Here is a 72,089-nt window from a genome sequence, read left to right as displayed (position 1 = left end):
GCTTCCTGTTCCTCTGCTGTTCTCTGCTCTCCTACTTCATGATGCACTGAATACAGCAGATCTTCACATTCTACAGTGTGACACTCTGCACTGAATATAGTATTTTTTTTCTACTACCATTGGTGTTCTGATGTGATCTTTTTTTTTTTTTTTGCTGTAGAATTCTGATGTGACATTTTATGAAATAAAATACTACATCGCCCTTTTCCTGCAGTCATATTTAATAAAGCATGTCATGCTGTAAATAATTCTGATAAAACCGCAATAATAAAAATATCTTATTTCTTTAAGGGGTAGTTCATAACATGAAAATCATTTACTCCCCCTGGTGTTCTAATGCAGTATGCCCTGCTTTCTTTTTCGGACCACAAAAGGAGACATAAAAAAAAAAAGTCAGCTTCCACATTCATATAATGGCAGTGAAAAGCAGAATGACCAGCATCAAGCTTTTAAAAAAGATGCAGAGAATGATCCCGACACGTGTCGTATATTCCAACTCTTCTGGGGGTATATGATAGGGTTTGGTGAAAAACAAACCGAAATTAATGTATTATTTAATGAAAATCCTGACCTTGGCCGTTGGTCTTCTGTCCACGGCGCACATTCATGACATTCTGTTAGTGCCGCATTTCACTTTGACTGGAGAAATCAAGATTAATAAAAGCTCAACATGAAATACAATGGTTTCAATATACTGTGACTCACTAAGTCGTGGGCATGACAAACTAAGGGGGCTTTCACAGTGGGCACATTTGCTGCGGTCCGAGTCTGAGCGCAGCATTGGTGTGGTTTCACACTCAACTTGATGCGATCGAACCCTGGTGTACTTTTGTTCATCTTACATCATCACAAACATTCACAGCGCATCTTAAGACTATGGTTGTTTAGAAGGCACAGACTAAATGTTTATGCAGTTGAACTATGTGGTATACTTATTGCATTAGAATGGATTAAACAGTTCAGGGATATCAACATTCTAGTATGTAGAGACTCTGTATCAGCTCTTATGAGTATGAAGATTGGAAAAGCTAGTAGGCTAGTCATCAAGAAATAGCATATTATATGAAATCTTGTTTATAAATTCAAGGGTATGTAGACAAGGGAAAAATATTACATATATGTGGATACCAGCACATGTGGGCATACAGGGAAATGAGAAAGTTGATAGATTGGCAAAAAAGGCAAAAAAAAAAAAAGAGCATGTTGACATTGAAATTAAATGGTCAAAATAAGAATAAGGGAAGAGTCTAGTGTGAAAAAAGGTAATTGAAATATGGCAACATCAATGGGTTCATAAAAGTAAAGAAAGACATCTATACATGATTCAAAACAAAGTAGGCTTTATACAGGGTGTCCGCAGATCCTTAAAAAGGTCTTAAATTAGATTTTTAAAATTTAAGGTCTTAAAAAGTCTTTCTTATGAAAGGTCTTACATTTTCAATGGCAATTTGACTGACACATGTTTTCCAAATTAGAACCATCTAATTAGCGTACTTTTTTATTTATTATTCTTTCTTTGTGGATTTGCTTGTTCACGTGACATTTCGCGTCACATTCGCGGCAGCGTTACGTCTGTCTCCTGCACGCGAAACAGGAGGGAGAGAAGGAGAAGCAAGTTGGTAAATGTCAGTTAAATTCTAAGTTCATTCTTTGTGCGTAGTGGCGTGCGATGTGTATTGTCTATTATGATATTGTAATCGTTTTAACGATGTACGACTACTACGAGGCACTGCGAGCTGACATCGCTTTTGTCTCTCGTGCTCACTGCGTGATGTGTGCAGTTGTAGGTATGTTCCCAAATGAGTTTTTGTCTTATATTTATATCATATTATGTTGTTATCATAGGCCTACAATATCACATCAGCAACACTTCCGTTTTCCCGTGCACAATTGCAAATGTGATTATTTAATTTATATAACAGTTAAATTAACTAAAAATTAACATTGTGAGTTAAATTTTATAAACAATATTGTCAATATTGTTTGTTTTCCCTTTATTTCGCTGATGAGAATTTCAAAATGAAGCTATAGCAGAGTCTCAATGCAACAGACAGCGATGATTTTTTGAATGGAATCCGCGTTTCGAACAAATCAATTTAACGATTCAATGAACCATTACTTGCTTCTTTCCCGAATGAATCAGCCGTTTGAACAAATCAGTTGAATTAATGACTCCCTCAACTCACTTATTAAGACAGTGACTGTCCCCCACTTATTGGCAGTTTTAGTTTCACATTTAAAGTAGCCTACCCTTTAATTAGAAAGTTAAAATTAGAAAAATCAGTTCATATTTAACAATCTCATAGCTTAATTTATGCAGTTGTAAATGCAGTGTAAATATATTAATGCCATCTGATGCCACTTCTGTGTCACCTCTGCACTGCAAAGATGGACTTTGATTTAATTTGACTGGTAACAGTGGTATTGTGTAATTATTCTAATATAATTTAGGAATTTGACATAAAAGGTGATGCATACATCTACAAATGTCCATATATAGGTGAAAATGCCCCTGGAAATCCATTTAAGATGGCAAATATTACCCCTTAATAAAACATGTTAATTTCTGTCACTGCTGTGAACTGACCACTGCATAGAATATGAAAAATATGAATATCTTTGTCAGTCAGCTGTCAACAACAGGCCTAAACCAGCCATGGCACCAAGCACAGAAACACAATCAGTAAAATATTATATAATTATTATAAACAAAACTCTGAAAATATCAAGACATATTTAGTCAATATTGCACACCCCCTAATGCATGGTATTAATTTTGATTTCTTCGGGTCTTAAAAAGACTTAAATTTGACTTTAAAAAGTGTGCAGAAACCCTGTTTATAAGAGAGATGACAAATAGAAGGAAAGAACAAGTTGTAATAACAAGCCTTAGGATTGGGCATTGTAAGTTAAATGAAACTCTTTGTATGTTAGGAAACCATCCCACAGGTCAAGATTAGGAATGTCACATTTTTATGTTATGCAGGAAATTTACTAGCCTGACGTCGTCATACTCAGATTCTAGTCCGAATGTGAGTCTGATACTGCTCCACTGGGCTGTGATTATGGGGCGTGTTTCAACCGAACCAGGAAAGAAAATGCCTCTGCACTCAATTGGATATACCTACAACCAATCAGAGCAACGGAGTAAGTGACGTATGTTCTTCATTCATCTTTCCGATCGACAAATACCGTGATCGCGGTTCTCTGTTCCTCTTTTAAAATTATTGCGCTGTCGATATCTTCTATAACAGACGCGATGGTGGAATCTACACATGATGTTTCATAAACAAAGTTTGGGAGGAGCACGATCAAATAATCAATCCAATCAACTTGTCATCAAACAATTACCATGTCTACCCTATCAGCATGAGAGGAAGCATATATTTATTCACTCTGTCAACTCATCTAACATTCCTTGACAGTTTTCAGCATTCAGTTGTTTGGCAAATCACCAAACAAGGTAGGAAGATTGTATTATTTGGTTAGGGCTGTCTGAATGGAAGAGATTGGGAAAGGAGAGCGGGAGAGCTTCACTCCGAAGAGAAGTGAGGATTAATTATACTAAAGCATAAGAAGTCACTGATGCCGTCATTAGAGGCAGCAGACAGCGCAAGCGAAGCATGCTCTGTGGGGGCCCCGCTGGGCATTGTTGGTGTAGCACCACCCCAGCAGAGTACGTCCCATGGCACCGCAAACCTGCTCTATCTCTTCCATCTCAGATAGGGGATCCCCGAATTTAGTGAATCAGGCAGTTAGGGATTAAGCTATTAGTTAGAAAAACAAAAATAGACTAGAAATAGGGTTGTTTGCCAGGCATGCATAAGGAACGATCCCGAGAGAAAAATAAAAAAGTTGTGACACAAATTGGCATGGACCAGTATATTTATCTGTCATTTTGGAGTATACTTCACAGTTTCATCACGCAGAAGCCAAGCTGTGTTGTTCAAAGATCGCCGCCTCCATTTCTGCAATAACTTCAGGTGAGTTTGAACCGTGATTAAGATATGGCAGACAAATTGAGTAATTTGATCAGTAATCTGAACAGTCCTGAAACAAATAGTGAGACAGAAGAGAGCAAACACTGTAAGCAGCTGTGCTCTGAAGCCCTGACTTCAAAGAAATTTGCAGAATTTATTAAATATCGTATGACTTTTTAGCCTTGTATTGCTTATGATGATTACAAAAAGCAAGTAAATGTAATTATGGGTCGGGGATCACTTCCTTGGACAAAATCATTTCCTGCTTATCAGTGGCTCTGTTAACATTCCTGATTGGGACACACTTGCTTCAATGGTGCAGTAAGTTGTAGCCGTTTGCAAGCTCACAATGATCGAAATGTTGGCAAGGTGTGTGCTGCTGTAGTTGAGGCTGACACAGCCACCCGATGACAGAGTGGTTTACTGTAAATGGCCACTCAGAAGGTGAGAAAATGTGAAAGTGACAGGAATTTCTGGTGTTAATGTGTTAGTGAGAGAGACTGCTTGAGTGGAGAAAGGGATGGTATTTCTGTTATCGGCCTGCTAAAGCAAGCTTAAACAAAATAATGATAATGAACCAAAACAACCCAGCTGACTTTTCTAAAATCAAATGAATAATGAAAGGAGATGCTTTGAAACTGGTTAAGAGACTATGTAAAATTAGGTAAAACCGAAATAAACATGTGAAGTAAATATTTTTAGAGTTAATATCAAAAAGCGAACATTGAAAATGAGCAGTTAACGTGTGTCTAGTATAAGTGCGTGTGTTAGCTGGACTTTATGTCTTGTATGTGGTAGTTTGGGGTATTATTATTTCCTGATTTTGTGGATATTGTGTCATTAACCTCTGGAATGAGTGTTTTATCATTACAGATGGGTTAAGTGAAATTACAAAAGTTTAAAGAAGCTGATAATTCAAAGTCAATCTGATGAAAAGACAATACAGAACATGGGACGAGCTTTAATTGGATTGGTTTTCCAGCTCTGTCTGCTACTGGTAATTATGATTAATTTAGTCATTTATGATGTTGATCTGAATTACTCTCTGGATTAGTATTAAAGTAAATTGGAATTGTGAAGTTGAAGATTGCTGTCCATTATGGGGTAAAAACTCATCTAAATTTAACTGTGGGTCTAAATTTAAATAGACAACTAGGTGGGATCATAATGGTAAACGTAAAAATAAAAAAAAATAAAAAAATTGTAAAAAGGCTGACAGCGCTGAGAGACTCAGTAGAAGAGGGAAGTGAAAAACAAAAAGCTTGTTGTGTGGGATTTTAAGAAAACAATCATGTACTGGTTAGATGAGGCAGAGCAAAAAGAAAGGAAAAGAATGCAGAAGAAACTGGCATGTAGGGAAGTTTGGAAAGATGAGAAGAAATATAGTAGAAAAATGAATGTTATGAAAATAAAAATTTCTGATAGAATTTATGGAACTATTTATGAACGCCTGTTGAGTCAAATTAAGTTGAGATGGTATGAAAAGTGAGTTTCAGATAAAAAATTATAAGGCACTGATTAACAGGGATTAACGTGATATAAAGATACGGAATTAACAAAAGTTTTATTAAGCAGAATGGGGAACAATTCTATATTTTAATGGAAAATAATGATTGAAATGAGGATGTGAATTTGTTTTATTTTATTTCTATTTTTGAATTTAAAAAAAGCTATTTAGCCTGGCTTCCAGAGAATAAATATGTTTTGTTTTGTATCAGTTAGTGGATGATAAAACCAAATTAGCCAAGATGAATAACAGATGTGACATGTAAATGACTATGTCCGAAGGTTCTGGAGATCAATAATATGATGTGCAATGTGGGATATTTTGTTCATGTTAAGTCCTTGAAGGAAATAGATATTGTCTGTCTGTTTATAAAAAAATGTAACCTGACAGACTTTTACAGAAGAGGATTAGGGCCAATCAATAATAAAAACTCAGTGAGTGTTTTAGCGCAATTTTCTCACGTCATGGGATCACAACACTAAGAGATAGTAAATGAAAGAGAAAAAAAGTTGCTCGAGAATATAACTTTCTCTTGAAATTCAAATGAACTTTCTGTAATCAAATCAGCAATGGATAATAAAAAAGGCACAATCACTTGACTAGTTGAACATCATTTTTTTTATTAGCTCATTATTCTTTACATCTTGTGTTCACTCAATATCCTCGATTTTCTCTGTATCAGCTTCCTTTTCTGCTTTGTCCTCTTCAGATTCTTCCTTCTTTTCTGCTTGACTATTGGCTTGTGACTTTGTAAACTCTTCTTCTGCTTTCCAGATATTTGCCAAAACATCCTCTGAAAGCCACGAGTCATCGTAGAAATCAGATACGCCTGATGAGGAAGCCATTGGTGTGGATGTCGCCATCTTTTGTCGCTTTGCTGAACGTTCTTCCATTTATTTTGCAACAACCTCTTGTCGTTTTCTCATATATTCTTGCTCCTTCTCCAAATCTTGATCGATACCTTCATTGATTTCTTGCCGTAATTCAGTGGAATTAATTGTGCTCATGACTCTTGTGAATACCTTCCTTACGTATTTCTGTGGAACAATAGTTTTATAGGTGAAAAGGCAATATTTTTCTTATTTCCCTTCATATAAAGTTTTAATTAATTTTTGAAGCATAAAGGAAGTATTTTTGATCAATTCTTTTTTTCCTAATATTATTGTAAATTTTAGAAGCTATCGATTGCTATTTGTTTCAACTCGATAGCTATTATGGTTGCCGAGAAATTTGCAAAAAAAATGATTTTTTTCTGGAATTTCCAGGAAATCCAAAATCTTTTCCTGGATTTTTTTTTGTGCGTTCCCGAGATTAGACCTTCCTTAACATAATGCCGAAAACCCGAAGTCTCTAGGTGGTCTGGTTGAGGAGTAGATAGAAGTGCAAAATTGGTGCGCAGAACAGAAATCATGAGTTGTTAATCGCAATTTTGTTGCACAGTTCAAAAAACTCCAACACAGTTTATGGATCACTCAGAAAAACAGTAGGATGCTCAAAAATTCTTAGTCAGATTAACGCCATAAAAAAAAAAAAAAAAAGTGTTCTGATTCTGAATGAAACCTACGGCTCCAGCAACTCCCTCTTGTGCTCTCAGCCAGTCTCCAACACCGTTCTCTGTCCGATGACGCAATCAACCGAACTTCTGTTTTAACTGCGCAGTCTCACACAACAATGTTAATGTACACTAAACTAAACTCACGAAACTTAATCTGACCGTGCACCACTGTCATACATTATAGCTTCAGCGAAAAAAAATCGACATCTCGTACTGCGATCATGGACATGGTGTCTGCCTCGCTGCTCTCTCTTCTTCTTCCCAGACGTCTTTTCATCTCCCGCGAACACGCCGGAGAAAGAAAAACCCGTCAAAATAAAAGTCTCCATAGAGAAAAATACCTCCGTTACATACTGTAGAAAGGAGAACGATCATCACACAGTGATGTCTTGCATGTGTCTTACAGTGTATTTGTCTCAGACAGGTGCCGCTTCACTGCAGACAAGCTGAAATGGGCTAAATCACCGATTTCAGTCTTTCTTTCTATGGATCTCAGCATTTTTGGTTTTAAAGTATTAAAGTATTAAAATTGAATTGCCATAATTTAATTTAGTTCAGCTGAAATGTTTGAATATGCTATTGACAAAAAGCTGTTTACAAATATATATTCTTAAGAGAGTTAAAAATAATTTGACACTAATATGGAATTTTCTCTCTCTCTCGATTGATGACGACTTTTACTCCTATGCTGTGGAAAAGATGGAGGAGTAGACAGTCAGACATTGATAATGATACGAAATGTTTCTTGAGCATCAAAGAGATTTCTTTCAAAAACATTAAGACACTTAAATACTTATTTTGGCCACCAGTGTACATGAATCCAACACATTTTTGGAAATAAGTGAAATTATTTTGAAGGTGGGGTTATGTGTCATGTATTTTGAAAAGAACTGTGTTTTGTCCTGTGCTGGACATTTCCTTTTTGACTGCTTAAAAATATATTTATATTCTGCAGTTTTATGAATGTAATGGTTAATATTTCATTATAATAACTGCATAAGCTAAACAACCAATGACTCTTCATTTTGTCAAATGCTAACGTTTTGGTTTGGATTTTATGTATGTTTTTAACAATGTGTGCAGTGAAGGACAGCACATAATGTGTTAATTTAACACGTTTACACATCTTTGTGCTAAGCTTTTGTGACATATTTACTTTGTTAAAATCATTAACACAATGAATGAGTTCAAATTAACACAAACAAAAACGTTGCCCTTAAACTCACCCATTAATGTGTAACAATTTAACATATCATTTCCAGCATTGGCAGACTGTTTATTTTGTGATGTATATGAATTGTTTTAAATAAAATAAAAAAGGTAATTTTGGTACCAAAAATGGTATTTTGAAATAATTTTGTCTAATTGATTTGTATGTCAGTAGTACTTATGTAGGATAAAAATTAAATTAATTCTATATCAAAAGGAAATCTAATTTATATTTAGTACCAAAAAAAAAATTACAGAAGTGTACTGATTAGCTTGGTTTTTACAGTAATGCACTGTATTACACAATTACAGTACCATGTAGTTACTGTAAAACTGAAATACGGTAATGGTCCTGTAAATCTTAATTAACTTCAAATCTTGCAACCAGTAAGTTACTGTAAAAAAAACCTTGAAATGTCTAACAGTGTACATACTGGGTACGGGCGCAGGCGCTGGTGTGTCAGCAAAAAATTAAGAAAAGTGGCTGAATCAACTTTAATCTCTGCCTATGGTTTTGACTGCATGTGTATCATCATGCGTTGTACTTTGTGGTAAATGTTATGAGCAGCTCGTCATCTAAACAGGTTTTCAGAACTGTCTTAATTTGGTTGTTCATGTTTCTCTCATCTATAATGAAGTCTTAGGGGCTGTTTACACTTCATGCGTTTTCTCAGATCGGATAGCTATCTGATTTATCAAGACGATTCCATTTGCACCTGGTCATACAAATGTGTTTTTGCAAAACGGATTTAAATCCGATCTTCATTTCCCGCGCTTTATGCAGATTTAATGGAGTGCATGTCACCGAAAGCAACAGATATGAGCAGCATTTTATTGATCATCAGCTAAAATTTTAAAAACAAAGACCGCAATAAGAGAGGGCGGCAACAGCCCTGCAAGATCATTTCGTTTCTTTACTTTTAATGATGATGATTGTGTGTTAAAGCAACACCAAGGAACTTTTCCTCTTCGGTCGCCCTACAGGTTGGAAGTGGAATTGTCCTTTACCGCTGTAGTACAAAATTTAGCCGCCCGCAGCCGACTGTCGCACGCTCGCTCGCTGTTTATCCAGCACCGGCTTTGGAATGAACGATGTCCACAGACAAGGTAGAGTATGATGCATGACTTCATGAAAGTATGATGTATTGCGACATTAGAAACGAGGAAAAACTAAATTATGACTATTGTAACGCTTGACGTAAAGCAAGTCAAATTTGTAGTTTTCTTATGTCTCATTCGAACTACAGAAACGCGACCCGGTTTGGCAAACTTGCATAGTGTGGATATGGCAGATATAGGGACGCAAAGCAAATCCAGAAGTGCTTTTCACCCTGTTACGACTTGATGAACCACTGATACGATTTTGGAAACATTATTTTAAGGTAACATTTTTTACATAGTGTTGCTTTAAGCGTCTGCGACTTACTTTCACTTTGATTTGCGATAGTTTGCACGTTTGCTTAATGAATAGATGCTTAGCTGCTCATCTGCGGTGATGCGTGTTGCAGTGGCGTCGTCATATCTGGCTATAACATATAGGCCTAGCCATAAAACTCTCTCACACGTTTATTTTTTTAGCATTTTTGGGAGGAGTAGGCCCAGTCCTCCTCCCGAAGTGGTTTGAGCGATCGGATTCAAATCAGTTTTGAAATGCTTTTCGGAGGGCATTTACACCTGGTCTTTTCACGATCGGATAGCTATCAGATCTGAGAAAACGCATGAAGTGACCAGTAGAGTGCGGATCGGGCCGAATTTTTCTGTCCGAGCCCGGCCCGTGTCCGACAGAGCAGTAACCGAACCCGACCCGAGCCCGACAGGCATAAAGATATTTATGTCCGAGCCCGACCCGAGACCGACAGTTAAAATCCCATTTTTTTCTCATACTAATGACACATGTACGTGTTGTACCCCTGAAAAGGGGGAGAAGATTAATACACACACAAAACTCGCGCAGTTTCTCCACTGGAAGCTTTATGTAGAATGTAATCAAAATTAATCATTTGTATAAACAAAATTAAACATTTCTATTACAAATTAACTTCATTGACATCTTTCATATCAGTATTCAGCAGTTTGTACCATATACGTATATAATTACATGAGTACACTCTTATATAAAAGGCTATTTGAGACTCATGACACTATAAAGTACATGCAGAAATACAATAAAGCATTTAACGGTTACCTGAGACTCAACTCTTTTAAATCTTACTCTTTTTAGTCATCTATGCATATTAACTCTATGGCAAATCAGTTATAAGCATGTAAATGTACAATTCCAGCTAGATGTTTTAGCCTAACATTCTCAAGTCACTTTTACTCTACACATCTTTGAAATAAGTCGACAAATCAGCACTATATAAACAGGATTACACATGAAATACACAAATTGAACATACACGAGCTTCGCGCCATTATATAGGCCTAACACTCTTCCCAACGCGCACAAAATGGAGTCCTGAGCTCGCGCATTTCTAAACTACACATTTTAAACATTTCGGACACACAATCAATATAACAATCGCGTCTCTATACTCTCAAACATATTATTAATCCTATTAAAGTATTTTAAACTAATAAATCACACGTAATACCTGAAAAGGGGGAGAAGATTAATACACACACAAAACTCGCGCAGTTTCTCCACTGGAAGCTTTATGTAGAATGGAAAAAACCCGCGAGCTCTCCCCCTAGTGTTGACGCAGACCAGAACAATCGATCGTCCAACTTATCGTGCCCATAACCTGATCACAGATTAACTAAGTATAACTATAAAGTAACATATTTATATTTTATAGACTTTTCTACGTATTGTAAATAGTGAATATATTTATATATTATTATATATAATTATATATCACAGTGTACACAGACTTATGCATTTAAATGTACATGTTCATTTTCAATCTGTCACACACTCCCCTACAAAAATAAATGTCGTCTCGACATTCTCTTTAAAGAGTCTCTAAGTACCTTTTGTAAGTTGCATAAAATAAAATACATTTTCTTGTGCAAGAATTTTCTATTCAATCTTTTCACAGTCCATGGCTTGTTCCGAACTTAATAGTTCACTTTATGGAAAATCAAGAGTTTCTCAGAAAGAACAGTCCATGAGTGTATCACAGAGCAAAAAGTTTAAAGAGGCATGAAACAACAGTCCATATTCCTGTTTGATTTTAGGAATTCAACAGCCTCTTAAACTAACAGTCCATAAGGCAAACAGTTCATAGTTTTTCAAAATGTCAAAGTTCAAAACTGTTCAAGGCAATAATCCTCGGAAAAAAACAGTCCATCTTTTTTTTTTTTTTTTTTTTTAAAGTGCCAGACTGTAACAGTCTACAATGCAAAGAGTCTCCAAGATTTCAAGTACACAGTCTCGTATGAACTTTAACTGTTCATGGTCCTTATTTAGTGAATTGTATACACCAAAGGCAACTGGTAGCAGTATTGCTGAACAGGTGGCACCCATGTCGACAGACACTGTGCAGGCATGTAAAGTAAGTTCTGTTGTGGTGTTTGCAAGATTCCATTTAGTTGCTTGACATCATAAGACGGTGTACCAAGCTCATCATAGGTTAGTACTCTTGGTGGGTATCTTTCTCTTTTAGGCAGCTGGTAAGCTTGCTCACTTTGACTCTCTTGGTTTTCAGCAGGTGACATGGGAGTAGGAACTTGTTCATCAGCAGGTAAGTTAAACTCTTGTTCTGCACTGTAAGTCCCTGCAGGTGGCTCTTGTTCCTCTTGGTCATTTTCCACAGAAGACATGTACTCAGGAACCTGTGCCAGGACCTCATTTGGATGCTCATCGGACTCTGAGGTAAGTAGCGGTTCAAGGTTTTCAGGTCCATCAGCAAAGTCTGATTGAAATACTTGTGGAGACACATAATGCAGGTCCATTTCATCTTCACTCTCCTCATCAGACTCTGTATCATTACTTAGAGGCTTTGACAACTCACGTTTCTGTCTGGGTTTTGGATGTGGAGCAGTTTCGAGAGGTAAGTGGTCACAAGGCATTAATAAATTGCGATGGAGAACTCTGGATCGTCCCTTTCCCCTTTCTGGCTTAACTTCATAAATTGGAAGCTCACCACCCATCTGTCGCACAACTGTATGGATGCTATCTTCCCAGAAATTGCGAAGTTTTCCCGGGCCTCCTCGTGGTGTTAAGTTCTTTACCAGGACACGATCACCTGGCTGCAGTGTGGTGCTCCTCACTTTGTTGTCAAAGTTCTTTTTGCTCCTGTCTGCAGATTTTTTAGCACACTCTCTGGCAATTTTATACGCCTCTTCCATTCCATGTTTCCATTTTTCGACATACTCTCTCTGGTGACAGGAAGGCATTTCTGAATTTAACCCAAACAGCATGTCAACAGGCAATCTCGGAGACCTCCCATATAACAGGTAGAAAGGAGAGAACCCTGTGACTTCTGAGCGGGTACAATTGTAAGCATACAGCAGCTTATTCAAGGAATCTTTCCAGTTAGACTTTTGACTTTCTGTGAGTGTTCTGAGCATCTGTAATAGTGTCCTATTAAAACGTTCGGCTTGGCCATTGCCTTGAGGGTGATATGGGGTTGTCCTAGAGCCTGTGATGCCGCAGTACTTTTGGAGCTGTTCAAATAATTGATTCTCAAACTCCCCACCTTGATCATGGTGGATGCGAGAGGGGAAGCCAAATTTTAAGGCGAAATCATTAAAGATGCGATCTGCAGCAGTTTTACCTGATTTGGAGGTAGTGGCGTATGCTTGGGCGAATCGGGTGAAATGGTCTACTACCACAAGAATATACTCAAAACCTCCTTTACAGCGGTCTAAGTGTAGAAAATCAATTGAGATCAATTCAAAGGGCTGGGTCGTAACAATGTTTGTTAATGGGGCTCTTGTCTCATAACAGGGCTTCTTCTGCTTTAGGCATGTGCATGTTTTTGTGACATAATGCTCAATGTCTGCCTGCATGTATGGCCAAAAGAAACGTTCACGAATGAGTGAGAGAGTGCGCTCTGTACCTTGATGGCCCATTTCATCGTGAAGCTCTCGCAGGACTGTTTCTTTAAATTTCTCAGGCAGGACCAACTGTGTGCGGGTGGGAGTGGTTCGGCAGAGGACACCATCCTTATCAATGGTAAGTTTTCTCCATTCACGAAAAAGGCATTTTGTTTTTAGGCTGTATGTCTTGAGCTGTTTCACTTGTGGTTTTAATTCAGACAACTTGCATTGGTATACAGGGCTAATTTCTTTGTCATTGATTTGAGCTTCTCTTATCTCATTTACAGACAATGGGGTGATGGTAGGAACTGCTGAACAGACTTCTATGGAGGAACAGTTTGTCGAGACTGACCATGGAATGCTGGGTCCCTCTTGAACTTCTACCGCCTGAATTGTTGCACCTATCACGTCTGATGACAGCTCCTCCGAACACTCATTCATCACAGTTCCGATGTCCAGGGGCATTCTGGATAGTGTATCAGCGTCAATATTTTCTCGGCCAGGGCGATATCTGATTGTGAAGTGGAAATCTGCTAATTCAGCCACCCACCTGCAGCCTGTAGCATTCAATTTAGCAGTTGACAGGACATATGTAAGGGGATTGTTGTCACTATAAACGGTAAAGGTTGGGGCATAATACAAGTAATCACGGAATTTTTCAGTGACTGACCACTTCAGAGCAAGAAATTCCAGCTTGCCTGAGTGTAGGTGGTAATTTTTCTCAGCAGCAGATAAAGTACGAGATCCGTAGGCGATCACACGAAGTTTTCCATTTTGATTCTGGTACAATACTGCACCCAAGCCTTTGGCTGACGCGTCTGTATGCAGGACAAAAGACTGTGAAAAGTCAGGGAATGCTAATACAGGGGGCTGGAGCAGACAGTCAATTAGTTGCTCAAGAGTGTTCTGATGCTGATCAGTCCAGGTAATAGGCTTACTCGATGGAACACCAGTTTTCATGCATTTTGTTTTTGACTTTCTCTGATTGTCTCTCATGTGGCCATTATCTTCTGGAGTGCTTCTTAACAGGTCGTACAAAGGGCTAGCGATGCGAGAGAAATCTTTAATGTACTGCCTGTAGTAGCTAAGTAGACCAAGAATTCTCCTCAACTCACCGACATTTTTTGGTTGTTTGTCTTTCAGGGATCTGACAGCTTCTGTGTCTGCAGGATCAACTTTACTTCCCTCTGCAGAGACTATCCTTCCCAGGTAACGGACTTCAGGTTTGAAAAGCTCACACTTCTTTGGCTTGAGTTTGATGCCATGTTCCTTCAGCCGTTGCAGCACTTTCTTTACATCCTGGACGTGGTTCTCAAAGGTCTTACTGAACACCAAGGTGTCATCAAGGTATGGGATGCATATCTCGTCTCGCAGGCCTTCTAAACACTCTTCCATACACCGCTGGAAGGCCGCTGGAGCATTCATCAGCCCAAAAGGAATTCGTCCCCATTCATATAGACCCCAGGGTGTCACAAAAGCCGTTAGGTGCTTACTTTCTCTTGACATGAACCCCTGGTGGTAGGCCTTCCCTTGATCTAATGATGAAAACCAAGCATTACCCCCAAGGCTGTCCATAATGTCCTGCACTCTCGGAATCGGTTGTCTATCTGGGTGAGTCTTTCGGTTTAAGTCTCTATAATCAATGCATAAACGAAGGCTGCCATCTTTCTTCCTTACGCAGACGATTGGAGATGAATATGATGAGTTGGATTTTTCAATCCATCCTTGTGCTATGAGGTCATGCAAATATTCTTTCATTTCACGATACAAGGGTTTTGGCACCGACAAGTAACTGCGACTGACTGGCTCCTCATCCTTAAGTGAGATACTCAATTGCAAATCTCTGATGCACCCAATGTCATTGTCTGACTTAGAAAATGAATGGCATTCTTCTCTTAGCATTTGCTGTACTATCTGTTTCTGGTATTTACTCAGGTGACTGACATCGACGGGCGGGTCCCATTCATCAGTGCTGGTGTGGTCAAGACAGTGATCCGCAGCCTGGATGTGACATACTTCAACAGAGGTAGGGTTTGCTGACACCTCAAACATACTAGCAGGTAAGACATTCTTGACAAGCTGTACTGTACCAATCGGAGTCTGGCCCATAACAGTAACATCATGGTCAGTGTCATTGTACACCTCAATAGTGATATTTGTTGGAGCCCCCTTTTTTAGCTTCACTAGACTTTCTGTGAATTCAAGCCCCTCCGGCCACTGGCGATTCACATCAGGTTCAAAAATGAGTGTGCTGTCCTCTTTAACTGGCTGTATATACACTCGGCATGAGACCTGCACAGTACTACGTTTGGGGACGTTAACATGCTCTTTTGTGGTCTTTACTGTGTATTCACATGAGCTCTCTGCACTCAGAAGTTGAATGAATGCCTGGACTTTGCTCCTCTTTAGGCTGGGAAATGCAGTTTTCACAGTTCTCTCCAGTATTTTGTTATTAACGGTGTTTGGTTGTGCTTGTTCAATGGAGTTCACAATTTGTTCTATCACATTGAAACCTATGAGAGGGTGAGAGAGGTTTTGACCCCTTGCTACGAGCATAGGAATGACAAGTTCAGCTTCGTGAGATGCCTGTGATGATAATTTAAATGTCACTTCAACATACCCAATATATGGTATATTAATGCCGTTGGCAGCTACAAGGTTCAATGTATTTGGAGCCTCAAGAATGTCAGACACATCCCTCAATGGTACTTCTGGTAAATACTCCTGTTTCCACACTTCATCAATGACACATACCTGAGAGCCAGTGTCCCACAGTGCTTGAAATCGTTGGCCGTGCAGGTAACATTCAACAAGACATTGTCTCCCAACTAATGACGTCACCAGGGAATGCTGGTTAACCTGAGTGCTGCAAGGGTTGTGAATACTCATTGTCCAAGAGAAGTTTGACATTGATTTTGTTGCGTTGATGCAAGTTTGCTTATGTTCAGCCCAATGGTGAGTTTGGCAGGTCTTAGAACAATACAGTACTTTTTTACATTGTGAACACTGCTTCATCTGTCTATCTGTCTTTCCACAGGCTGCACATCTCCGGGACTGATCAGTAGATCTGGTTACTCCCTGTCCCGCGGAAGTAACCGGTCTCCGTTTAAAGGAGTCTCTCTTGAAGGCCTAATGCCACGAATTCTGCATCCGGCTTGGAAGTGCTCACCACTGCCACATCGAAAACAATGCATGCAACGTTCCTCTGTTCTTTGCTGCTGACAATTGAAGCATTTTCTTGCTTGTGAACGAGGAGCCGGTGCATAATATGGTCGAGGCATATACTGGGGTTGAAACTGAGTGTTCACTCTTGTTTGGTTGGCACCTGGTGATGTCCAATAGGGCTGCACTTGACACTGAACAACTTCTCTGTCAGAATTTCTCTGTGAAGGAATGGGAAATTGTGGTGAGGCAAAGGCTGGTTGCTGCAACGATTCCCTGATGTGAGCTATTTCAGCATTGAGTGTTTTTAGTGAAGCTACATCAGTTCTCAGCTCTTTAAGTTCGGTCAACACGTCAAAAGATGATTTCGGCACATTTTGAGTCACATTGGATTTCTTATTAGTCACTTCATCACTGGACTTAACTGCATGGACAACCGTAGTTGTGTGCTGCACATTGGTTTTCTTTTTCTTTTGTCTTTCTGCCTCATTAGCACAAGCACTGTTTAATTTCTCCAACAGAGCCTCATCAGTGGTTTTGGGGTCCAGAAGTAGGGGCTGCAAGTCTACTTTTATGCTGTCACTTTGGAGACCGGTGAGTACAGTATGTAAGAACATGCTTTGAACTAATGCTGGATCATATTTGAGGCCTGATTCGGCTTCTTGAGATGCAAACAGGATTTTCTGGCGCAGGTCAAGAACACGCATAAGGAAATTCTGTGGTGTTTCTTTGTTCCCTTGGCATTCAGAGGTGAGTAGCTTATAAAGTTCAGTTGCACTTTTTTCTTGGAAGTGAGAGCGCAGGATTCGTCTTAAGGTAGGTAGAGTCAGGTTTGATTTTCCTTCTAGATAGCTTCTTAACTGTAAGCCTGGGGAAATGGCACGAATGACTGCATCCACAATCTCACATTCTGGGTAGCCTCTGCTCAACCCGTTCTCAATTTGGTGTGCTAAACTTGAAAAAGTTAATTTTTCTTTTTGACCTGGGTCACCAATTTGTCCCGAAATTTTGAAATCTTTTCGCCAATGTGGGCTGGGGTGTTGGGTATTCACTAATTGTTGTGGGTATGCAGCAATTTGAAGCTGAGGCTGGAAAACACTAGGTTTTGTGTTCACTTCTTCCAGCTGTTGAATTTCACTCAATTTTAGTCTCATTGCGCTTTTTAACTCATCTAACTCCCTTTGCAATCGATCTTTTTCTGTGACTTCACTTGTTTCTGCAATCTCCTTTTCAGTGACTGTATTTACTTCTTTAATTTGATCTCTCAGGCTTAACAGTACCGACATGCCGCCATCTTCTAGTTCCGTCATGTCGTCTTCGAGATGTTGAAGGATATGAGAGATCAAGGACATGCGAGATTTAGATGAAATATTCTCTTGCTCTGCTATTTTCAGGAACTCACAAACACTAAGAAGCTTGTCTTTGGGTAGTGGGTTTAGCATGGCGATCACTTCAACTTGCATTTCCTCTAGCACTGTTGTTTCCATTTTGACAATAGAGTGGGCCTTTTCACTGAGTTGGGGCTTACTTGAGACTGACTGAACTTTGTGTTTCACCTGATGATCTCTGTGGCCTCAGGTTTCTGGTTCTTTGCCTCTGTCTTGCCTTTACTGCAGGAACTCAATCCACTCTTCACTGTTAAGCTGGGTTGTTTTAGGGGATGTACTGCATCAGGAAGTGTCGGCCAGGTATGTGACGACTGCCCTCCGAAGAGTAGATCCCAGCGGTGCCTCCAAAATGTTGTACCCCTGAAAAGGGGGAGAAGATTAATACACACACAAAACTCGCGCAGTTTCTCCACTGGAAGCTTTATGTAGAATGTAATCAAAATTAATCATTTGTATAAACAAAATTAAACATTTCTATTACAAATTAACTTCATTGACATCTTTCATATCAGTATTCAGCAGTTTGTACCATATACGTATATAATTACATGAGTACACTCTTATATAAAAGGCTATTTGAGACTCATGACACTATAAAGTACATGCAGAAATACAATAAAGCATTTAACGGTTACCTGAGACTCAACTCTTTTAAATCTTACTCTTTTTAGTCATCTATGCATATTAACTCTATGGCAAATCAGTTATAAGCATGTAAATGTACAATTCCAGCTAGATGTTTTAGCCTAACATTCTCAAGTCACTTTTACTCTACACATCTTTGAAATAAGTCGACAAATCAGCACTATATAAACAGGATTACACATGAAATACACAAATTGAACATACACGAGCTTCGCGCCATTATATAGGCCTAACACTCTTCCCAACGCGCACAAAATGGAGTCCTGAGCTCGCGCATTTCTAAACTACACATTTTAAACATTTCGGACACACAATCAATATAACAATCGCGTCTCTATACTCTCAAACATATTATTAATCCTATTAAAGTATTTTAAACTAATAAATCACACGTAATACCTGAAAAGGGGGAGAAGATTAATACACACACAAAACTCGCGCAGTTTCTCCACTGGAAGCTTTATGTAGAATGGAAAAAACCCGCGAGCTCTCCCCCTAGTGTTGACGCAGACCAGAACAATCGATCGTCCAACTTATCGTGCCCATAACCTGATCACAGATTAACTAAGTATAACTATAAAGTAACATATTTATATTTTATAGACTTTTCTACGTATTGTAAATAGTGAATATATTTATATATTATTATATATAATTATATATCACAGTGTACACAGACTTATGCATTTAAATGTACATGTTCATTTTCAATCTGTCACATACGTTTGTGTGGAAAGCCCGCTTTTATTAAGCAACTGTAGGAAGGCATTCGGAAATGTCAACAGGATGAGTGCATCAGCGCGCACGGAGAAACAAGCGCACTGGCGCGCATGCACGTGTTTGGTTGTCACGGCTACATAAACAAATTTGAAATTTGCGCACACAGGATGACAGATGTTATGGTAAAATTTCACATGCATTTTAATCACAAAAACGAACGTTTGCATCAAATGAAAGCATCACATTGGCTACCTACATAATAAGCTGTTTTAAATTTAAAATGTTCAATATCGCGCTGATGTGACCGAGCCCGACCCGAACCCGAACATAATTTCTAAATATCTGTCCGAACCCGGCCCGGCCCGTCGGGTACCGACGGGTCCCGTCGGGCTCGGGTCGGGTATCCATCCTCTAGTGACCAGGTGTAAACAGCTAAAAGTTCACGCAGCTCCTGAAGCTCTCTGTACCAAGCAAATATTGCCCGTATCTTGGTGAAACTAAGATGCACTAATATTCAGGGAATTTGGCATATAGATTAGTGGTTCTCATGTGTGTAAGTTAATATAAAATGGAGAGTGATGATGTCACCAGTCGAAATAGCTGTACCCCCCGAAGCTCACGGTTTAATTCGAACACTGGTGAGAAAACTAAACCAAAATAGTTTGCTGTAAGATGTGAGATGAGACAAACATGTTCTGAGATGTGTTTGAGACGAATGTGTGTGTGGTTGTGTGAGTGTCACTGAGTAAGAAAATAAATATGTAACAGTTTAAAATTGCTTACAAACAACCTCTCAAACTATGGCTTCTTTTCTCGAAGCTCTACACACAAGGCCACAAAACATCTCTTGCAACGGCAAACACTTCATTCAAAACTATTTGAACTCTTCTAAAAAAATGGTTTTTTATACTAACGCTACACACAAACCATCAAATGATTCGCCATACACGTCAAACTTGGATGTGAAAAATGTAAAACACTAAAATCTTGTGTCTTTTTCTTGTTCAGTGTGCAGTGGAGTTAGAGGAGTTTGTCACACATACATGTGTGTTCACAAATACACTATTTACGGTATGTATGGACAACTGTTGCACAATTGATGTACTTTACAGTTATTGAACTGAATCAACACTTGAGCTGAATAATGACACTATTGGCCTGTTAGCTGCTTTAAAACAATCTGTACTGTATTAAGCGCTATCTAACTAAATTTTACGACTTAGAAATACAATGGTGAAAATTGTATTTTCAATTGTTTCTCAAAACATTACGGCAGCATGTGAAGTCTTTACAAACTGTTAATGAGCTTATGTTTCTTTACATTTGTTATTTATGGATGTGTTTCTGTTGACTATGGTGCAGTCTATTAGGTTTATGATACAATTGTTTAATCTGGCTCATTATTCTATAACATTCATTTATAATAAGTTTAAGATATGCTGTTTGAGTTGACTGCAGATGGGTGCACAAATCAGCGGTCATCACAACGTGTTATGTCTACGGTAGTTTCCCTTTGGTGTATTTTTCCCATTAACCACACAGAGACAAGTTGTAGTTGTGCATTTTTGTTATTTATTAGTTCAAATCTGTATTTATCCCCACATTGCAAACAGTTACTCCACAATCCACATGCTGTCTTGTTCCTGTGACTCCTCAAAGGAGGGTGTGGGACCACAGCTTCCCTTTATCTAGTGTTTGGTTAAACCATTTCTATTAATATGGAAGAGAACTTAACCCTTGGTGATGTAGGTATGGAGAAATGTCTTATGGTGTTTACACTTACGGTAGTTTAAGTGGCCGAATGAGTTTATTTTGATTTATTTTTGGAAGTTAAATTTAATATAGGCTACAAAGGTTTTTGGTATTGATGCCCCTGCAGTTGGTATGGTCTTGGTTGTAATGAGCCTGTCCTAGGCTATATAAGCCAGTCTAAACTGGGAAGGGAAAAATGGGGTCATATTGTTGAATTCTAATTCTAATTTTAAGTTGTGGATTATAGTCTTATTGTTTCTAACCATTTTAAACATTTGATTGGTTAGTTGAACAACCAGCACATTTTCATGAAATGAAAACCACATTTATCTTATGCGATCTCAAAGTATCTCATTTTCTGTGTATGAAAGAAATGTTTGTTTTGAATCTTCTAATTATTTGACTATAAAAAAAATCATCTTTTCTTTTCTTCTCATAATGATGAGGCAGTATATTTGTTTCATATTTGTTTATTACAGTTTTTCTCAACCGATTTGACACATTTCTCCAAATGAATGTAGTTGCTCTCAAAACAATTAACACAGGACGGTCCATCAACTTCTGGTTCACAGATGAACACAGTTCAGTGATTTTCAGTAAATGCCACAATTTAATTCTGTAGAATTTGTTTAGAACTACATTATGTAACTGTAATTTTCAGTTGCCAGTTAAGGAGTTATATAGACTTCATCTTATAAAAAAAAAAACAAGAAAAAAAAAATAGCAATATTTTATTTATTAATAAAAAAAAAAAATTATTAATAAAAATTAATTGAAAGAATGAATGAGGTGTTTAAACACCGCTTCCTCTTTAAAAAAGGGGTGGAGACCGAAAGAAACTCTGGTCCCGACCAGGTTAGGTTCACAGAGTAAGTTACCATGGTAACTGACTCTAAGTATAAGTTACCTCTCTTTCAGAAACGGGCTTGACTTAAAGGCCAATTTATACTTCTGCGTCGGGTTCGCGTAGAAGGTACGGCGTAGCATACGCATTGACGTGTACCATACGTCGTACCCTTCGCCGTACCCTGACGCGCACCTCCTCAAAAATGTAACTACGCGGACCGCAAGATCTGTGATTGGTCGGCTGGATAGCATCGCGTTTCCTCCTACGCATTTCCGGAATGATCTTCTGCACTCTGCACCGCCCGCCCGCCATTTTTAAATTCCGAAGATCAGTGAAGAGCCATGGAAACAGACCAAGTGACCGAGAGATTGCTTGAAGAAGTGCGGAAATACAGCCATCTGTATGACTCCTTCAGTCGCCATTGCTCGTAGAAACCTAAACTCAAAACAGCCGCGAGGAATGTAAACACAGTGGAACTGGAACATTAAAACCCACCCGCGCCAACTAGCGTTTCGGCGGTGTAACTGCAGAGCAACACAGACATTCGCAGAAGTATAAATGCTCACGACGGCGTCGCCTACGTGCGTACCCTACGACGTACACTACGGCGTACACTCGACGCAGAAGTATAAATTGGCCTTTACTCTGCTTTCTCAAGTTTGACATACCTCCCATTCTGAAACAGAAAACCCAGAGTTTCACTCATTTCAGGGTTAACATACTCAGAGTTTTCACTTAACCTCCTTTCTGAAACAGGCCCCTGAACACACCTCGTTTTCAAATGCATTTGCTATATAAACAACATGGCGCAGGATGTGAAAATGATAAATGTCACGCCGGGTGTAAGATAGGGCCCCCTGTGTTGTGTGTATTACGGTACTAACTCAGCAGATTTTGAGAACAATCCAAGTGCAACTGAGATTTAACAAATAACAGAGTTTTGTTTTTTGTGTTTGGAAAAATGGTCCACAAATGATTGTTATTTTTTTAAAACCAATAAAAAGAGCTTTTTTTCCTGATATATTAAAGTTTTGGTTGGCTGTATGAACTGTGAAAACATTTGAAAATTTTGTGCACAGTATTTTGATAAAATGATGCATGTGACTTGTAATTTGCATAAAATGAAGGGAAATGTACATCCTGTTTAGCACAATTACAAACTGTTAAGATCACTGTGATAACTTGACAACAGTGACCTGAGTTTGGAGAAATATGTCAAATCGACTGAGAAAAACTGTAAAATTGTTTATTAAGATCATCAAATCATGATACAAGGAACAGCAGAGCAATGAACAAGCTTCATTCAGTTAAGTATTATTAAGTATAGCAATGCATCAGAATGTGAATAATATTCACTGGTGTTTGCTGAAGAATCTGAAGAGCAGAATCTGGATTCACTGAAACAGGAAGTAGAAGAGCAGAGGAGAGAAGAGCAGGAGGAAGCTTCCCTTATACATTCCATCTAAAAAACATGATACAGAAATTAGTATTCATTGTATACTAATAATAATTATTATAATAATAGTAGTTAATAAAATGGCATGTTTATCGTTGATCAATTTCATCAGTTTTCTAAAAACAATACAAAGTACAAATTCTCAGAAAGCACTTGACGAATTCCAAAAAACTTATTTCACACTTATGTGAACGCTATTTTTATCTACTGAAATTAGATTTTGTGCTCATTCTGAACTTGTGTTTGAATTATAATAATCATGGTGGAAAAAGGCAACTGTTAGTTGAATACATGTAAATGGACTGCATTAATATAGCGCTTTCACAGACCTATGGCCACCAAAGCGCTTTACATATTGCCTCACATTCACTCATTCATTCATTCACCGACGGTGGTGTCAGCCATGCAAGGCGCCATCCAGCTCATCGGGTGCAGCTGGGGTTAGGTGTCTTGGACACCTCATGGACACCTCGACACTTGGTCAAGTGGAACCGGGGATTGAACCACCAACCTTCCAGTTTGTAGACAACCTACATGAACCACTGAGCCACTGCCGCCCAATGTAAATGTATATCAGATAAAGCACAATACCTGCTGCATTGCAAAGATCAGTGTCACAGCACGTTGTTGTCATTCCATAATATTTGGTCCCTGGCTTACAATCAGCTGAACACCTTTTAGTTGTGAAAGACACCTTAGTGTAACCTGCAAAACAGACAAACTTCCTGTAATATGGTAATAAAACAATTCCAGAAATCATGATCCTCTTGCAATAGACAAGTAATGCCAGTTATATGATGAGATTAACTTATTATACTTCTACTTCATACCATATGATATTTCGTCTGTACTGGTTTCACATTTATAATTTCCAGCTGGACATGTCGTCTCTTTCGCGTCACAGAAACCCTCTGAATCAGGTTCGCACGAGTAACACTTGAGAGGATTAACTTAAAGACAGAGAGAGACATTCAGTGACCTCAGTGTACCAAATAATACATTCAATACTTGCTGGGTAGAAATGAGTATTCATTGTATACTAATAATAATAATTATAATAATAGTAGTTAATAAAATGGCATGTTTATCGTTGATCAGTTTCATCAGTTTTCTAAAAACAATACAAAGTACAAACTCACAGAAAGCACTTGACTAATTCCAAAAAAAATATTTTCACACTTTTCTAGTTTAATGCTATTTATATCTACTGAAATTAGAGTTTGTGCTCATTCTGAACAATCACTTGTGTTTGAATTATAATAATCGTGGTGGAAAAAGGCAACTGTAAATGTATATCAAATAAAGCACAATACCTGCTACATTGCAAAGATTAGTGCCACAGCACGTTGTTGTCATTCCATTATGTTTGGTCCCTGGTTTACAATCAGATGCACACCTTTTAGTTATGGAAGGCACCTTAGTGGAACCTGCAAAACAGACAAACTTCCTGTAATATGGTAATAAAACAATTCCAGAAATCATGATCCTCTTGCAATAGACAAGTAATGCCAGTTATGTGATGAGATTAACCTATAATACTTCTACTTCATATTATCACTTTCAGAAAATTTCCACTTCATACCAACTAATATTTCGCCTGTACTGGTTTCACATTTATAATTTCCAGCTGGACATGTCTCCTCTTTCGCATCACAGACACCCTTTGAATCAGATTTGCAGGAGAAACACTTGAGAGAATATCCTTAAAGACAGAGAGAGACATTCAGTGACCTCAGTGTACCAAATAATACATTCAATACTTGCTGGGTAGAAATGAGTATTTAATAATAATAATTATAATAATAGTAGTTAATAAAATGGCATGTTTATCGTTGATCAATTTCATCAGTTTTTTAAAAACAATACAAAGTACAAACTCACAGAAAGCACTTGACTAATTTCAAGAAACTTCTTTTCACACTTTTCTAGTTTAACGCTATTTTTAACTACTGAAATTAGATTTTGTGCTCATTCTGAACAATCACTTGTGTTTGAATTTTAATAATCGTTGTGGAAAAAGGCAACTGTTGGCTGAATACATGTAAATGTAGATTAGCACACAGTCAAATAAAGACAAGTACCTGGTGCATTGCAAAGATCAACCTCACAGCACTGGACAGACAATGAAAATCCTTTTATCTTTTGTCTCCCTGGTGTACATTTATATAAACACCCTTGATATGCGGCAGTCAGCTCAGTGAAACCTGCAAAAAAGACAAAATTCCTAAATAATAGGCTAAAGAAACAATTCCAGAAATCATGTTCCTCTTGCAATGGACAAGTAATGCCAATTATGTGATGAGATTAACCTATAATACTTCTACTTCATATTATCACTTTCAGAAAATTTCCACTTCATACCAACTGATATTCCGCCTGTTCCGCTTGCACATTTATAATTTTCACTTGAACATGTCTCCGGCTCTTCCACGTCACAGGAACCCAACATATTAAGCTTACACGAGTAACACTTGAGAGAATAGCCTTGAAAACAAAGAGAGACATTCAGTGACCTCAGTGTACCAAATATTACATTCAATACTTGCTGTTTTTTTTTTTTTTACCTCCAGTGAGAAAAACGAAAAAAAGAACAACAGACAGACGCAGATGCATCATGGATCAGGAACAGAATGAAATAACAATGTTTCCGTTCCTTTTATGTCTCTTCAGAAAGGGGTGGGTTTAACAAGGAAACTTTGTTAAGTCCTACACAACTTGACAAACTCAGACAGCCACAGTCAGTAGCGCGGGAAGGGGGATGCTGCAGCTCGTCATAGCATCAGCACCCCCTGGAGGAGGGCTGTGGACTAACAATGAAATTATACTGTTTGTTTTTTTAAGTGAGATAAAAAAAAATTAAGTACAATTTTTTTATTTGAATGAGGTGCATAGCTTACATTCATTGCCATTTTGCATATTTACTAGAGACCAAGCACTGAAGGTCCTATTGTACCGGTTTCTGCTCAAGTGTTGATAATAGAGCTTAACTTAAATTGATCCCAAAACATTCCTTCTAAATGTTTGTTAATTAATACAATTATTAATGTGTGTGTATGCTCAAAATGAGCATCTATTTGCAAGACAAGATTAAAAGACTAGCCTATGAAATAAAAAAATATTCACAGGCCTACTGTATAGCCTATGTAGGTGTATGTACAAATACTATTATTTAACCTTAAAAAAACCTCACTTTAACCCCCACATGCTTAATAATCTGTAAGGAAGACACATTGAATAGATGCAGATTTCTGCTAGACTGGTTCTACCAGACTCTCGTACATTTCATTTGTACAGAGAGTCTGGCCTCTCTCCATTGACAAGCGTTAACTTCCTTGTAGGCGGGTACTCTGTTGAAGTTTAAAACTATTGGATCTGCCCAGAGTCACTCTGGATCTGCCATAACCAATCGCTACAACCTACAATCTACAACCCAAACCTCAACGTCATCGTTCTCAGCCACTCCCTCTGTTCGCTGATTGGACCGGCAAAAAAATACAGCTCATTACCTGTAAAATTACACTTTTTTTTTTACAGTGTAGTATGTTTGTGAGATCAGTGCTCAGGAGAGGAAGTATGTGTGATATACATTGCGATATGATCAGTAAGTGCAGAAACCTGGCAGACCTGTAACAGTCTCATTGTTCATGATTTCAGAGAAAATGAAAGTTACGGTTCTGTTTAAACAGGTTGTTATGTCCCACAATGTGTAGGTGACAAACAGTACTAACAACCATCAACAAACCATGGGCAACATTTGTTACTGTATTCTGTTCATCTTTGTTAACGTTAGTTAATAAAAATACAGTCATTCATTGTTTGTTCACGTTAATCAGTGGATTAACTAATGTTGACAAGATTTGATTAATGTATTAGTAAATGTTGAAATTAACATTAACAAAGATTAATACACGCTGCATAAGTGCAGTTCATTATTAGTTCAAACTAATTGATGTAGCTAGTGAACCTTATTGTAAAGTGTTACCAGTATATTTAAGTGAAAAGTTCTATTCTTGACAACTTGAAAACTAGTCTTGACCTGGTTTCTCTATAACTTTACTCACCACTGAATGTAGTTAATAGCTAAATCTATATGTAAACTTATGTGTGATTTTCTTTCTTCTGCAGAACACAGGAATATATTTTAAAGAATTTTTGGGTCCAAACACCATTGATTTGCATTTTTATGGATTTTTAAAATATCTTCTTTTATGTTCCATGGAAGAGAGAAAGTCATAGAGGTTTTGAATGACATAATCTTCATTTTTGGGTCAACTTTTAACAAGGTTGGTTTACTTTAAGTAGACCAATAGTAGACATTGTAGTTTCCATATTCATCTATTATTTGTCATTAACTGGCAAGTAAATGATGTAAGCTGAAGTTTATGTTTCGTTTTTCTCATAAGGATCCTCCCCTTTTGATAGACTATATAATAGCACTGAAACAGACACGTTTCATTCACCTCCTCATCAAATATGGATCTGCAAATCTCAGTTTTTCTTCTGTTCATTCTCTTCACTGCAGGTACGAAGACAAATAATGTTTGTGATGTTACTGGGTACAAATACAGATCAGTGATGTCTCTTTCTCTCTGTTTTATTCCTAAAGGACATTCTCTCGACTGTTATGAGTGCTCGATTGGGACGGGTTCTTGTGCAGGACAAACCGCTAAAACTTGTCCCACTGAATCTACTCAATGCACAAGTTCAATAATAGGGACACAAGTTGGTAAGTCTAATATGTTTGAAATAGATGATGATTGACTGATGGAGATGCTGCTATTCTTTTTTTTTATTTTTATTTTTTGGGCAGAATTTACTATTTCAATCACAAAATACTCCACATAGTTTTCAGATATTTTATGGTTTCTCTCAGATTGTAATGATTTGTATTTTAAAAAATAGTTTGAAATGGAGAAAAAAAATTCTGGTATAAATCAATTTTCCAGTTTAATTGGTCTTTTCTGTCTCATTCATATTCTTTAGGGGGCATTAGTTCTACAGGGAACACTAAATCTTGTGCTGCTGCCTGTCTAAGTCAGTCCTTTAATTTCGGCTATGTAAGGATGGTTACTTCCTGCTGTAGCACAGACCTGTGTAACCTCCAAGATGTTCCAGGTATTGTACTTCAGTTATCATGGTGAATTCAGGTTGATTGGGACACTTTTTACAAGTCATCTCACTGGCAAAAAGTGTCCAACTAGCCCTGAATTCACCTCTACAAATAAATAACTTCTATAAAGTCAACACTCATTTTACTTCCAAATGACATTCAGCTTGTCTGTGGTGAACTGACTGAATGGAGCCGCTAAAGGAGTGTTGTTGCATTAGATATTTTGTACAAAAAAATTCAATAATACTCGTTTTCCCTCTGTAGAACCCGTCCCAAATGGAAAGAATTGTTACTATTGTGATGATAAGAGCTGCTCAAATACAGTGAAATGTTCAGGGACTGAAGATCGCTGCATTACAGGAACAGGTGAGGATCTGGAAACGGAAGAAGATTAAAGTTATTATCTTATAAACTCTCTTATAGGTTTAAACATTTGATAAAGATCACATATACCAATGTCCAGCTTAGACTGAATCAGCCTTTGTTTTCTCTCTTTTCATCAGCTTCTGTAGGCCAGTCAGTTTTAAAAGGCTGTGTCTCTAAATCTATTTGTGACGCCACAGCATCAGCTGGTGTTGACATCGGGAACTTCACATGTTGTGAGGGGAACCTGTGTAACGGGGCTCAGAGTGTCACCCAGAGCGTCCCAACAAGTTGTGAGGGGAACCTGTGTAATGGGGCTCAGAGTGTCACCCAGAGCTTCCTGTTCCTCTGCTGTTCTCTGCTCTCCTACTTCATGATGCACTGAATACAGCAGATCCTCAGATTCTACAATCAGACACTCTTTACTGAATATATTAATATATTCTATATATTAATTCAGTAAATATATTCTATAGCTCTTAAGATTCTAAAATGAGACACGATGTACAGAATATATAGCTTGCATTCTCTCTGTACTATATTTGCTTGTTCTGAGGTGATTATAATTTTTTTGCTATGAAATTCTGATGTGACAATTTATGAAATAAAAAAAACTACATCACTGTGTTCCTGGGGTCATATTTAATAAAGCTTTTCATGCTGTAAAGAAGTTCCAATCATATTTTCTTTCTTACAAAAAGGAATAAATCAACTTTATGTTCAGAAGAAAAATGTATGATGCTTATTATTATTGCTGATCACTGTTGATATGCTATATTTTTACTATAAAACTCTTATGACAAACATGTCTTCTAATATCTTCAATTGTTGCGTATACCGAGCTGCAGCGGACACATTTGTAAAGGACTTTACTTGGACTCATTGTGGCAGCTATCTCTACCACGTGGTTTATATACATGTTGCTGCTGATTGGGCTGACATTTTCGAGACACCCACCAAACAAGAGAAAACGACTAACTAGGACTGGTCACTTGCATATTGTTGTCTTATTGTTAGTTTGATTGCTTTATTGCTCTCCTCATTTGTAAGTCACTTTGGGTAAAAGCATCTTCTAAATGATTAAAAATAAATGTAAATGCATTTCATTTTCTCTTACCCAGCACTGACTTGTCTTAATTTTCTGCTCAGGGGTGTGTTTCCCAAAGCCAACTGTAGTTTTAAGTTCCGCCAGCGACTAAATCGTTTTGTTTATTCTAAGCGCGTGCTTGTCTGCCGCTTTAAATGCTCGAGCTCGTTACAGCAGGGTGGATTCTGATTGGCTGTTAATGTATTTTATCGTTCATCGATAAAATCGTTCTCAAAGTGATTCCAACGATATTGTTTCTTTGTCCCGTTGTTGTTATAGCTGTGGTGTGAACTCTGCTATTCTTTAATATTAAAGGGTTCGATTTTTTTTTTTTTTTTGTGATGCTGCAACATCTACTGTTAAGAGTGTCACCCAGAGCTTCCTGTTCCTCTGCTGTTCTCTGAAATGATCACGGATGTAAATTCTTTATGGTATTCTGCCATAAAAAATGAGTTTGAGATTTCACTGATTACCCCACTTCAATCATTTTGAGAAATGGACAGATGTGATATTAAAGTACACTAGTACCCTACGAGATCGAAACTTTTGTGTTTTTTTGTTAGTTTTTTTGCTGCTTGTGTCTGTATCGAGGTATTCTTATATAATTATTATATAAACAGCATTCATAACAACTACAAATTGAGAGATGAAGGCAATAATACTAATGTTGTCCACCAGAGGGAGGCTCAGGACAATAAATTAGGCAGCGGAGAAAGCAAGAGGCGATTGCCTTAATGTGACACGTCGTATGGTTTGTTAACTGCAAAGGTAAAACATAAATTAAAATTATTCTGACAGATGTGAAGGGGGAGGAGATTTGTAAAGATTTCCACATAGCATAAACCTGTTTATCCTAGCTCTTCACGCCAGGTTTGCGGTGCTTATGAAGAAGCAGCAGCACGCTCATGTGCTTTGTACCAGTCTGTAAACAAGTTGTTGCCTTATATTTTTAAGCACAATCAACTTGGATGTTAAGTCATTTCCACGTGGTCATTTCAAAATGGGTTGAACCTTGTTAAACTTATAAAAAAAAAAGTTTGATGAGTTGAAGTAATGTGAAAACATAGGTTGGCATAACTTATTGATCATGTAACATTCGTTTGTCAGCACTGTGATTCTCTTTGTACACCGTACAGTTATACAATCTTTCATAGACATTTAGACATATTCACGTTTAAACAAAATAAACATTACGTTTTCTACGTAAATCTTACTTAAAGCTACACTGTGTAATATTTTAAGTTGATTTTTAGCAAAAAAAAACTTTGTTCTTTCAAAATTATACGTTCTCATTAATGTGTAATCACTTCAACCAACTAATTAAGTATTCTCGTAAGTGTATAATCTCCCATTTAGAATACATACGAGCGAGTCGCTCGAATGGCGGAAGCCATGTTGCACCTCCATCTTGAAAATACATTAGACAAAGAGGGACATACCTGGAAATTCAAGCTTCGCCTTTCGCGTTTTTACACTCAGTGACACCGTGACGAATGCAAGGGGGAGATTACTCACGACTGCAGGCAGATTTGATATAATACGGCCACCGTAGGAGTTAAAACGCCCTCGGAATGGGAGGGGCTAGAAAGTAATATTCAGTTGGTAGTCATATACAATTTCACCGCTAGATGGGAGTAAATCCTACACAGTGTAGCTTTAAAGAACCCCTAACATTAAACACCTCAAAGGGCATACATTATAAATATAGGCTTCTGAATATCACAATTGTTTTTTAGATTGACTAAACTTCAAATTGACATTAAAGGGTAACTAAACCCTAAACCAACTTTTTTTAGATAATGATCTGTAAGAATGGGGCTTTATTAGTGCTTTTCATTGATTCAAGTAATTTTTTTGACATTTGTGTTTAAAGTATTTTAATTTTACTAAATATGGTGTAAAAACGTCTGAGTGCTGCCCTCTTCAGGTTGAACAGTGGCTACTGCAGTTGAATTTTCCTATTGGAAGTTGTGGTACACTCTGATGTCAGAGTGTACCAGCTAACCACGCCCCTGCCTGCAGAGAGATACGTCCCAGATGCACGCCCCCTCTCCACTGGGCTCTGCCTACTTTTCCAGCATTTTTCAAATATTGCCAGTGGGTGGAGTCAGGCTCTGACCAGGGGTTTAGTTACCCTTTAAATTTATAACACATAAATACACATCTCAACAAAACATGTCATGTCCTTTGACAGTTAAGCCCCTTTCACACAGCACGATGATCCCGGCAGATTGCCGGGAAATTGCCAGAAATTGCCTTCTGTGTGAATGCAAACACGACCCGGGATTGATGCCAGCATCGATGCCGGGTTGGGGACCTATAGTAATATTGCCGTGTTCAGTCCCGGAACGCGCGCTGTGTGAACAAAAGCCGTAATAATGCCGTGTTGTAGTGATGACGCTGCAGACAGATTCTATTGGGATCGTTCGCCAGCTAGTGAAACGGTACGTAATGCACAAGTTTATGATCGAATCAGAGAAAAAAAAATGCACAAGCGTGGTTTCATTGCACATAAGCAAACTTAAGACGCTGATGAGACATTACAAGTCATATCGATGTCACGTGTCTTTGGGGGATTTTTACGGGTTGTGTGTGAATGAACCAAAATCAAATGAACCCGGGTCAAATCCCGGGTCACTTTATCCGTATATTTTCCGGAATCTCTGTGTGAAAGGGGCTTTACAGCTATACATTAAGTTGCTCAAGCAAGTGGCAAAACACTTAAAGGGGTAGTTGATTATGATTTCACTTTTCTAACTTTAGTTAGTGTGTAGTGTTGCTGTTTGAGCATAAACAACATCTACAAAGTTACAAATCTCAAAGTTAAAAGCAAAGGGAGATATATTTTTTAAAGAAATTGCTTTTTAAGGACTACAACAAATGGATAGTAGGGACTGCATGAGCTTCCTCCCGTGTTAGTGACATCACAAACCTTAAAATTTACATAAACCCCACCCCCGGGAATGCGATTTATAGATTATCATGACAGAATATGCTAATCAATGACTAAAAGATAACTACCCAGACAGCATGGTAACATTGATTCAATGTTTAGTTTTGATCCAAACCATCATTTTGGTTGACATCAAAATTTCAATGTTTAAAGTGTGTTGGATCAGCATTGACATTTTGATGAAAGCCAACAGCACACATGGGTGAAGACAGTGACACTGAACTAACAGTGATTTGTAGATGATGAGCACAAGATCATTCAGGCATGTATCTCTGCAGAACACTAGTGGGTTTTTCTCTATCAGTGGGGCGTTTTCAAACCACAATGGGCATTTTCAACCGCTTTACCTGATTTGCTCTAATCCACTGGGGGCTTGGTTTAGGGGTGGGGTGGTTTAGCAAGTCTGTTGAAAAATGGTTGAAAAACATTTATTGTAGTTTGAAATTGGCCACTGATTGGTAAACGCCCATTTTGGTTTTGCATGCGCACTTCTCAGTAGTGTAACGCTTCCTCATTAGAGAGAAAACTCTCATTAGAGAGTCTTGTTTGTTGAAGCACCTGACATACTTACATGACTTCTCTAGCACAGTTTCAAACAATGGTGCATCTACACACTTAAAAAATGCTCATTGCTTTAGTAAAGTTTATTACGAATTTCCTGAATAAAGTTCTAACGTCATTTAACACATTTCTTGAAGTGCAGGAGACATGAACATGAGCAAGAAAGTTACACTGCAAACATAGCCCATGTCTTGCATCCGTCAGTGCTTGCATGCAGAGCACATTGCTCCTTTAGTAGGAACGAAGGCCGACGAAGATGGACAATAAAAAAAAAAAGAAGCCCCCTCCTGATAATGCTGACATTGATTATACACCATATTATACATTATATATTGAGTTGTTGTCGACAGCATAATCACCTGACCTGGGACTTATCACTGCTTAATCAGGTAATCATTCATATTCCTGAATCTGTATTAAATTTGAGAAATTTAACTGATTTCCATTCAGTTCAGCTTGTTTCCACTGAAACACAATAACAAAAAACATCTTGTGTTTATTAAGAAAGTGACTGACATGGCTATTTTGTGATATTTAAAGAGATTAAGGTCTACATAAGGTGAATCTGCAGCTTTAAAGGGATAGTTCAGCCCGAAATGAAAATTCTGTCATCATTTACTCACCCTCATGTTGTTCCAAACCTGTATGAGTTTCTTTCTTCTGCTGCACACAAAAGAAGATAGAGTGAATCATTTTGGCATCCAGACAGTTGAATGGTAGCCATTGACTTCCATGGTATTTATTTTCTACTATGGAAATCAATGGCCACCGTCAACTTTCTGGTTACCAACATTCTTTAAAATATCTTCTTTTGTGTTCAACAGAAGAAAGAAACTCATACAGGTTTGAGTCACATCATTTGAGTTTCATCATGTGCGTTGTTAAACTCACCGCTGAACGCGCTAAACCTTTGCGGGGACTTTGATATCAGATTGCGAGGGGTTTTAAACATCAAAACCCAGTTGGAGGGCCAGATAAAAATGATCTGGGTGCCGCCATTTGACTCGCCCTGGCATAGATAATATTTTGTAGCCCAATGAGAAAAAAGGGAGTAAATAATTAAAACAAAATGAACAGCATTATCTGCTACGTGTGAAAAGAAACCTGCTTTGGATGCATTATGTTCAGGACAAACGTAATAGCACTGCAATAGATTGGCTATATTCGGTTAAGGACCAACGTAATAGCACTGCTTATATTAGGTTAAGGACCAACGTAATAGCACTGCTTATATGTTGGCATGTAACGTAATTGCGATTTGCAAAATAGTTTCCTCAGAACGTATTTCATGTGATACAGGGTTGCATCTTTTATATCATGAAATTTTGGCCAAATGTATTCAACAACAAGAAAAACTGAGCGCCCATTTAGCTACAATAAACTTTATAACCTGTAAGTTGATGAAAACATAATGCACACTGACAGTACACTGGCTGTTCCAGTGATGGACAAAACATATCTCTGTCATTTGCAGGTCAAAAAAATCTATATTATAATGACACACGCTAGACTAAAACCACAATAAATATCAATTTTGACACATGGTGTTTAAAAAAAATTGTGCTTCCCTTCCCATCCTATACCATACAGCCTGAGACTTCCCTGCGTGCTAGTTCCCGGCAGTTGAACCGGTTCGGCACCCTTGAGCCTAAAGCAGTGTTTCCCAACCCTGTTCCTGGAGGCACAGCAACAGTACATATTTTCAAACTCTTACTAGTCAAATAGACCCAATTCAACTCATCAGCTCATTAGCAGAGACTCCAAGACCAGAAAGACATCCAAAGACATACAGCTATGTATCATTCAACGTTGAGGAAAATAAACTTTTCTATATATGTCTCATGTCCTCTCACCCATCCACTCAAAACGAACCTGTGTGCCCTTAGGGCTATTTCCCTGGTTTTCCGGGGTGGCGTAGTCGATCATAGATTGCCATTTCTGTTCAAAGTGTGGTAAACCTTTCTCTATTCTATTACCCTCTCACCGCCATAGCGCTACAGTTGTATAAAATTAAACTACAAATTTAATTTCATCCACATTGCTAAGACATTGCTAAGAATGCACATATTTAACACTTATTATAAAAACAATGGATTTCATATTGTCTGCAGGTATAACTGAAACATGACAAGTAATGCAGTTTTCGTAATGCCATCAACTGTTAGTATTTTGACAGTCATTGCACTATGATTGACGGATTTATTTAAGGTTAAAGCGAGGTTAAAGCACGCAAGCAGACCATCTACCGGGAAAAAGTGTACGCGCGTTGTGGACTGGCCTATAGGCGCATATTACTAACGCTCGCTTTAAATAACAAAAAATAAATAAAAACGAAATAGCAAAATAGCAATGCACCAACAAATGCATTTGCTATATAAACAATGTGGCATAGGACGTGAAAATGATAACTGCGTTGGGCTGAAACTAGCAAAAAAACACTTGTGTCGCGCCTGGTGCCGCATTGCGCTGGGTGTATGATAGGGCCCTTAATGTTCATGTTGGATAGAAAACTAGTGCTCATGTTTTGACAGATTGATTCACTTTTGAATCAGGTTTGTCGTGTTTAAATAGAGTAAGTATATGTACTAACTATTTGGCCAACTGTGTGATATAGGTGTCTTGTGGTAAGGGTACTTTAAGTTATTATAAACGCTTGTTAGCTTTTGTAAAAAACAAACAAACTGTGAATTAGTTCATTTCATCTATAAAGCAGTTCTTCAAAAAAAAAAAAAAAAATGTCACTGTCCAGCTCTGTTCAGTTCTCATACAACATCTCCAGCCCCACTGAGATGGTCTTCAGTCCTGTCAGCTCTGCCCTGGTGCCCTGCCCTGCCGGTTCTGGTCGTGGAAAATTATCAAACTCCAAAAAAATAAATAAAAATAAATGCTACACACAATAATATATTTGTCGCTGTTGGCGGAAACCTTGTATCTCTATATTTCATCTTTTTTTAAATCTTTTTTTATTTTATTTGTATTAATGCTATTAGTCATCCTTTACGTCTGTACATGGGTTTAACAAATATTTAATCAATGGAAAGGATTTAAAGGGTTAGTGACTAAGCCTTGTAACTTCATTGAATCCTCAAACTGTCGGTCAAACCTCATAACTCTATCGTGAATGAAGTGCTGCGCACAGTTTGGACCGTGTCTGCTTTTAAATAAAATAAAGGTAAATAAAGAACCGTTTGTTTAAGTACAGCGTTTTCTTTACACAATAAACACATTGGCCCTCATTTATCATTCTTGCGTAGAAACGGGCATATATGTTGGCGTAAGATTATGCTTACACTCTTCTCATCGCCTGATTTATGAAGCTGTGCGTACCTTTGAAATCCAGGTGTACGCAATACCTGCGCTTGATAAATGCCGCGGCTGAAAACGAGCGTCATTAGAATAAAACGCCCCTATATATTCAAGTCTCCGCTCCCCCCACGCCCTCATTTTACGCCATGGACACACGGAAGACGGCAAAGAAGAGAAACTTCTTTGAGAAAGAGAAAGCGAAACCAGGGAAGTGCAAAGAAACAAAATTGATTTCTAGATTTTTATTATTAATGACGCTTATTGTTATATAGAAGAAGAATGTCGTTATTATTATTATTTGTATTATTTAAAAGAAGAATGTCATTTTTATTATTTTGTCAGTCTGAATTATTTTTTTGGTCATTGAAGATCGCGAGTCAGACTTCATCTTTGCAGCCGACACAGAAAACCAAATGTTTTTATTGGTTTATTAAGTAGGCGAGTTATGAAAAATTGAATGTGAGGGATTTGTTCACTTCACACAAAAAGATCTTGGAATGAGATGGCTAACTGTAGCCTATCGTTTAGTCCACTGTCTAATTTAGAGATTTTTTTTTTAACCGACTACCGACAACTTTAATCGGTTCATACGGTCAACCATCGGTCAAACGGTCATCGGTTAACATCCCTATGTTGTTGTTTTTTTACAGTGGGTCATAACCTATCATATCTTTTAGTTTGTCAGTGCGTTTTGTAGTGTTCGGAATTGTTTTTCTGCGCATTCCCGCACTCAAAACGTGCGTACACCACCTCCTGAGCTGGCGTAGGATTTGAGCGTGCCGTACGCCAACGTCCATATTGATAAATCTCAAAGTCACCGTGGTTTTGGGTGTACGCCAGGTGTACGCTGGAAATTTGGTGTACGCACTTTTGATAAATGAGGGCCATTGTGTCTATAAAGGCTAATGTTGTTTGCTTTTAAAGGGCGGAGAAGAGTACTGTTATAAATATCCTGTGCATTGTGCTTCATCTTTTATATCATGAGATTTTGGCCAAATGTATTCAACAACAAGAAAAACTGAGCGCCCATTTAGCTACAATAAACTTTATAACCTGTAAGTTGATGAAAACATAATGCACACTGACAGTACACTGGCTGTTCCAGTGATGGACAAAACATATCTCTGTCATTTGCAGGTCAAAAAAATCAATATTATGACACACGCTAGACTAAAACCACAATAAATATCGATTTTGACACATGGTGTTTAAAAAAAATTGTGCTTCCCTTCCCATCCTATACCATACAGCCTGAGACTTCCCTGCGTGCTAGTTCCCGGCAGTTGAACCGGTTCGGCACCCTTGAGCCTAAAGCAGTGTTTCCCAACCCTGTTCCTGGAGGCACAGCAACAGTACATATTTTCAAACTCTTACTAGTCAAATAGACCCAATTCAACTCATCAGCTCATTAGCAGAGACTCCAAGACCAGAAAGACATCCAAAGACATACAGCTATGTATCATTCAACGTTGAGGAAAATAAACTTTTCTATATATGTCTCATGTCCTCTCACCCATCCACTCAAAACGAACCTGTGTGCCCTTAGGGCTATTTCCCTGGTTTTCCGGGGTGGCGTAGTCGATCATAGATTGCCATTTCTGTTCAAAGTGTGGTAAACCTTTCTCTATTCTATTACCCTCTCACCGCCATAGCGCTACAGTTGTATAAAATTAAACTACAAATTTAATTTCATCCACATATTATAATATGCCTCAGAGCAACTAACAGTGGGGCTCAATGAAAAATGTTCATTGTTTTGTCTCTAAACGTATTTGTATATGTTATGTTTGCGTATCACTATTGCACAAGAGTGATAAAGGTCCCTCTCTCCGCCTTGCATTTTCTTTTTAATCTCAATCTTAATGTACCACATCCTTTCACACAAATGACATTGCTCAAACAACATTTAATGAAGAGAAAAATATTATTGCTGCATATGATCCTTGCAAATAATTATAATACTCTTAAAATGGAAATCTTTGGACTCCCCTTGCTTCAAAACTTGGTTGAATTAAATGTTATTCATATGGAGAATATACATTCTTTTGAGCCAAACATTCATTGTCGACTCACTCGTATGAATTGGTCGTGAGATAGCGTTGCGCATCTTTATGTAAAGTTCTTAAACTTTTTCTCTATGCTTGGTTAATGTTTCCCCACTTTTTTTAGTTCTTAAATTTGTTCATTTATTCTGATGTTATCCATCATTTGCTATTATTCTTGCTTTTGTAGGCTACTCCTTGCTTTTTTGTGTTAGCCTAAAATAAGATGAATAAAGAAAAATAAATAAAGAAAATAGTATATTTTACCTAGGCTCCAGCATCCCCGATCAGACAAGCTGCTTGAAAATGCATGGATGTTATATTTTTACTGTTTTGAACCAGACAAAAAAAATCATATTCATATAATAGTTTCCTCAAGAGATAAATACTATTCAGCTCATTTTAGTCATGTGCTTGAGATTGTGATGATCATGATAACTCCCCTCATCGTTCATGATTTCAGAGATAATTAAAGTTATGGTTCTGTTTAAACAGGTTACATACAAGTCATACAGGTTTTGAATGACACGAGGGTGATAAAATATATGACAATCTTCATTTTTGGTTCAACTATCACTATAAGAAGGTTGGTTTAAGTAGACCTATAGTACACATTGTAGTTTCCATATTAATCCGGTATTTGTCATTAACTGGCAAGTAAATGTTGTAAGCTGTAGTTTGTTTCTTTATTTTTTTAATTTTCTCATGAAGATCCTCCCCTTTTGATAAGCTATAAAATAGCACTGAAACAGACACATTATTTCATTCTCCTCCTGATCGAATATGGATCTGCAAATCTCAGTTTTTCTTCTGTTCATTCTCTTCACTGCAGGTACAAAGACAAATAATGTTTGTGATGTTACTGGGTACAAATACAGATCATTAGATGTCTTCTGTCTCACTGCATCTCTGCTTTATTCCTAAAGGACATTCTCTCGACTGTTATCAGTGCACGAGTTCGACGGCTTCTTGTGCAGGACAAACGGTTAAAACATGTCCCAGTGGATCTACTCAGTGCGTGAGTACAACAGCAGTGACACAAGCTGGTAAGTCCAATATGATTGAAATTTACTGTTATATTTTACTGATAAAGATGCTGCTGTTATTTACTTGTTTTTTTCCGGCAGAATAAAAAATTTCAGTCACATTATATTCTACATAGATTTCTGATTTTTAATTTGTTTTCTCTCAGATTGTTATGATTTGTTTTTAAAAAATAGTTTAAAATGAAATAAAGTTGTAAATACATTTTCCAGTTTAATTGGTCTTTCTGTCTCATTCATATTATTTAGGGGGCATTAGTTCTACAGCGAAGGCTAAAGATTGTGCTGCTGCCTGTCAAAGTTTTTCCACGAATTTCGGCATTCTAAGGTCGACGACTTCCTGCTGTGGCACAGACCTGTGTAATGCTCAAGATGCAGGTATTTGTGTTTTACTTCAATGATCATGTGCAAATAACATCTGTAAAGTCAACTCTCATTTCACTTCCAAATGACATTCAGCTTGTCTGTGGTGAACTGACTGAATGGAGCCGCTAAAGGAGTGTTGTTGCATTAGATATTTAAATAAAATAATACTCGTTTTCCCTCTATAGATCCTGCCCCAACTGGAAAGAAATGTTACTATTGTGCTGATGGAAAGAGCTGCTCAAACACAGTGGACTGTTCAGGGACTGAAGATCGCTGCATTAAAGCAACAGGTGAGGATCTGGAAACGGAAGAAGATTAAAGTCATTATCATTTAAACTCTCTTATAGTTTTAAACATTTGACACAGATCACATATACCAATGTCCAGCTTAGACTGAATCAGCCTTTGTTTTCTTTCTTTTCATCAGGGACTTATGGAGGTCAGTCAGTTGTTGTAAAAGGCTGTGCGTCTAAATCTATTTGTGACGCCACAACATCAGTTAGAGGTATTGAAAGCATCACATGTTGTGCGGGGAACCTGTGTAACGGGGCTCAGAGTGTCACCCAGAGCTTCCTGTTCCTCTGCTGTTCTCTGCTCTCCTACTTCATGATGCACTGAATACAGCAGATCTTCACATTCTACAATCAGACACACTGTATTGAATACATGTATAGCTTGTGTTTTCTCTGTACTATCCTTGGTGTTCTGATGTGATTTTTTTGCTGTGAAATTCTAATGTGACAATTTATGAAATAAAACTACTACACCTTGTTCCTGTGGTCATATTTAATAAAGCTTTTTAAAAGAAGTTCCAATAATATTTCATTTCTTACAAAAATTAATAAATCAACGTTGTTCAGAAGAAAAATGTATGATAATTATTTAATTATTTAAAGAAGGAAAAATGTATCGTTTCTCTTTTTGTTCCCTTTACTTATTTTGCACTGTTCTTTCCTTTTATCATTATCATTATGTTCACAATGCAGGTGACAATAAAGTACAAAAAAAACAGTAACTCTGTTAGCACCTGCTCTGAGAGAATTTGAATGACTCAAAAGTACGAATAAAAGTTCTTCTTCTGATTAGGATCATGGAGTCCCCATGAAATCAAAATGTAAGTTTTTTTGGCTTTTAGTATGAATATGTTAGCCTTATAAGCTAGTGTGCTCCAAAACAATGACAAAATTTGCATTTAGAAGATATAAGCGTTCAAAACTTACATGCTCTCACTTCCGTCCAATATGGATAAATGATTTTAAATGACATCACTCTGCACTTCAGACAGATTTTCTGTTCGATCAAATGCTCTCTAGAATATGAAGCTCCGCCCCTACACTATAATTAGACACTGTTGCTGTGGCTGAAATCGATCACTTTAACTTCGTTAACTTCACACAATTACTATTTTCTACATGGTGAATGGCACATAGTGCACTATATAGGGGGTAGGGAACGAAGACTGTTTAAATATGCTTTCCATTGGGGCGAATGAAGTCTGGTTTCACGTTAGTGTCACACAAACCACCGCAACTATAGCACAAACGATAGCACAGAGCAGATCATATGCGCGAGTCAGCGCAGACCACAAAAAATATCAGCCACATTTGAATTCTGCACTATTTTAGAAAAGGGGAGGAGCTGCCAGTGGCAGTGTGGTGAAGAGATGAGTCCCACCTAAGGATCCACCCAAGCAATCCGAATGGTTCAAAGCATGTTTTATGGGTAATCGCTTTAGTGCCTGAGGTTACAAATCAGACAAAATCAGTTTATTATACAAGTAGTTTGAACTAAGTTATAACGACCATAAATGTCTTTTAACTTAAATGTTTCGTATACTAGTATGTAAACGAAGCTATAGATTGTTGAACACTCCCAGCAAGCAATTTCACGTCTAATAGACGTCTAATAGCCGTCTAAACACAGCCCAGACGTCTAGGCTAAATCGAGGCTATTTTTGTCAGTGAAAATCTAATAGACGTCTAAACATAGCCCAAGAATAGACAGCTATTGAATGACTACATATATACGTCTAATAGACGTCTAACCATAGCCCAAGAATAGACAATCAGACAGCTATTGAACGACTATATTTATACGTCCAATAGACGTCTAACCATAGCCCAAGAATAGACTAGTCATCAATTAGACCGCTATTAAACGACTACATATATACGTCTAATAGACAGACAATATGGGTCTAGGCTAAAACAAGGCTGATTTTGGGCTGTCAGTGAAAATCTAATAGACGTCTAACCATAGCCCAAGAATAGACTAGTCATCAATTACACTACATATACATGTAATAGACAACAAAATTAGGCATAAGGATTCTTTTCACTCAAATATAACAGGTTCTCATAAATGAAAATCCATCCAAACTAATTGAATATAAAGGGATTTATTTTGAACAATTATATAGACAACAACAACTTAGACAACATTCAAACATAAAAATGAACAAATAAAACATTGGAAAAATATGTAAAACAAATTAAGATATTAAAATTTTTAAGAATTAACTGTTTACTTTTGATCCATAACCCCCACCCCCTGCCCTCCCTGGTGCTTGTTTGAAATGATTAGAAATTGCATTTTTTATTTCACATTCCGTAGCTGATGGAAAGCTGGTCATCACTGCGTCTGCCAAATGAGAAAAAGGAAATAATTATTGCTCAAGAAAAGCATTGTTACAGTCATTTAACTAATTACAGTCAATCACTTTTGCTAGGATGCACACTAGAGCTGGCCAATATAGAGTTAACAGAATATAGATTGAGACTATATAATTTATATCAATATAGACAATAATTTATATCAATATTATAAATTAATTAATATCAATAATTGAACCGTAATGGTGATGCAATACGGGGTGTAACGATACGCGTATTGAACAATTCTGTACAAGGCATGCATATATATATATATATATATATATATATATAGGCTATATACACACACATACATACATATATATATACACATCTGAAATTTTCTTCTCGAATGTTCATTTTTATCAAGCTCATATATGCAAGTTCAGTAATTTCACTTAAATGGCAATGAAAATTACCTATTAATTGTCATTTAAGTGAAATTACTGAACTTACATATATGAGCTTGATAAAAATGAACATTCGAGAAGAAAATTTCAGATGGCACTTAGAGGCTTTTGCATCTGAACTCTTCATATATGTGACCCTGGAACACAAAACCAGTCTTATGTTGCACGGGTATATTTGTGGCAATAGCCAACAAAACATTGTATGGGTCAAAATTATAGATTTTTCTTTTATGCCAAAAATCATTAGGATATTAAGTAAAGATCATGTTCCATGAAGATATTTTGTAAATTTCCCACCTTAAAAACATAAAACATTATTTTTGTGAATGGATGCAGCACTAATCGCCAATAGAAATGGACAACTTTAAAGGCGATTTTATCCATGTTTCGATTATAAAAATTTAAAGTACTGCGGAAACAAAGACACCTACATCTTGGATGCCCATAAGGTAAGCTAAAACATATCAAAATTTAATTTCAAAGTGAACTATCACTATAAGTCATTCTTTATCACTTACTTATATAACTCTAATAAACATAAAAAGATACTTATAGGCGTAGTTCACTTAAAAAAATAAATAAAAAAAAAACATGTAATCATTTACTCACTTTCACTTGGTTCCAAACCTGTATGGCTTTCTTCTGTTGAACACACACAAAAAATATATTTTGATGAATGTTGGTAACAAGACATTTAATGGTAGTCATTGACAAGTGTTCTGTATATTCAATTGTTGTACTTTGTTGACTGATTGCTGGATAATTTGCAATAAACAGTGTCTTTAAATCAAATAAAGTGGATTACATCACTCTGAGGTTCTGAGGTTTTTACACTGGCTATCTGTCTGGCAAAAAATTCATATCAAAAAACTACAGTTGGTTATTAAATTAACATTTTAAGGCCAAAGTAAATTTATAATCTTCTGATGCACTATGAAGAGCAGACCTCTCAGGTCATCTGGGACAGTAGCCAGCTACTTTTATATCTCCAAAGTCAAAACAAAACATGGAGAAGCAGCATTCAGTTTTATATCTGAAACAAATTCACTGAAAACTGAATGTATGCTGCATATTGTAATTATTTAAAAACAAGTGTAAAGACTTTGTTTGCCACTACCTTTTATTAATTGGAAAGGAATTTTTTTTTTTTTTATAATTTATTTTCATGTTGCACTATGCTGCTGTTAAATTTTATGTAAAGTACTTACAAAATTTGCTTTAAATCAAAAACTATTATTTATTACTCTAATTTAAAAACAATATACTGGTATCTTTATAATAATAAAAAATAGTAATGAAGAGTTTCATGCTTACCACATTCATTGAATTTAGATACATTTGCAATAACACGTGCAGGTAACGTTAACTTTTTGGAGAAAAATACTACTCTGCAATGTTAATGTTAAAATGTCACGGTTTCTACACATTATAACAACTAACTAATTTAAACAATGAACATATCAAAAATAACACGCATACTTACAAGATCGAAGTAGAAATGTTAAGGTTTTCACTCAGACTGTTGCTCGCCCGTTGCTCTCCGACAGCTGCCTCGTGTAAAATAAAATGGCGGAAATGTTTATCGCGAAATTTGGCTAAAGTGATCTAGTCGCGCAATGCCAGTAGTCCCAGTAGACATGTCTCAGTAGTGTTTCGATTGTGCCATCTAGCGGTTGGGAAATGCAATTGCATTTGATTAGATTTTTTATCGTTGATTGTGTATGAATGTTATGTTTATGTGTGACAGAAAACATATTAAGCTGTGTGAGCGAAAACATTTCAAAGACTAATATTCTTATACTATATCGCTGGTCTGAATCTGGGCTATAGCCAAGCCGTACGTAGACCAGATTGCCTTGATTTCGCCAGGTGGGCTAAAGCAGACCGCATATAGCCCGTCCAATTCGGAGCTAAATCGTGACTACAGATCGACCATGTCTTGAAATTACATATTGAATCTTGTAGATATCATACCAATGCGAACATGATGGAATATCAACCATTTCATGCACTGCCTGGCAAAAAACAACAATTAATCAGTTTTGACTAAAAGTGGGCTACAATAGCCGGGTCTGAATACGAGCTAAATCGTGGCTACGCACAGCCTACACATATAACATGTAAAATAAAGTAAACCAAACAACTTGTAATCACAGTAGACTTTGCTTGCATGATGGAATATCATACATCTCAAGTTATTTTGGAAAAAAATACATTTATCCAGATTAAATGTTATTTGGGCTAAAAGTGGGTTACGCATAGCCGGGTCTGAATACGAGCTAAATCGTGGCTACGCACAGCCTACACATATAACATGTAAAATAAAGTAAACCAAACAACTTGTAATCACGGTAGACTTTGCTTACATGATGGAATATCATACATCTCACAAGTTATTTTGGAAAAAAAATACATTTATCCAGATTAAATGTTATTTGGGCTAAAAGTGGGTTACGCATAGCGTCTGAATACGAGCTAAATCGTGGCTACGCACAGCCTATAACATGTAGCCTAAAATTAAGTAAGCCAAACAACTTGTAATCACGGTAGACTTTGCTTACATGATGGAATATCATACATCTCACGAGTTATTTTGGAAAAAAATACATTTATCCAGATTAAATGTTATTTGGGCTAAAAGTGGGTTACACATAGCCGGACTATATCGGGTCTATATTTGACCCAGACGTTGAAAAGACGGCTATTGCTTGCTGGGAACGGTCTTTAGTTTAGAAACAATAAAAACAGTAGCAGAAAGAGAGGAAAACAGTCGAAAAAGGCTGGCAAACCGTCTAACAAAATTACGGTGCTTACGGTGCGTGTCCACTGGCACGGTGCGAGTGGAGCGGAGCGAACGTTTCAATTCATTCCTATGGAAGTCGAGCTTCACGCTCGCGCAGTTGCATTGACAGCGGACCGGAGAAAGCGTTGAGAGCGACCGAGAGCGTCAAAAGGTTGGGCAGTTCTCGACAAAGCTTGTCTATTTCTAAATGTAATCGCGTGCATCGCTGATGATTATACTGTCCGTGTGTTGAAAAATACTTTGATTAAACACACTCGCAATAGACACACCCCAAAGCGGAGACGTTACAGCGTTGCCAGCGGCACTGAGCGGACTTTTGCCGCTGTAGTGGACACGCACCGTGACTCCAAGATTACAGAGTCTGTCATGAGTCATGGTAGTGCGTAAATGTGTTTTTATGAGCTTACGTGTCCACTACAGCGGCAAAACTCCGCTCAGTGCCGCTGGCAACGCTATAACGCCTCCGCTCTGGGGTGTGTCTGCTGCGAGTGTGTTTAATCTAAGTTTTTTTCAACACACGGACAGTATAATCATCAGCGATGCACGCGATTACATTTAGAAATAGACAAGCTTTGTTTCCAAATGCACCAAGCAAAGATATCCTTTCAATTTTATAAACTTTTATAAACCCAGCCAATGTAATCCCTTACGAAAATTAACCATGGTTTTACTATAGTAAAACGGTAGTTAACTACGACCGTAGTAGCCGTGGTATTTTGGCGGAAACCATGGTTTTTAAAAACCATGGTTTTGATACCATGGTTTTACTACAGTTATATTGTAGTAATACTATAGTAAAACGGTAGTTAACTACAACCGTAGTAACCGTGGTATTTTGGCGGAAACCATGGTTTTTAAAAACCATGGTTTTGATACCATGGTTTTACTACAGTTATATTGTAGTAATACTATAGTAAAACGGTAGTTAACTACGACCGTAGTAACCGTGGTATTTTGGCGGAAACCATGGTTTTTTAAAAACCATGGTTTTGATACCATGGTTTTACTACAGTTATATTGCAGTAATGCTACAGTAAAACCATAGTAACCATGACTGTAGTTTTCTCCAAAAACCACGGTTACTACAGTCATGGTTATGGTTTTACTGTAGTATTACCACAGTGTAGCCATGGTTTTACAAAATTCTTGAATTACATTTAAGCCATTTACTTACAACAAACATCTACAAAATAACAACAGAAAGAAGTTACCATTCTATGATACAGACTTTATTACAGAAATTACATAATCTGAAAACATAGACTTGCATTTGTTCTCACATGTGACATAAAACAATAAACTACAAAGTTATACAAAATTATTGGTGATAAATGCAATGGTTAAATTCAGTTGCTAATTTACAAATAAAAAAATAGCAATTTGTTCCACTGTAATAATGATTTATATACAAATATAACACAAATAAACATGACTTAGAGCACCTTTAAATACACAGCATCTACCTCCTCCAAAAATGTCTATAACATGTAAACACGTGTTCAACACAAGCATGTTTGCAATTTATACCGTACATACATTAACAAGATGACAACAACATTACTTAATTACTTAAACATTACTAAAAGTTTAATGGAAAATTCTTACATATACTACTAAACAAATTCAGAAGAAATTAGCAGTTCTTTGAAGAATGTTTAAAATGATATCCACTCACAAGAGATGAAGACATGCAGTCTCCTCAAGGGGGATGAAAACTCTAGGTGAAGAAGTTTTTGTTCAATAGCATGTGATGCAGCATCCATGCCAGTAGTTGTCAGTATGAAGTCTGTCACATAGGCCAGTAGGTTACAGTCCAGCTTTGGTTTGGTTCTGTCTTGACCTTCAGCCCAAATGGACACAGGAGCTAAAATGAGAAGAATACACACCACATTAACACACGGCTTGCCGGAATACTCAACTGTACTATTGAGTAGCCGAATAATAATGTCCAAGTGCAATAATGTCCATTCAGCCAGTGTTTTCATAAATAACCCATCAATTATTAGGGCTCCAAAAGCCAAGCAGAAAGAATGTGCATTATATGATCAGTTGAGTGTATTTTCTTTTACTTATACTCTTGAAAGGTTAAACAGAACAAAAAGTACAAGTCTCATATATACATCATTTCACGAAAGAGAAAATGAGATGGAGAAAGTACTGGTTTGAGTAGAGACATCTGTAACCAACAAAGGGATAGAGCTCTAGACACTCAATTCAATCGTAAATGCATGATAACAGATAATCAAGAAAGGTTTTCTCTCACCCCAACATGACATCATGACTTTGCGTAAACATACACGCCACTTTCAAGTCAAAAGTGGCGTGTTATTTATACGCATTTTGAGCTATCCGCGTGTATGTTCACGCCGAAACGAACCGTCATCTTCCGCGTGTATGTCTACGCCGTTAAATGTCCGAGCGAAACGGAGCAAAATGTACGTGAAATTAATCATGTTGGTCCCCTTTGGAAAACGTGTAGATGTCACAGTTTAACAGCCTCAGACGTGAATCTTACACGTACCATTATCCCCGGACGTTTGCTAATCCTACCATCTAATCATAACCATTTCTTAAAACTACGTTGGCTACAATTATAAAGAAAAACAACAGACAGACACAATAATATAATATATAATCACAATAATTTATTTAATGAGAAAATGTCAAAATCGGTACCAAAAGTTGTTCACGTGACGATGTGTCCTCTCTGGCAGTAGTTTTGAATGAGGTAACAGAGCAGAATTTAACTTATTAATTCAAATCCATGAAAATGTTAATCCGTCTTCGGTTCGGTTCGCTCTGAGGGCTGCCGCCTGCGCGGCAGTGCGCGCTTCATTTCAAATGTGAATGTGCATGACGCAATCTGTGACGAAGCAGGCGAGGCGAGAGCCAATGAGCGTTTGATATTACTGCCGTAACGCTTCTTGAGGGCGCAATTTTTTAATTTGAATTCATAACAAGCGCGGGGTTTGACGTTTACGGTCAAGATGACGATTACTGGATAAAGGGCTGAGTTTGGATCTTTTTCTTGCAAATAATGGATTCTGAAGGTTTGGATTACATCAAGCTAATAAAATTGGTGTATTTTGTGAATCGATGTTGTGTTGTAAGGTTAATTATTGTGATTATACATTTTAATATTGTCCATAAAATGGGTATGTTTAGGTGTGGGAGTACAGTTAAGGGATCTTACATTTATCTATACATGGTATTAACCCCAGTGACGGGTAGGTTTAGGGACGGGTTTGGGGTAAGTCATATATATTTATATAGAGAGTAATGTAACGTTAAGTCAACGGCGTTGATAAACACGCTGAAAAGCGATTATGCGTGTTGATAGCACGCCAAAAATGGAAATCGAATTGGCGTGTCATACGTACGCCATTTCATGAGATCAGCCTGCTCACCCAAAGCTATTGTATTGTTTCAACCTGGAAAACAGGTGTATTTTACAGTAGCATTGAAGAAAGTAATTAAATGAACAAATATGAAAATAAAACAAAACATAGACTTCACTGTATAAATTATACATTTATACTTATTAAACCTACTATTAAAAGTTATCAGTCAAGAGCAGTGAGTGATTTTCTCTTTGCATTTTGTTGTTTTATTAGTTTGCGTTCACTTTAGACATAACCGACTTTATGTAAACCTTGTGTGTATTTGACAGTATTAGCACAATAAGACTCGAAAGATAACTTAGTCCAGTATCCAGGCGCTGGTAGACAGGCTTTTAGTGCATGTGAGCTTCACGTGTAGGTGCTGAGAAACACACACGTTAGAACAGCGCATCAGCACGCGAATTAAATGTTTAACCGACAAGGCATTAAAGCACATGCAAATTATGAACTTTTGTGAACTGCAGTGTGCCGTTCCGCTGCGTTAACATTTTATGTGAATATACGTCGCGTTGTTCAGTATGTTGGGACAGAGGCGCCAGAACATCGTCATATCGCACACCCCTACTTCCAAAGTTCATGTTTTGTGTTCCACAGAGTCATAAAGGTCTGAAAAAACGTGAGAGTAGATGACGACAGATATAGAATATTTTTTGGTAAGTTACTTATCCCTTTAATGTTTATCATATTTTGTTATACTGACATTTGTTAGACAACAATTAATTGGTTTGTAAATGTACTTACCACTAATACACTCGAATTGCCAATAGAACTCGCTTTCTTCCAGTCCAAGAATTCTTTTCCTCATGTTGGTATAGATTGGACAGGTTTTTTTGGCAAACTGGGGAAAAAAAAAAAAAAAAAAAAAAAAATTTAAAAGACAAAAAATTGAGATATACAGTACATACCATATTATCATTATATGTTTATTAATGGTATTCACTATGACTTCACTATTTACCTGGCAAACAGCTGATGGTTTCACACTCTCTCGTCTGTATTAAAGATGATGATAAATAGAAATTACATTTTTGACAGTCACAAATTGTCCAATGTCATTAAATGTAATGCTTAAGACCTGTGCATGGATAGACAATTCTGTGTGGATGTCAAAATATATTAACAATACGGAACAAGATTTTATATTCAAATTCAATTTGAATTGGTTATAGATCTGCCAGGTTCTCACAGCAGCCAATCACAGCGCACTCCCTCTCCCACTTCGGTTCAGCTTCGTTCATCTTAGGAACACAAATGAAGATATTTTTAATGAAATTCTGAGGGCTTTCTGTCTCTCCATTGGGAGCAATGCAACTAACACATTCAAGGCCCAGACCGATAGGAAAGACATCATTGAAGTAATCCATGTGACTCCAGTGGTTTACCGATTTTATGAAGCGATGCCGGTGCTTTGCTTGTTTTTGCAAAAAAAAATAAAAATACTGACCTGCAATCCAGTAGGAGGAGCACTGCGACATATGCGAATTGTGTTGACTCAAGACCGGAAGTTGTTCCGTGAATGTGCTTTAGATAATATTATTTTGTAAATATAGAGGTAAATTATGCTGGGGGTTTTTTGCACAAAACAAAGCACTTGCATCGCTTCATTAAATTGAGGTTAAACCACTGGAGTCACATGGATTACCTCAATGGTGTCTTTACTACCTTTCTGGGGCTTGAATGTATTAGTTGCGTAGGCTACCAATGGAGGAACAGAAAGCTCTTGGAGTTCATTAAAAATATCTTAATTTGTGTTCCGAAGATAAACGAAGGTCTTACGGGTTTGGAACGACATGAGGGTGAGTAATTGATGACAGAATTTTTTTTTTACAATTTTTAGCTGAACTATACCTTTAAGGAATCCTAGAAACACCTTAATTCAACCACAGCATGCACTCGGTCCATTTTCTGGAATGACTGAAATGCAGATAAGAAAACAACAGTTTCACAAAAAAGCACAGCAGTTTTAAAAAGCTTCATATAAAGTACCCAGAAAAGTTAAATGTTAGCTGCAGCCCTATTTTACAGCGCAAATCTTCTCCATACTGTGCACTTTTATGATAGAAGCTTGTTCCCACATTTGAGAAACTGTTTACACAAAAATACTGCTTTAACTTTAATTTGTCATGCACTCTTGAATGTGCAAAGTAGAGATAGGGCTACTGTATGATGAAAGGCAAGATGTTCACTAAAAATAAGATGAAGAAGTCACATGGACAATATTTTTGATACTTTCAGAATTGAAATTAAGTAAATAAAGTGATAGTTCACCTCCAAATGGAAATTCTGTCATTAATTACTCACCCTCATGTAGTTCCAAACCTGTAAGACTTTCGTTCATCTTAGGAACACAAATGAAGATCTTAATAATAAAATCTGAGAGCTTTCTGACCCCTCATAGACAGCTAAGCAACTACCTCTTTAACGCTTTAAAAAGTTAAAGTGATTGTAAAACTAATCCATATAAATTGAATGGTTTAGTCTAAATTTTGTGAAGACATGATCGCTTCCTTTATGATGAACAGGTTGACACTGTCACCATTCATGTTAAATACCCTTAAACGTTAAAAGGATGACAAGACAAATATTTCGCTTTCCTTGGACACGGCAACCTTTTCACGAATATATATATATGACTTGACCTCAAAAACAGACGCAGGTCATCGCACGCACTCAGTCGATCACTCTCATTCACTGTCTGTTTAGGCTTAAGTGCAAATCAGCGAAGCCTCTATACAAACCACCATGATAAAAACAGTCTTGTTATCATTATTAACTTATTTTACATTCAATACACATGCACGAAGGTCAAAACTAGAAGGGTATAGCCTTTTGAAAAAAGAAAACACGCGAATATCACGGTTGCTGCGGTTACTTACATTCCTCTGCGGTTGGCTTGTCAGTAGCGCGATATTGCGGTTATCGCCACAACAGATTTAATTTAGTCTTTTCTTCACACTTAAACAATGATTGGCGAACATAAACAGAAGCTCAACCGAACATGCTTGACACGTGAGAGCAAACCTCTCTCAAACGTGCTGCGCAACACACGAGAATGAACCTCGTTTGTTCTTGCATGTCAAGCAAACATGCTTGAGCTTCTGTTTACCGTAACTGATGTGTGAATTTATGAATGTTTATATGTGAATAAAAGCCTAAATTCAACCTGTTCATCATAAAGGAAGTGATCATGTCATCATATGGATTAGTTTTACAATCACTTTAACTTTTTAAAGCGTTAAAGTGGTAGTTGCTTAGCTGTCTATGGGGGTCAGAAAGCTCTCAGATTTCATTATTTAGATCTTCATTTGTGTTCCAAAGATGAACAAAAGTCTTACAAGTTTGGAACGACATGAGGGTGAATAATTAATGGCAGAATTTTCATTTTTGGGTGAATTAACCCTTTAACATGTTCAAGTTAAAATTGTAGCAAAATGATCATTTAAATGCTATTTTTTCTTAATAGCATTTACACTCACAGTTAAGACACTTACGATTGCATTTTTATAAATACCCACAATGAACGTAGCAAAATTCAATGTGGATTTAAAAAAAGGATTCCGGCAAAATTCAATGTGGATTTAAAAAAAGGATTCCGAGCCAATCACATTCCCGCACCGCCCTGTCAATCACTGCATCAAGTGCCTTAACTTTGAGTGTAAATGCTAGGAAACATAACTTAAATTATCATTTTGTTACAATATTTACTTGAACATGTTAAACATCTAATTTCTGTAATAAATTTTAATTGTAATTTTAAAAACATATAAACGTTCAAATGTATGTTCAAATTATATGTTAAAGCTAGTGTAGTAATCCCAGCAGGCACTTTATCAAGATTGACATCACTCTGTCATTATGGCAAACAAACTCTTAGGACTAAAAATTCAACCTCACCAGAAAAAAAGAATATCATAAGATTAAAGGGATACTCCACTTTTTTTGGAAATAGGCTAATTTTACAACTCCCCCAGAGTTACACAGTTCAGTTTTCGAATCCATTCAGCCGATCTCCGGGTCTGGCAGTACCACTTTTAGCATAGCTTAGCATAGATCATTGAATCGGCCAAGACCATTAGCATCTCTCTTAAAAAAATGAACAAATAATATTTGTAATATTTCCAAAAAAAGTGGAGTATCCCTTTAAGAAACTCAAATAACTCATTGTACTGATACTTGCCTCACAGCTGAGGATGCAGGAAGACTTCCAGATGTGTGATGATCAGTGAGACCAGCACTGGTAGTTTACCCCATCATCTTCATGATCTAAAAATCAAAAACACATTTGCTGAGTTTCAACAAAGTTCTCTGTTAAAATGAATGACCTGTATATGACTTAGGGCAGAATCAGGTAACGTTAAGTTAATCGCAATCATTTAAACACAGAGAACGAGTGATCAACTATTTTATCTGTGCACTGTTCAGTCACGTTCAACTGCATACAGTATTGTGGACTAATGTAAAGTACACCAGCATGGAACCTCTGGTTAAGTATTCATTTACAATAATTACATATTAAATGTGTACTCACGACACAGAAACTCAATTGCTTTAAAAAATATTTGCAGACGGTTAATATCACCGACTCGATTCGTACCTAGCTGCTACACAATTTACACTCGTTATTGTCATGTTAAGTTGTAACGCTTTATACATTTGTTATTTGGTTAAACATAAACATAAAACCCACCTTTGAATTTCCTCTTCTCTTCATCTTATAATTCGGGTCCGGCCTCTGTGAAGTGAAGCCATATGGTTGTTGTGGTGCTCGTGCTCCGAAGTTCCCGCTCTCCATCTATTTGAAAATGCAGTAACGGCTGCAGCGACCTTGGGCAATCAGATTTATGTTGCCTAATAGCAAAGTTAACATTTAACAGTTATAGTGGATAATGGAGAACAAACGCCATATTATGTGTACACGCAATGACTTAATACTAGTCAAAGATTAAAAAGTGTAACTTATAACTTACAAGTCTTGTTTGACTTAAACATGGCTAAAAAGCATTCGGTGCAAAGCTAGTTTAACTCGCTAAATTAACGTCAAGTGGCTATAACATTAATATTTTCGACTTGTGAACTACATATAAACGTAAATTATCAGAACTCACCTTTAAATTTCGTCTTCTTCAAGTTAAATATTTCAAATAAACCAACAAACTCGACCGCGCTGCTGTCGTGTAACGATAGCCTGCTTCCAGCTGTCAGTTCGGAAAATTCCTTGGCTGAAGCGATTTTGACCAACCAGCGTCTTGTTGCTATGCCACATACTCAATGCATCAACCAATCATGAATGAAACAGTAATTTGACCTATCACTGCACCCTTGACGTGAGAACAATTAAAAAAAATTCCAATTGCTAACACACAATTTTGCAAACTATTTTTTTCCTGGTTTTATTAAAATACTTAACACAATTTACAAAACCTCACATCCAAACTGCAAAATACCGAATATATCATGCAAAATGAAGCACTGCAACCAAAACTACATAGTAGTGGTTGCACACTTCATCACAAAATGGCACACATTCATTCATATCACCAGATTTTTGTCTAACCAACTACTGTTGGGCATAAAATCACTTTAGTACGCTTTGGCATAATACTAAAATAGTTCAAATTGTAGAAAATTCTTCAGATTGTTCACAAAAATATTTGCAGATACACGTATGCTGTTGAAACTTTTTTTTTTTTTACCAAACAAGTCAGTGCAACATATGCACAGCATATATATTTACATTGGACTGAACAAAAACATGCTCAAAAAAAAAAAAAAAAAAAACAGTACACTGAAACCCATGGTTCATTTTGTAGTTACTATGGCTTTACTACAAAAACCATGGTTCATTTTATGGTTACTATGGTTTTACTATAAAAACCATGGCTCATTTTATGGTTACTATGGTTTTACTACAAAAACCATGGTTAAACCAAGGTTATTGTAGTAAAACCATGGTTCATTTGTAGTTACTATGGTTTGACTGAAAAACCCATAGTTAACTATGGTTCATTTTGTAGTTACTATGGTTTTACTACAAAAACCATAGTTAAACCATGGTAACTATAAAAAAAAACATGGTTAAACCACGGTTATTGTAGTAAAACCATGGTTAATTTGCAGTTACTATGGTTTTACTGCAAAAACCATAGTTAAACTATGGTTCATTTTGTAGTTACTATGGTTTTACTGCAAAAACCATAGTTAAACCATGGTAACTACAAAAAAACCATAGTTACTACAAAAAAACCATGGTTAATTTTCGTAAGGGATCACAATGAACACATCCAAAATAAAATATTTAACATACATAACAACTGCAAAGCGTCTAATTTGTAAACAAAATGATTTACGCACTAAATCCAGCATAAACTCCGGCACAATTTGCATATTTTTAAACTCTCAAAACAGACGTCATATCCCGAACCTCACAGCAATTGGCTGCCGACCGCGTTTTTCGCTTGATATTTGCATAAAGTCGAGAACTGCCCAACCTTTTGACGCTCTCGGTCGCTCTCAACGCTTTCTCCGGTCTGCTGTCAATCCCAAAATGCACTGCGCGAGCGTGAAGCTCGACTTCCATAGGAATTCATTGAAAACGCTCGCTCCGCTCGCAACGCGCCAGTGGAAACGCACCGTAACGGTGCGTTTCCACTGGCGCGTTGCGAGCGGAGCGGAGCGAGCGTTTTCAATTCATTCCTATGGAAGTTGAGCTTCACGCTCGCGCAGTGCATTTTGGGATTGACAGCGGACCGGAGAAAGCGTTGAGAGCGACCGAGAGCGTCAAAAGGTTGGGCAGTTCTCGACTTTATGCAAATATCAAGCGTAAAACGCGGTCGGCAGCCAATTGCTGTGAGGTTCGGGATGTGACGTCTGTCTTGAGAGTTTAAACATATGCAAATTGTGCCGGTGTTATTGCTGAATTTAGTACGTAAATCGTTTTGTTTACGAATTAGAGGCTTTGCAGTTGTTATATATGTTAAATATTTCATTGTGGATGTGTTATATTGGCTGGTTTTATAAAAGTGTATACAATTGAAAGGATATCTTTGCTTGGTGCATTTGGAAACAAAGCTGGTCTATAATGTAATCCCGTGAATCTCTAATGATTATACTGTGTGTGTGTTGTAAAAAAACTTAGATTAAACACACTCGTAACAGACACACCCCAAAGCGGAGACGTTACAGCGTTGCCAGCGGCACTGAGCGGAATTTTGCCGCTGTAGTGGAAACGCACCGTAAGTGCAGAGAAGCTGCGCTCACAACTTGCAACCAATAGCTGTGTCCCAATGTTGAAGGCTGCATCCTTCGAAGGACGCAGACTTCAAGGATGCAGCCTATGCGTCCTCTGAAGGACGCACCATGTAGCCTTCCTAGGATTTCCTAATTGTGCAACCAGGTGTTCCCGATCACCGCTCCTGGCGCCAAGCAACGGTGCGAGAGGACAGCTGCTATCCTGATCATTCATTTTGATAACTGAGTAAACAGCTATGGAGCCAGAATTGGCTATTGTCATTTTTATGTTTTATATTTTACTGGAGGTCATGGTGTGCCCCGGCGCTGCCGGATCATGTATTTTCGGTTTAGCCCTGTTTGAATACAAAACCCAATTTAATATAAAAAGTCCAGTATTTCTCGCGCTCGTCATCTGCAGCTGTCACGGTTGCCAGGCGACAAGAACAATCCTTCGTAGGCTAGACCGGTCCGAACGCTTCAGATGCGCCCTTTGATATGGGACGCTGCTGTAGTTAGCAACAATTTGTTAATATTGTGACAATAAGCCTACATTTTGTTACTTTAATTTTCGGAACTGCATATTTCGTTAAGTATTCACTTACAAATGTGAAGTAACCTGAAGTACCTTTTTCCCTCACATCACAATGTGATTACATTACACTACACAAAAGTATATAATGTAACACAGATATTACTGTATATTGAAAATATACAGAAGTAAAATGCAACATAGCCTACGCAGTAATGCAGTAGTAGCCTAATATAAATGCAGTAGTTATTAAAAGTACTTTTTTCAGAAAGCCGTCGATTGAATCAGCCCTGCAAACCTGTTGGTAGACAACTTAGTGGATAGTGGAAATATGCACTTTAACACTCTGGAGACCATCCCAGATGATGTCCCACCAGCAGGAGGCATTACCAGGGGCAGCCCATCCCGGTCCAGCAGCTCAGCTCAATAGAGTCTACATCATTTTTTTCTTATTTTATGTTGATTTTGATATGTTTAACGTATTTTGTAAATAGTTGGAAAAAGTACTTTAATGTAGCCTAAAGAACAAATAATTTTCATTTACCAATTTTATTTGAAAAAATAAAAAGGTATAGAATTTGTTTCATGCAGAAAGTATTACTGTCATTACAAAAATAAACAATGTCCAGAACAATTCATTCTCTTTTATTTACACAATTAAAGTTGCATAAAAATAAATGTACATAATTTTTCTTTTAAAAAATAAAAGTGAAAAAAGTTAAACATGAATATGTAGAAAATATATATTTTTCAATCATTCTCTCAAGAAGAGAAAACAGAACCAAGTTGCAGCAGTGGGTTTCCCACTCACACCCTCTCCTGTCCCAGGACACTTGCAATCCTAAAGGCAGAGCAAATGAACCATGGCTTGTTAACAACAACAGGACAATACATTTCAGCAAAGATGTGTGTATTACTTTTCTTTATATATATATATAGACCCATTTTTAGCGCAATTTTTTTTGTAGTACAATTTCATCAATTGTAGTGATGACGCTGAAGCCGGGATCGTTCGCCAGCTAGTGAAACGGTACGTAATGCACAAGTTTATGATCGAATCAGAGAAAAAAAAATGCACAAGCGTGGTTTCATTGCTCATAAGCAAACTTAAGACGGCGACGCTGATGAGACATTACAAGTCATATCGATGTCACGTGTCTTTGCGGGATTTTTACGGGTTGTGTGTGAATGAACCAAAATCAAATGAACCCGGGTCAAATCTCGGGTCACTTTATCCGTATATTTTCCGGAATCTCTGTGTGAAAGGGGCTTTACAGCTATACATTAAGTTGCTCAAGCAAGTGGCAAAACACTTAAAGGGGTGGTTGATTATGATTTCACTTTACTAACTTTAGTTAGTGTGTAGTGTTGCTGTTTGAGCATAAACAACATCTACAAAGTTACAAATCTCAAAGTTAAAAGCAAAGGGAGATATATTTTTTAAAGAAATTGCTTTTTAAGGACTACAACAAACGGATAGTAGGGACTGCATGAGCTTCCTCCCGTGTTAGTGACATCACGAACCTTAACATTTACATAAACCCTGCCCCCGGGAATGCGTTTTATAGATTATCATGACAGAATATGCTAATCAATGACTAAAAGATAACTACCCAGACAGCATGGTAACATTGATTCAATGTTGAGTTTTGATCCAAACCATCATTTTGGTTGACATCAAAATTTCAATGTTTAAAGTGTGTTGGATCGGCATTGAAATTTTGATGAAAGGGAACAGCACACATGGGTGAAGACAGTGACACTGAACTAACAGTGAGTCTTAGTTTATGAGCACAAGATCTTGCAGGCATGTATCTGTGCAAAACACTACTGGGTGTATCCCAATCAGTGGGTCGTTTCAGTTCATGATGGGCACTTTCAATGGTGTCACCTCATTTGCTCTAATACCCTGGGGGGTTGGTTTAGGGGTGGACCCTCATGATTTTAGCAAGTCTTTTGAAAAATGGTTGAAAAACACCAATTGTAGTTTGAAAATTGGCACTAATTGGTATACGCCCATTTTGGTTTTGCATGTGGGCTTCTCAGTAGTTAATTGATGTTTCCTTATTAGAGAGAAAACACAAGGTGCGTCCTATACGGAAGTCTTGTGTGTTTGACATGCATGAACACTCTGAGTTTCAAACAATGGTGCATATAATGTATTTCTGTTTTTAGCATGCTTTTTACATGCATTTTATTTATTGTTACTAAATCTACTAACATACATTAATTTTCAAAGTAAGTAAAGTGTTGAAATTAATCGCACAGATAGCATGGGAACAAGGATACAATGTTGAGTTTTGATCCAAACCATAATTTTGGTTGAGATTGACATTTCAGTGTTTAAAGTGTGTTGGATCAGCATTGAAATTTTGATGAAAGCCAACAGCACACATGGGTGGAGACAGTGACTACGTTTACATGCAGCCAATATCCGGGTTATGGTCGGGTTAGGGTCACTATTTGGGTTTCTGAAACATTCGGAATAACCCGTTTACATGCGTGAGCAGAGAGAGTTACTCCTGTATACATGGAATTTGTAATCAGTTGGGAATATCCCGATGTAAACGGCGACGCACGGTTAGCGTCAGGACGTACGGACAACCTTAAGACGCAATATGCGTCATTTCCAATTCTTCTTCCTGTATCCAAAGACAACAACAACAGCAGCAACACGCGGATAATGAATAGTTCGGGGCAGATAGCGATCGCCTTTGTTTGCGCTTTCCTCCTCGCTCCAAAAGTGTGGTGCTGTGCTGCGTCTCGCCATGTTAACCTCTACTTCTTGTTTACTTCCGGTATACTGCACGCGGGTTTCTGTATGCGCCGTCTCTACTCAAAAGACCAAGATTCCTTGCGAATAGAACATGCGCAGAACACAAATCAATGTTCCTTTTGATGGGGATATGCCGATACGCGTTTACATGACCAAATATTCGGGTTAGAAAAGGGGTACCCCAGGGGTAATATCCGGGTTTTTAAAAACCGGGATATGAGCATATCCGGGTTTTTGCCGGTGTTTACATGGCCGTGCGCGACCGGGTTATTGCTAATATCCCGGTTTTGAACGGGTTATTGGCTGCATGTAAACGTAGTCAGTGACATTGAACTAACAGTGATTTGTAGTTTATGAGCACAAGATCATTCAGGCATGTATCTCTGCAGAACAATAGTGGGTTTTTCTCTATCAGTGGGGCGTTTTCAAACCACAATGGGCATTTTCAACCGCTTTACCTGATTTGCTCTAATCCACTGGGGACTTGGTTTAGGGGTGGGGTGGTTTAGCAAGTCTGTTGAAAAATGGTTGAAAAACATTTCTTGTAGTTTGAAATTGGCCACTGATTGGTAAACGCCCATTTTGGTTTTGCATGCGCACTTCTCAGTAGTGTAACGCTTCCTCATTAGAGAGAAAACTCTCATTAGAGAGTCTTGTTTGTTGAAGCACCTGACATACTTACATGACTTCTCTAGCACAGTTTCAAACAATGGTGCATCTACACACTTAAAAAATGCACATTGCTTTAGTAAAGTTTATTACGAATTTCCTGAATAAAGTTCTAACGTCATTTAACACATTTCTTGAAGTGCAGGAGACATGAACATGAGCAAGAAAGTTACACTGCAAACATAGCCCATGTCTTGCATCCGTCAGTGCTTGCATGCAGAGCACATTGCTCCTTTAGTAGGAACGAAGGCCGACGAAGATGAAAAAAAAAAAAAAAAGAAGCCCCCTCCTGATAATGCTGACATTGATTATACACCGAGTTGTTGTTGACAGCATAATCACCTGACCTGGGACTTGATGATATCCTGTGCCTTATCACTGCTTAATCAGGTAATCATTCATATTCCTGAATCTGTATTAAATTTGAGAAATTTAACTGATTTCCATTCAGTTCAGCTTGTTTCCACTGAAACACAAAAAACATCTTGTGTTTATTAAGAAAGTGACTGACATGGCTATTTTGTGATATTTAAAGAGATTAAGGTCTACATAAGGTGAATCTGCAGCTTTAAAGGGATAGTTCAGCCCGAAATGAAAATTCTGTCATCATTTACTCACCCTCATGTTGTTCCAAACCTGTATGAGTTTCTTTCTTCTGCTGCACACAAAAGAAGATAGAGTGAATCATTTTGACATCCAGACAGTTGAATGGTAGCCATTGACATCCATGGTATTTATTTTCTACTATGGAAATCAATGGCCACCGTCAACTTTCTGGTTACCAACATTCTTTAAAATATCTTCTTTTGTGCTCAACAGAAGAAAGAAACTCATACAGGTTTGAGTCACATCATTTGAGTTTCATCATGTGCGTTGTTAAACTCACCGCTGAACGCGCTAAACCTTTGCGGGGACTTTGATATCAGATTGCGAGGGGTTTTAAACATCAAAACCCAGTTGGAGGGCCAGATAAAAATGATCTGGGTGCCGCCATTTGACTCGCCCTGGCATAGATAATATTTTGTAGCCCAATGAGAAAAAAGGGAGTAAATAATTAAAACAAAATGAACAGCATTATCTGCTACGTGTGAAAAGAAACCTGCTTTGGATGCATTATGTTCAGGACAAACGTAATAGCACTGCAATAGATTGGCTATATTAGGTTAAGGACCAACGTAATAGCACTGCTTATATTAGGTTAAGGACCAACGTAATAGCACTGCTTATATGTTGGCATGTAACGTAATTGCGATTTGCAAAATAAGTTTCCTCAGAACGTATTTCATGTGATACAGGGTTGGAAATCTCAACCTTGCTTCACCATTAACTGAGGGTGCAAGAGTGATGCTAAATCAATATCACTTTAACGTCATTTCAATGTAATCAGCGTTGACGCATCAACACTGACTCAACATTGTTTCAATGGTTACATGCTATCTGGGTACAATAAGCTACTACATAAATTCATCAACTAACCATTCAGAAATGTCCTGATGCATTTTACATGTTGTCACTTCTTCTTGAGTCTCTCCATCATTGACTGCGGTTTGAACATAAAAGGTTAAAAGTTTTTGAAATTTTGAATCAAAGATAGGCATTTTTACATAATTTTGTGATACCAGTATCAGCATTGGGCCCGAAACTGTTCTTGTGTACTCATAAAAATGCTCTGATTTTTTTGTACTCATTAAAAGGCTCTGATTTTACTGATTTTACTGTACACCACACAGCGTGTACAGTAAAGTGTCTGTGACAAAGAAACAGACAACAGAATGAACAGAGAGCAAAATGGATTATCAGAGAAGGATTTATATGAAGTAAATGTATATAATTAATAGAATGTTAAACAAATTAAATATTTACACTTTTATAGATGTGTGCGCATGCTGATAAGCAAAACGCGGAGTGGATTGAGTGCACAGCAGCACAGATGCGTGAGTTTGTCGAGCGCACAACCCCTTTTTCACAGACATTACTGGAAAGTTTGTAGTTCGGTTGGATATGATATGTCAATAGCAAAGAAAGTAAATCAAGGCACATATTATGAATGTTAACTAGAGAGCGCACACAATTCTGTTGAATGCACTTGATTGCTGATCATTAACTGCACACATGCGTCATTTGGATTAAAACTAAATCTAAAGAAACAAAGGCACATCTAGACAGCGCTTGAATATTGAATTGAATTCTCTTTCATGTTTTCTTGTGCTTGAACTGACATATTAACACAAAATTATGTAAAAACACCTGTCTTTGCAAGTAACATAGTAAACGTGATGTCTTAAGGGAACGTAAACAGATATAATGTATGTGTAACATTATATTGGATATGTGCATTCAGTCTCAAAGGAGCAGCTTAATAAACCTGCAACTGTGTTTTTAGCATTAATCAAACAACAAACGACAAATAAATCACTCATTGCCCTTGACTGAATGACTTTTGCAACTTTAATAAATTCACCTATAATTAATTTATACAATGAAGACAATGCATTGTTGGTTTACATTTGATTACTGTATTCAAATGAAACAACCGTTAGACCTATACCTGAAAAGCACTTTTTTTTTTCATTCAATCTTCTTGTTCTATTGAGCCCTGCTGAAGAAGCTCTAAATATGCCCTGTGCTATTAAATGAAAGATAAAATATGATAGAGCAATAGAATGAACAGTGAAAGCAACATAAGCTTGTACAATGCATTTTAACAGGCATCATTTCTGGTCTTATTTACACATGCTTAAATATAGTATAAAGCCTCTACTTCTGCAACAACAGCAGCTCAAAATGATTGAAAAAAATATCTAAAACAAAGACTGAAACAAGTGATAAGCATTTTTAAGTAACAGATCAAATATTGAGAAATAGCTGAATCCAATCTTAGTCAGAGGTACAGTCAAGTGTACACAGAAAATGTGACTCTTTGAATTGGTGTTGTTCAATTAAGATGCAGAGCAACTCAGAAGCAGAGAGAGAGAGAGAATAGTGTCTGGGCGAGAGAGAGGAACCAATGTTGAATGAGAGGAATAGTTGGAGGAGAGGAGTAGTTGGATCAGGACAAGGGAGAAGAAGAGGTATGGGAGAGGAATGTGTGCTGTGTTTCCCCTTACACATGTGGAACCTATGAAAGCTTTTTCCCGCCATGGATTAGAAAATAAAAAAGGTAACTGTAACTTTTTTCCTCTCAATTTCTAGTTTTTCACAATTTCACAATTACCTTTCACATAAAAAAAGCTTCCCTAGAAACCAAAGGCCATGGTTTGTTGTTGATCAATATCAATTTCATGTTTTCATTTCAGTAAAAGCTTCATGTAAAGCTATTACTACTATTCCAGTACCACTGTTTCATCTATGCAGAATATGCGGTCTGTGTAGGGCACTAACTATGGGGGCACCATCCCACCCTCTATGGGGGCACTATCAATACCCCACACCACCCCAGAAAGAGATTTCAAACAAGGGGGCAATTGAAGTTCTGCATAGGGCTGCTCTGAGCAATTATTTCTATTGTACATTCTATAAAGTAGTGCCTCATTCACTTTTAGATAACATGTTGCCATGTTGCTAAGAATGCACATATTTAACACTTATTATAAAAACAATGGATTTCATATTGTCTGCAGGTATAACTGTAATGCAGTTTTCGTAATGCCATCAACTGTTAGTATTTTGACAGTCATTGCGCTATGATTGACTGATTTATTTAAGGTTAAAGCGAGGTTAAAGCATGCAAGCAGACCATCTACCGGGAAAAAGTGTACGCACGTTGTGGACTGGCCTATAGGCGCATACTAACGCTCGCTTTAAATAACAAAAAATAAATAAAAATGAAATAGCAAAATAGCAATGCACCAACAAATGCATTTGCTATATAAACAACATGGCGTAGGACGTGAAAATGATAACTGCGTTGGGCTGAAACTAGCAAAAAAACACTTGTGTCGCGCCTGGTGCCGCATTGCGCCGGGTGTATGATAGGGCCCTTAATGTTCACGTTGGATAGAAAACTAGTGCTTGTGTTTTGACAGATTGATTCACTTTTGAATCAGGTTTGTCGTGTTTAAATAGAGTTAGTATATGTACTAACTATTTGGCCAACTGTGTGATATAGGTGTCTTGCTGTGTTAAGGGTACTTTAAGTTATTATAAACGCTTGTTAGCTTTTGTAAAAAAACAAACAAACTGTGAATTAGTTCATTTCATCAATAAAGCAGTTCTCCAAAAAACAAAACAAAACCAAAAAAAAAGTCATTGTCCAAGTTCTCATACAACATCTCCAGCCCCACTGAGATGGTCTTCAGTCCGGTCAGCTCTTCCCTGGTGCCCTGCCCTGCCGGTTCTGGTCGTGGAAAATGATCAAACTCCAAAAAATAAATAAACATAAATGCTACAAACAAGAATATATTTGTTGCTGTCGGCAGAAACCTTGTATCTCTATATTTAATCTTTTTTTTTTTTTTTAAATGAATGCTATTAGTCATCCTTTACGTCTGTGTTTAACAAATATTTAATCAATGGAAAGGATTTAAAGGGTTAGTGACTAAGCCTTGTAACTCCATTGAATCCTCAAACTGTCGGTCAAACCTCATAACTCTATCGTGAATGAAGTGCTGCGCACAGTTTGGGCCGTGTCTGCTTTTTTGCAGTGCAAAGGTAAATAAAGAACCGTTTGTTTAAGTACAGCGGGCTTTTTACACAATAAACACATTGTGTCTATAAAGGCTAATGTTGTTTGCTTTTAAAGGGCAGAGAAGAGTACTGTTTTAAATATCCTGTGCATTGTGCTTCATCTTTTATATCATGAGATTTTGGCCAAATGTATTCAACAACAAGAAAAACTGAGCGCCCATTTAGCTACAATAAACTTTATAACCTGTAAGTTGATGAAAACATAATGCACACTGACAGTACACTGGCTGTTCCAGTGATGGACAAAACATTTGCAGGTCAAAAAAATCAATATTATAATGACACACGCTAGACTAAAACCACAATAAATATCAATTTTGACACTTGGCGTTTAAAAAAAATATGAGGTTTCCGCCTGACAGCAATGAGAAGTAAATTTGCTTTATCTTCACCGACAACATAGTTAGCTAGATGACCTTATCGTATTCCTTTTTTGTGACCTTGTTGAGAGGTGTCCTGTTCAATCCAGTCCTATTGTGTTTCTCTTCCCATCCTACCATACAGCCTGAGACTTCCCTGCGCGCTGGTTCCCTTTGTCTGGCAGCTGTACCGGTTCGGCACCCTTGAGCCTAAAGCAGTGTTTCCCAACCCTGTTCCTGGAGGCACACCAACAGTACACATTTTCAAACTCTTACTAGTCAAACAGACCCAATTCAACTCATCAGCTCATTAGCAGAGACTCCAAGACCAGAAAGACATCCAAAATGTGCACTGTTGGTGTGCCTCGAGGAACAGGGTTGAGAAACACTGGCATCAGATCTCTGGGTCATTGTGCCCTTGTCTGGTCTTCACCATAACCATCTGCCTGGTGCAGCTCTAAAAATGGATGATTAGATGGTAATTTTAATATGTCTGTATGGAAGTATCTCTCAAAATATCTTGATATATCAAAAATGTAAGAGTGTGCTTTTTTGTTACATAAAATTAAACTACAAACTTAATTTCATCCACATATTATATGCCTCAGAACAACTTATTTTTTTTCTGCAGCTCTAACAATGGGACAAAAAAGTTCATTGTTTTGTCACTAAACGTATTTGTGTATGTTATGTTTGCATATCACTATTGCACAAGAGTGAAAAAGGTCCCTCTCGCTGCCTTGTATTTTCTTTTTAATCTCAATCTTAACGTACCACATCCATTCACACAAATGACATTGCTCAAACAACATTTAATGAAGAGAAAAATATTGTTGCAGCATATGATCTTTGCAAATAATTATAATACTAATAATACTGCTTGGAAAATGCATGGATATTATATTTTTGCTGTTTTGAACCAGACAAAAAAATCATATTCATATCATATTTTCCTCAAGAGATAATTACTATTCAGCTCATTTTAGTCATGTGCTTGAGATTGTGATGATCATGATAACTCCCCTCATCGTTCATGATTTCAGAGAAAATTAAAGTTATGGTTCTGTTTAAACAGGTTGTTACATACATGTCACAGGTTTAAGTAAATGATGACAGAATCTTCATTTTTGGGTCAACTATCACTATAAGAAGGTTGGTTTAAGTAGACCAATACACATTGTAGTTTCCATATTAATCCGTTATTTGTCATAAACTGGCAAGTAAATGTTGTAAGCTGTAGTTTGTTTGTTTCTTTTTTTAATTTTCTCATGAAGATCCTCCCCTTTCGATAAACTATAAAATGGCACTGAAACAGACACGTTTCATTCTCCTCCTCATCAAAGATGGATCTGCAAATCTCAGTTTTTCTCCTGTTCATTCTCTTCACTGCCGGTACGAAGACAAATAATGTTTGTGATGTTCTTAATTACAAATACAGATCATTAGATGTCCTCTGTCTCACTGCATCTCTGTTTTATTCCTAAAGGACATTCTCTCAGCTGTTATGAGTGCGTGAATTCGACGGGTTCTTGTGCAGGACAAACGGCTAAAACATGTCCCAGTGGATATTCTCAGTGTGAGAGTTCAACAGAAGTTACACAAGTTGGTAAGTACAATAGGATTGAAATTTACTGTTATATTTTACTGATAAAGATGCTGCTATTATTTACTTGTTTTTCCGGCAGAATTTTAAATTTCAGTCACAATATATTTATTCTACATAGATATCTGATATTTAATTTGTTTTCTCTCAGAGTGTTATGATTTGTTTTTAAAAAATAGTTTAAAATGAAATAAAGTTGTAAATACATTTTCCAGTTTAATTGGTCTTTCCTGTCTCATTCATATTCTTTAGGGGGCATTAGTTCTACAGTGAAGTCTAAAGTTTGTGCTGCTGCTTGTCAAAGTTTTTCCATGAATTTCGGCATTCTAAGGTCGACTTCTTCCTGCTGTGGCACAGACCTGTGTAATGCTCAAGATGCAGGTATTTGTGTTTTACTTCAATGATCATGTGCAAATAACTTCTGTAGAGTCAACACTCATTTTACTTCCAAATGTCATTCAGCTTGCCTGTGGTGAACTGACTGAATGGAGCCGCTAAAGGAGTGTTGCTGCATTAGATATTTTGTACATAAAATAAAATAATACTTGTTTTCCCTCTGTAGATCCTGTCCCAAATGGAAAGAAATGTTACTATTGTGATGGACAGAGCTGCTCAAACACACTGAGCTGTTTAGGGACTGAAGATCGCTGCATTAAAGCAACAGGTGAGGATCTGGAAACGGAAGAAGATTAAAGTCATTATCATTTAAACTCTCTTATAGGTTTAAACATTTGACACAGATCACATATACCAATGTCCAGCTTAGACTGAATCAACCATTGTTTTCTCTCTTTTCATCAGGGACTTATGGAGGTCAGTCGGTTGTTGTAAAAGGCTGTGCGTCTAAATCTATTTGTGACGCCACATCATCAGTTAGAGGTATTGAAAGCGTCTCATGTTGTGCGGGGAACCTGTGTAACGGGGCTCAGAGTGTCACCCAGAGCTTCCTGTTCCTCTGCTGTTCTCTGCTCTCCTACTTCATGATGCACTGAATACAGCAGATCTTCACATTCTACAATCAGACACTCTTTACTGAATACATGTATATAGCTTGTGTTTTCTCTGTACTATCCTTGGTGTTCTGAAGTGATTTTTTTTGCTGTGAAATTCTAATGTGACAATTTATGAAATAAAACTACTACACCATGTTCCTGTGGTCATATTTAATAAAGCTTTTTTAAAGAAGTTCAAAAGTTCCAATAATATTTCATTTCTTACAAAAATAAATAAATCAACTTTGTTCAGAAGAAAAATGTATGATAATTATTTAAAGAAGGGAAAATGTATCGTTTCTCTTTTTGTTCCCTTTACTTATTTCGCACTGTTCTTTCCCTTTATCATTATCATTATGTTCACAATGCAGGTGACAATAAAGTACAAAAAACAGTAACTGTGTTGGCACCTGTTCTGAGAGAATTTGAATGACTCAAAAGTACGAATAAAAGTTCTACTTCTGATTAGGATCATGCAACATCCTTAAATATTTAAAGTCCCCATGAAATCAAAATGTAAGTTTTTTGGCTTTTAGTATGAATATTGTAGGTTTCCACTGAATGAAGCCCTAGCTTGACACTTTGTCCACTCCCTTTGTCAGAATCCACATCAATAAATCCACAGAACCACTCGTGAAAAAATTGATCCGTTTACTCAGTTAGTAACAAAAACATCGGCACTGTAATATTACAGAAAATAAAAATGATTAATTAACGACAAAAAAAGTTATATTTTTGGGAAAATGCAAAGACCCTTTCACAGCAAAATTTAAATAATAAGCCTCAGGCTGAAGGAAATGCAGATTCACGCCGCATGTGCAGAGGGCGCAGCTCAACCAAACCTTTCAGCTGTGCTGCCATTCTGGATTAAAGAACAATAGGATACAGTAGAAAAAATGTTTAACACTTACTTTACCAATAACAAAAAAAATCTGTAGTCATTTTTGCTTATTGTTTAACTGAATCAACGAAGGTCAGAAGCTACATTGGTCAATATAGTGAGATTATATGCATAAAAATGTATGTTTTTATTTAACATTTAGTTATTGGAGGTTTGCATAGTATTCTGATTCTGCATTTCACTGATTTTATTCATTTTGAGGAATATTGAATCTTTTTTTGTGCAAGTAAGATGAGTAAATGCATGTTTACATTTAGTCTAGAACTACAATAACCATCATGTTTTTTGTACTAACCAGCAGCAACGGCGATTTGCGACAATTCTGTTTTATAAACAGTTTCTATTTCAAAATATGACAATGAAAATCTCAGGTGCAGATTATGTGCTTTATTTAATGTAAAAATAATTTAATGTACAGTAAGTTTGAATATAATTGTTCATAACATTTATAGACATGGCCCACTGAAAGCAACAATGGATAGGCTAATTCACCTCAGATCATGAAAATAAATTAAAGGAAACAACAATGTTCAAACTGTCAACTCAAGGTGAGCAAACAAGTCTATTACCAGTCTAAACAAGTCTCAGTTTGTAGTTTAATCATGTTAAAATGGTGTAAGATTTATGAATTTAATAATGTGCTTATCCATTTCGTTGCAAATGCAATGCACTTGCAGAGAGCCCGCCCACACGCTCTTCTAACTGGCTGTGCTTTTTGATTGATTTTGTCCCATCTCGTTTGGACAAACAAATTGCTTGACACTGGAAATTTTGGTTATAGGACACTGGTTAGGAGGACACTGTGTTAGGCTGTTTAAATTTGCTTTTCAAAGCTGCAATTTCTGCCAGAGGCCAACTCAAGCAACAGAACTAATGAGCGGCATCATAAGCTGTTCATTTCCCCTGTTTTGTCTGAATGCCAGCGTATGGTAACTGCCACACTCTGCCATATACGTAAACTACTCGATATGTCTGGCCCTATCTTCCTGTTTCAGTGGAAATTACGTCAACACACTAAAATAACTCAGCACGTTTCAAGGCACTTCAAAGGGCTTAAATGAACATTTATGATTTCAAAGAAAATGAAGTAAAAATTAACCAGTTTTAATAATTTAGTTTTAGGTCATTGCAACTAGACAGTATTGATTTGCAATTGGAATGGAAAATAATCAAAACTTGTCAGCACCATGTCAGCATCAACATGTGAGCACCAGCATGTGAGCTGTAAGGTTTACACTAATATGTACACAAATAAATGTATTTCATTTCCTCTTACCCAGGCCCGGATTAACACCGTGTAGTGCCCCTGGGTGACAACATTTGAAGTAACCCCCCCCCCACCCCCCACCCCCCAACTTAACGTCCATAATAATTGGACTTTGGGTTCGAATTTTTTTTTTTTACAGTTTTCAGTGGTTATGAGGAGCAATATGAGAGAGAAATTTGGTGATCGTTGTTTAGGTAGCCTACATTAAGCCACGTAAAGCTTTTTCACGTTAGTATAAACCCCATGAGAACCGTGTGGAGTCAACCCACAGCCCAACCCACAACCCACGCTGCCCTGCTGAAAATGTGAAGCAGAAACGCTTAATGTCAGATAACGTCCTTAACTTTAACCTGGACTTTTGGTTCGATTTTTTTTACCGTTTTCAGTGGTTATGAGGAGCAATATGAGAGAGAAATTTGGTAATCATTGTTAAACCACGTCATGTCATTGTCAGCATGGTACTTATGAAGTAGATTAGTGGGTCAGAGATGTCTAATGCTTTTTGAAAACTTAAGGCTTTCTTATTCATAAAACGAGTTGGACATCATCACATTTTTGTATACATTTTTATTTATTTACATTAGTAAGCTACAGGACATCGTCTTTCAAAACATGACCTGCGCGAAAGAGAAAAAAATAAATAATGCGTCATTATTCCCAGCACTTCTGAAAATGCACTTCCGAATGCGTCTCTGTCCCCAGCACATTTCAAACCAAACTGACGCCCATGAGTGAGGTTGTCAGGGTTGTCTTAATCCATTGTCGGCATCTTTCCGCTTGGATCTTGGGCTTTGGAAAGGCGAAAAAAACGACCCCTCCCTATAAACTTTTGGGGTACCTGGTGTCAGACTTGCAGGTGCCATAGGCGCATCGTTTCACCATCTTGCTGAAAATCGCAATGTTTGACGGTCACGGGGGTCTTTCTCCTTAGTTACAGTTGCTGAGCTAGGATTGGACGAGGACCGTTCGAGGGCGGGGTTTTGCGAACGGTCAATTCTTTATGGATATAATTAATATTCTCTCTGTATATATTGTATCATTAACTGTTCATTTTGTATCTGCATCTCTTCCAGCAAAATAATATATATACAAAACATGAAAAATATTTTAAAGTCTAGTCATTATCTTAATCACTTGGTGCCCCCCTATTGGCTGGTGCCCCAGGGCACTCGCCCAATCCCGTCTATGGATAATCCGGCCCTGCTCTTACCCAGCACTGACCTGTATTAATTTCCTGCTCAGGGGTGTGTTTCCCAAAGCCAAATATGGTTGCAAGTTCCGTCATTACCAACAAAATTCAATGGAACTTGCGACCTCACACTGTAAAGAGTGAACATGTGCAGGAGGTATTTCTACCTGATTCTACCAAAAAAAATAATAATAATTTTGTTGTGATAACCTACTACTAACAGTTTGATGTCACATAAAACAAGGGGATATTGTTTTAACTGAGTTACATTGACCCAACATACAACTTCCATTAAAGCTCAGGATGTACACATTCGACACATACGCACCTGCTCCTTGCTGAATGATAAGAAATGTGATTTGGGGTTATCGAACACGTTAAGCTGCATCAAAGTGAAAATCGCAAATTGACAGCGCTACTTTTCAACACAATGGTAACCACACCATTCAATAACAGAAACTCCTCTAAATGTCCAACTGAACATTAAGCATTAACAATGTTTTTTTAATTTAGCATAAACTACCAACATATTTCCCTTTACTGAAAAACATATAAAATAACACTTACCTAAATTTACTCTCCTAG

General features: G+C 37.3%; 5 protein-coding genes and 1 long non-coding RNA gene across 7 annotated transcripts in view; 4 read left to right on the top strand and 2 right to left on the bottom strand.

Moving 5' to 3' along the window:
- The window catches only part of LOC311276731 (urokinase plasminogen activator surface receptor-like), a 19,309-nt gene extending 19,104 nt beyond the window's left edge, over positions 1–205 (top strand). For both annotated transcript variants that reach the window (XM_084386601.1, XM_084386600.1), the window contains exon 5: positions 1–205. This exon is cut by the window's left edge and continues 138 nt beyond it. In XM_084386601.1, coding sequence (XP_084242727.1) covers positions 1–50 — 50 coding nt within the window. In that variant the 3' untranslated portion in view covers positions 51–205.
- Positions 206–22,983: 22,778 nt separating this feature from the next.
- LOC311277142 (urokinase plasminogen activator surface receptor-like) lies at positions 22,984–25,872 on the bottom strand. The gene is made up of 8 exons (XM_084387322.1): positions 25,772–25,872; positions 25,569–25,691; positions 25,289–25,411; positions 24,790–24,909; positions 24,521–24,634; positions 24,038–24,157; positions 23,799–23,912; positions 22,984–23,213 (listed from the first exon to the last, which is right to left on the bottom strand). The coding sequence occupies exons 1-8, from the start codon at positions 25,821–25,823 to the stop codon at positions 23,146–23,148; spliced, it is 834 nt and encodes a 277-aa protein (XP_084243448.1). The 5' UTR covers positions 25,824–25,872; the 3' UTR covers positions 22,984–23,145.
- Positions 25,873–27,887: 2,015 nt separating this feature from the next.
- LOC311277141 (uncharacterized protein) lies at positions 27,888–29,227 on the top strand. Its single transcript, XM_084387321.1, has 3 exons — positions 27,888–28,322; positions 28,582–28,683; positions 28,821–29,227. The coding sequence occupies exons 1-3, from the start codon at positions 28,271–28,273 to the stop codon at positions 29,063–29,065; spliced, it is 399 nt and encodes a 132-aa protein (XP_084243447.1). The 5' UTR covers positions 27,888–28,270; the 3' UTR covers positions 29,066–29,227.
- A 9,900-nt stretch (positions 29,228–39,127) lies between these two features.
- On the top strand, positions 39,128–40,809 carry LOC311276553 (urokinase plasminogen activator surface receptor-like). The gene is made up of 5 exons (XM_084386249.1): positions 39,128–39,461; positions 39,556–39,675; positions 39,922–40,050; positions 40,224–40,328; positions 40,466–40,809. Exons 1-5 carry the CDS (start codon positions 39,413–39,415, stop codon positions 40,654–40,656), a joined length of 594 nt encoding a protein of 197 aa, XP_084242375.1. The 5' UTR covers positions 39,128–39,412; the 3' UTR covers positions 40,657–40,809.
- A 6,303-nt stretch (positions 40,810–47,112) lies between these two features.
- On the bottom strand, positions 47,113–51,286 carry LOC311277597. Its single transcript, XR_014625300.1, has 4 exons — positions 51,152–51,286; positions 50,262–50,295; positions 50,045–50,141; positions 47,113–47,766 (listed from the first exon to the last, which is right to left on the bottom strand). It is a non-coding gene; the product is annotated as an uncharacterized lncRNA (long non-coding RNA).
- Positions 51,287–67,444: 16,158 nt separating this feature from the next.
- Positions 67,445–68,188, top strand: LOC311276618 (urokinase plasminogen activator surface receptor-like). Its single transcript, XM_084386403.1, has 3 exons — positions 67,445–67,536; positions 67,718–67,819; positions 67,957–68,188. Exons 1-3 carry the CDS (start codon positions 67,467–67,469, stop codon positions 68,145–68,147), a joined length of 363 nt encoding a protein of 120 aa, XP_084242529.1. The 5' UTR covers positions 67,445–67,466; the 3' UTR covers positions 68,148–68,188.
- The last annotated feature ends 3,901 nt before the right edge of the window (positions 68,189–72,089 follow it).

The sequence above is a fragment of the Rutilus rutilus genome (assembly GCF_951802725.1).
Source record: "Rutilus rutilus genome assembly, chromosome: 18".
NCBI classification, from domain to species: Eukaryota; Metazoa; Chordata; class Actinopteri; order Cypriniformes; family Leuciscidae; genus Rutilus; species Rutilus rutilus.
This window is presented reverse-complemented; position numbering and strand designations above follow the sequence as displayed.

Excerpts from the sequence above, each read along its gene's own strand:
- LOC311276553 (XM_084386249.1), top strand. The coding sequence starts at position 39,413 with ATGGATCTGCAAATCTCAGTTTTTCTTCTGTTCATTCTCTTCACTGCA. Across the intron at positions 39,462-39,555 it reads GTTCATTCTCTTCACTGCAG|GACATTCTCTCGACTGTTAT; the intron begins GTACAAAGACAA and ends TTATTCCTAAAG. Across the intron at positions 39,676-39,921 it reads AACAGCAGTGACACAAGCTG|GGGGCATTAGTTCTACAGCG; the intron begins GTAAGTCCAATA and ends CATATTATTTAG.
- LOC311276618 (XM_084386403.1), top strand. The coding sequence starts at position 67,467 with ATGAATTTCGGCATTCTAAGGTCGACTTCTTCCTGCTGTGGCACAGAC. Across the intron at positions 67,537-67,717 it reads GTGTAATGCTCAAGATGCAG|ATCCTGTCCCAAATGGAAAG; the intron begins GTATTTGTGTTT and ends TTCCCTCTGTAG. Across the intron at positions 67,820-67,956 it reads TCGCTGCATTAAAGCAACAG|GGACTTATGGAGGTCAGTCG; the intron begins GTGAGGATCTGG and ends TCTTTTCATCAG.
- LOC311277141 (XM_084387321.1), top strand. The coding sequence starts at position 28,271 with ATGGTTACTTCCTGCTGTAGCACAGACCTGTGTAACCTCCAAGATGTT. Across the intron at positions 28,323-28,581 it reads TAACCTCCAAGATGTTCCAG|AACCCGTCCCAAATGGAAAG; the intron begins GTATTGTACTTC and ends TTCCCTCTGTAG. Across the intron at positions 28,684-28,820 it reads TCGCTGCATTACAGGAACAG|CTTCTGTAGGCCAGTCAGTT; the intron begins GTGAGGATCTGG and ends TCTTTTCATCAG.
- LOC311277142 (XM_084387322.1), bottom strand. The coding sequence starts at position 25,823 with ATGATGCATCTGCGTCTGTCTGTTGTTCTTTTTTTCGTTTTTCTCACT. Across the intron at positions 24,910-25,288 it reads TGATCTTTGCAATGCACCAG|GATATTCTCTCAAGTGTTTC; the intron begins GTACTTGTCTTT and ends TCTGTCTTTAAG. Across the intron at positions 23,214-23,798 it reads TGATCTTTGCAATGCAGCAG|ATGGAATGTATAAGGGAAGC; the intron begins GTATTGTGCTTT and ends CATGTTTTTTAG.